The sequence below is a fragment of the Marmota monax genome, unplaced genomic scaffold (genome assembly GCF_021218885.2).
Source record: "Marmota monax isolate L192 unplaced genomic scaffold, Marmota_monax_Labrador192_F-V1.1 WCK01_AAM20220418_F8-fsc00024, whole genome shotgun sequence".
Lineage (NCBI taxonomy): Eukaryota > Metazoa > Chordata > Mammalia > Rodentia > Sciuridae > Marmota > Marmota monax.
The window spans coordinates 34716380-34784896 of NW_026695224.1; the positions used below are offsets into that span (position 1 = coordinate 34716380).

The 68517-nt window shown below is 56.2% G+C and overlaps 3 protein-coding genes, 1 long non-coding RNA gene and 1 other non-coding gene across 9 annotated transcripts in view; 1 reads left to right on the forward strand and 4 right to left on the reverse strand.

Moving 5' to 3' along the window:
* Window positions 1-9983: 9983 nt before the first annotated feature.
* On the reverse strand, window positions 9984-40621 carry Fbxo31 (F-box protein 31). 2 transcript variants are annotated; one of them, XM_046434597.1, is made up of 10 exons: window positions 40232-40621; window positions 27095-27166; window positions 24689-24775; window positions 20513-20589; window positions 20024-20191; window positions 19599-19673; window positions 15529-15638; window positions 14502-14655; window positions 13193-13551; window positions 9984-11809 (listed from the first exon to the last, which is right to left on the reverse strand). In XM_046434597.1, the coding sequence occupies exons 1-10, from the start codon at window positions 40581-40583 to the stop codon at window positions 11587-11589; spliced, it is 1677 nt and encodes a 558-aa protein (XP_046290553.1). In that variant the 5' UTR covers window positions 40584-40621; the 3' UTR covers window positions 9984-11586. The 2 variants fall into 2 exon arrangements, with proteins under 2 accessions (XP_046290553.1, XP_046290554.1); XM_046434598.1 differs by lacking the exon at window positions 24689-24775.
* A 312-nt stretch (window positions 40622-40933) lies between these two features.
* On the reverse strand, window positions 40934-41006 carry Trnam-cau (transfer RNA methionine (anticodon CAU)). Its single transcript has one exon. It is a non-coding gene; the product is annotated as a tRNA-Met (tRNA).
* Window positions 41007-43225: 2219 nt separating this feature from the next.
* Window positions 43226-46767, reverse strand: LOC124086426 (uncharacterized). Its single transcript, XR_006849798.2, has 2 exons — window positions 46485-46767; window positions 43226-45863 (listed from the first exon to the last, which is right to left on the reverse strand). It is a non-coding gene; the product is annotated as an uncharacterized LOC124086426 (long non-coding RNA).
* Window positions 46768-46878: 111 nt separating this feature from the next.
* On the forward strand, window positions 46879-54891 carry Map1lc3b (microtubule associated protein 1 light chain 3 beta). Of its 2 annotated transcripts, none has more exons than XM_046434601.2 (4): window positions 46879-47035; window positions 51000-51055; window positions 53785-53891; window positions 54458-54891. In XM_046434601.2, the coding sequence occupies exons 1-4, from the start codon at window positions 46888-46890 to the stop codon at window positions 54630-54632; spliced, it is 486 nt and encodes a 161-aa protein (XP_046290557.2). In that variant the 5' UTR covers window positions 46879-46887; the 3' UTR covers window positions 54633-54891. The 2 variants fall into 2 exon arrangements, with proteins under 2 accessions (XP_046290557.2, XP_046290556.1); XM_046434600.2 differs by having other exon boundaries at window positions 46919-47059.
* Window positions 54892-56558: 1667 nt separating this feature from the next.
* Window positions 56559-68517, reverse strand: part of Zcchc14 (zinc finger CCHC-type containing 14) — a 60104-nt gene continuing 48145 nt past the window's right edge. For all 3 annotated transcript variants that reach the window (XM_058575934.1, XM_046434602.2, XM_046434603.2), the window contains 9 exons: window positions 67316-67425; window positions 66694-66788; window positions 66558-66612; window positions 65765-66047; window positions 64285-64376; window positions 63723-63850; window positions 62871-63011; window positions 61340-62791; window positions 56559-60137 (listed from right to left, as the gene is read on the reverse strand). In XM_058575934.1, the coding sequence (XP_058431917.1) occupies window positions 60082-60137; window positions 61340-62791; window positions 62871-63011; window positions 63723-63850; window positions 64285-64376; window positions 65765-66047; window positions 66558-66612; window positions 66694-66788; window positions 67316-67425 (2412 nt within the window). In that variant the 3' untranslated portion in view covers window positions 56559-60081. The remainder of the gene's footprint in view (window positions 60138-61339; window positions 62792-62870; window positions 63012-63722; window positions 63851-64284; window positions 64377-65764; window positions 66048-66557; window positions 66613-66693; window positions 66789-67315; window positions 67426-68517) is intronic.

Sequence of the window (68517 nt, forward strand, 5' to 3'; positions counted from 1 at the left end):
TTCAGGAATGAATTGTTTGGGTAACCAACTTGCAAGACCATCATTAAAGTCTCTCTTCCGCTGTACCTTGTGTCTCCAAGTCCATTATCTGGGTTTGGGCAGGGGAGTGTGTTTCTCACATTCCTGGGCCCATTGAAATGTCACTGTCTCCCAGCAAGGCATAGATTCAGGCTCATGCATCCCTGGAAGCTCTGACCCTCACCACAGGCCACTCTCACACCTTTCATGTAAATAATAAGTCATCACTGACCCCATTCACCCAAAAACAGCTAGTATTAAAAGGACCAAAGATCCTAGTTCTGTCACGGATGTGGCAGCTAGAACCTGTGTACATGGTTCATGAAGTGAATACAGCCACCCTGGCAAAAAGGCCCTGTTCATAAATCCCAAATGTGTGCATCCATGGTGAACATGCAAGACAGGTGAGGGCTTATGTTCACCCAACCAGGAACCAAAACTACCCACAGCAGCTTTCTTCCTAACAGCCCCACACTGGAATGACCCGAGTGTCTAGCTACAGGAGAAGAGATTTAAACAAACCGTGACACATAAACACGGAGGGACCCTACCCAGCAGTGGGAAAGAACCCTGTAACCACAGATGGGCGAAGTGCAGACACAGCAGCCCACCCCAACACGGACACCGCTCACGGTGCCAGATTCAGTACCACGGGGCATCAGCATGCAGGGTGTGAGCCAACGGACGCTGCACCCTCCTGCTCCAGGGGCACTGGGAACCGGGCCTGCACCCCGTCCTCACTCTGCCTCTTATCAGAGGCTAATACAGACAGCTGCCTGTCCTTTATGAGCCTCAGGTCTGTCTGCAGAAGAGCAACGACACAGAGCCAGCTTCAGGAAGCTGTTTGCTTGGCGCTGGGGAGGAACAGGACCTCGCCCGGCTTGGCAAGCGCCTGCCAAGGTGTGAGGCGAGACTGGGCACGGAGACTGCTCAGTCTGCCCAGGCCAATGAGCATGCACACAGCATCTCCTCCTCCCTGGGTGTCTCCTCCTTCCTGCTGCAGACAGGAAGCTGATTCAAAGGACAGCTCAGAGAGGGAAACAGAGAAGCCTGTGGCTACCAAGAGTTTGCCTTCCAGGTTTGTGCTCCAAAGCCCCAGGTAGGGGGAAGAAGAAGCAGAAAGAGTTCTGTGACTCCCAGAGTCATGGGGACCCAAGCCAAGCCAAGAGAAGTTCCTTGATCCCTCAGAGAAGGAGTCACAGGTGCCCCAGGACACACCTCCCCACAGTCTGCCCAGGCAGGGGCAAGGCCTTCTGTATGGATTGTCCCTGGCTGAGAGCAGAAGTGGTGCTCGTCAAGAGTCCCTCACCCCGCCTCAGGCCAGGTCTGTGTCCACTCAGAGAACACGAAGCACAAACTTGCACAAGAGGACACTGGGCTAGTGGCTACACTGCAGCAAGACCTGGCACCTGAGCAGCAGAAGCTACCAGACCAGAAGGGACAATCAACCTGGCTGGATGGGGTGGAAAAACAGGTCTCTGGAGACACGGTACACCTGCCCATCCCCTCAGCACTCACCCCACCTGCCAGCTGCCAACTCCTGCCATGCAATGGCTCCTAGCCACCAGAGGGTCTCCTGACCATGTCTGGGGTAGATCTCAGCAATAACAGGAGAAGTGTATAAATGTCCCAGCTTGTCTACACTGGATGCACCTGCGCTGACTCCCAGCAGCCCCCATGAGACTGAGCTCCGCTGCCCACACTGCTGCCCCTCTTGATGATGCCTTTACACTGACCCCTGCTTCCCTACCTCTCCTGTCTCCCTCATCACCCCCCCAAACCTTGAGATGACAGCCTTACCTCAAAGTCTGTTTTAAGGGACTGGAGGCAGTCCAGAGCTAGGGTTGGTTCACTTAGAGACGAAAGCAGTGGCCCTTGGGCAGACCCCCTGGGCAGAGGGACACTTGCACCGGCCACTGCTATGCACGGGACACTAGCAGGCTGCAGCGGTGTGGGGTGAACAGCTGCTGATGGGCAGAGGCAGGGAAATGAGCAGAGAGTGAGGCGAGAGCTGTCTTGCTGCAGGCTACAGGGACTCGGTCTGAGCTTCCAGAACTCCAGCAGGGAAAGTGTGGGGCAGTCTCCCCTCTTATTTCAGAACTGGGCTCCCCAAGGTAAGGCAAAAGGGCTGGTCCCCCGCTGCAGAGGAGGACTTACCCTACAAGGAGGAGCAAGGGGTAAGCCTCTGCAGGGCCTGGGGAGTCTGGGATCAGAGTGGGACCCCTCTAAGCCAGCTCCTTGCCTGGATCCAGGGCAAGTCCAGAAAAGAAGTCTGCGAATCCAAATCCTGGGGTGGGCTAAAAGTGTGATTTTCAAAGTCCATTCCAAGAACTGTGGTTTTAGAACCTCTTTCCCCTTACTGGGGAGACTTGGTGTGAGCCGGGTCAAAACCCCCGGTGCTTTGTCAGCTGGCATCTCAGGCCGACTGCCCTGGACACGGACTCTGCACCCAGGCCCGTGGTGTCCCCCGCAGGCCGTCCTGCGCAGCCTGTTGCCCAAACCCTACCCCGTGCTCGGGGGGCTCCGAGCATCTTCATGGCCCTTGCTCCCGTCACTCCAGGGCTCTCTTCTGAAGGCCGTGGCACACTCACGCCCCAGTGCCTCTTTGCCTTGTCCTGCCGTCTGCTGGGGGACACAGGGTCAGCGTCATCCTCCTCCTCTCAGAGCAGTAAGGAAAAGCTCGGCCTGCGGCCAGCCAGGCCTGCAGGAGCCCACTGCACCTCCTCACCAGCCCACCCCGTGTTCCCCGGGACCACGTCCTAGAACTTCCTTGAGGTGGCTGAGACCACCCTCCCACCCACCCACTGTCCCCTGCTTGGTGGCCCCCTGTAGGATCTCGCCTTCCAACAGAACTGCGGAACACGGGACAGGAGAGCAGCTCCATGGTGACGAGGCTGTCCACACTGTCCAGCCTGCACCTCCCCTCCTGACCTGAGAGTGGAGAGGCCAGGCCTGAGGGGACAGGGACTCACTCTGTGGCAGGTCTCCCAGGTCATGGTCCAGGTGGCCTTCTGAGTGACTATCTTAAGAAGGGCCATCCAGCACGGTTCAGAGTAAATGTCCTCCTCTGTCACCTGGGTGACCTGGGCATCCACTAACTATCACAGTGGCTCCAAAGCTGAGCCCCAGGCAGGTGGGACCTGAGGCAGCGCCCATCCTCCCACCCACCCCAGCCAGCGCCAGCTGCCCCCCCAGCTGCCCCCAGCTCCATGCCGCCAGCCTCAACTTGGCAGCCAAGCCACTCCTGAGCCTGGGGACCCTCCTGGGGCTGCAGGGCGCTGGCTGACAGGAGCACTGGCACTGGGCACACCCACAAGTCCAGGCTTGGCCTCTCTCCTGGCCGCAGCTCCCGCTCTGGCCTCCCCTGGTCTTTCCTTGCTGTTCCCTGCCTGGCTCACCCTGTGTCTCTGGCTGCCCCACTGGCCCTCGACCTCCCCCTCGAGGAGGCCTGGGTGAGTCCACGCACCAGGAGTCGCCAGCGCAGACCTGGGCCGGCTCCCAGGCAGGAGGGTGCTGGGGATGAGCATGGAGTGGCGCCTGGCCCTGGCTGTCCTCAGCCTTCTGCGGTAGCCCCTCCCTCCTCACCGCAGCCCCAGGGTCCTCACCGGGCTCGCTTCTCAGCGCCCCCAGAGCTCTGCGGAGCCTTCAGAGGCAAGCAGAACGCACCGGGCAGCTGAGACCTGGAGAGGGCGGATGGCTCAGCGCAGCCCCAGCACACCAAGGGCTGGACCCGGCTCCAGCACGCCCCCCGTTCCACCCTGCTGCCCCTCTCTCCTCCCCAATATTGTTCTTTTTCTGACACCAGGGGTCGAACCCAGGGTTGCTTCACTACTGAGCCACATCCCCAGCCATTGATTTTTGAGACAGAATCTCACTAAATTCCTTAGGGCCTTGCAAAGTTGACCAGGCTGGCCTCACACTTACGATTCTCCTGCCTCAGCCTCCCGAGCGCTGGTGTGACAGGCGTGGCCGCTGTGCCCAGCTTTCCCCCGACTCTCTTTACCAGGGAACGTGCCAGGCTCTGAGGAGACACACGGTTGTACGTGGGTGGCCAGCGAGCTCATGCAGAGGTCCAGCTTTGTCGGCCGTCAGGGACGCGCACAGGAACCTCTCGCACTACAAGTCTCTACCACACACTTGTTAGAACAGCAGAAATAAAGACTCCCGAGACAGCGGGACTTGCTGGCTGGGATGCAGAGCACCAGCGACTCTGCAGCTGGCAGGAGGCTCAACTGCCGCAGACGCCCCAGGAAACGTGCAGTGGCCCGTGCGAATGGACGCATGGCCTGGCCTCCCTGTTGAAGTAGTGAAAACCCACTGCACAGACCTTCATAGCGCCTATTCCTAACACGTCCTGCTACCACCAGGCGTGGTGGGGCAGGCCTGTAATCCCAGTGACTCTGGAGGCTGAGGCGGGAGGATCACAAGTTTGAGACCATGCTCAGCAACTCAGAAAGGCCCTAAGCAACTTAACAAGACCCTGTCTCAAAATAAAAAAATTTAAGAAGGGCTAGGGTGTGGCTCAGTGGCTAAGCACCCCTGGGTTCAACCCTGGTACTGGGGAAAATCCAACTGGAAAAAAACACAGAACCATTAACAGAAGAGGGAGGGACCGGCCGATGCGCCCCACAGCCCACCGTCACCAGCAGGGAGGGACTGCCCAGCAAACAGGACCCACCGACAGATGCCCCACACTCGAGGGTGCTCTGTCCCCACAGTGGCGAACGGTGACTTCTGGGGATGACACAACCCTGCTCTTCTGAAGTATAAAGCACAGGGGCACGTACAGGACAGAAAGGGTCCCTCTATGGAACTCAGACTTCACAGAGGCCACATGACACCCAGCAGTGCTCCTAGGAGGGGCTCCGGCACCGGGTGGAGGAGAGGCCACCGGTGGGAGGGGCAGAGTGAGGAATGGAGGCCAAGGAGGAGGGGAGACTCCACAGAGGTCTGAGGGACGGTGGGACTGGTGGGACTTTGTCTCCTCGTGGTGCTTGCTCCCAACCACAGGTGTCCGCCAACACCCACTGGCCCTCCAAGACCCAGCCACTGTTTTGACTCTCCTGTGAGCTGACACCTGGGAGTCTGTCCTCCCATCACACCTGGCAGAACACCACACCTCCAAGGAGGGGAGGAGACAGTGGTGACAAGCTCCCCAGCCATGTAGCGCCTAGCCAACCTGAGCACACCTGCACACGCAGATCCCCCAGGCCCCCACAACTGTCAGTCGGTACTGCTCTGGCTGTGTTAGACTGGCGGGGACAGGAGGACTCTCACTGGAGGCCACTGCCAGCACTCTGATTCCTGGGTGACAGCAGGTGACAGCGTTGGTATAGTTGGGCCTTTAGACCTAGGTCAAGGTGCAGTGGGGTCACCCCTTCAAGGACAGGGAGACAAAGAGCCAGGTCAGGGACACAGCTTCCCAAGAAGACTCAGGTGGCTGCCTATCTGCCCTGCGGACTTTCCAGTCAATCTAGGAGAAAAGTTCTTTCTTTTGGTACCAGAGATTGAACCCAGGGCCACTTAAATACTGAACCACATTCCCAGTTCCTTTTTAAGTTGTTGTTGTTATCTGACACAAGGTCTCATTAAGTTGCTCAGGCCCTCACTGAGTTACAGAGGCTGGTCTTGAATTTGGGATCCTCCTACTCAGCCTCCTGAGTCACTGGGATCACAGGTGTGTACCACCACACCTGGCTCAAGGTCAAGGTTTGAAAACCATCCAACGGCGTCTTTGTTCATTTCATACTGAGGGCTGGGATCACGCTGTATGCAGTGACCTTGAGTGCCCACCAGAGGTCACACTATAGACTCTCCTGTGGAGCTGAGACCTGGGAGAGTCTGTCCTCCCATCCCACTTGGCAGAACACCACACCTCCAAGGAGGGGAGGAGACAGCGGTGAGCCCTCCCTGGGCTGCCTTCTGGTGGAGCTTGGCCTGGTGGGTTAGCCCCCTCCCCTGGCTGCCTTTGCCTGCCATCCCCACCAGAGGCCAGCCTCAGACAGGAAGCCCTGGTCCAGACTGGAGGGAGGGGGCTGTCCTTGGACAGACCCTGGGGAGCAAGACTCAGCAGGAGGCGAACAGCAGCAGGTGTCCTGGTGTGACACAAAGGGCCCCCATACACACTGGGGCTGTGTTGCTGCTCAGGGCCTCCAGTGGGTGAAGTCCAGTGCTGAGCATCGGTGAGCTGCCTGAGTTCAAAAGGATCAGCCCAGGGTAAGGCCAGGTCTCACAAGGTCCCAGACCCGCAGCGAACCTGAAAGCAGAGAAGCAAGCCGCAAGCCGAGCCGCAGTGTCCCCAGGTTCCAGCAGAGGGCGGTGGGAGGGCGGCCAGCTCCTGCCCCAGCACTGGGTGGTTCCTTCATCCTAGAGGGCTCTTGTGGGGAGTGGTCAGGAACAAGAAGAAAACCTCCGGCACTGTGCCGTGAGCTCCTGTCATCTCCTGCCACTGGACCTCCAACTTTCAAGGAGAAACACACCCCCAGATGTGACCACCTCACGGCAGCTACCATCCTGCAAGTTTTTACCTTTTACCTGAATATCCACAGGCAACGCTGTCGGCTCCTCCAGGCCTGCACCAGGACAGGGCACCTGCACCAGGACAGGGCCTGAACCAGGACAGGGCACCTGCACCAGGATAGGGCCTGAACCAGGACGGGGAGCGCCTGCACCAGGACAGGGCACCTGCACCAGGATAGGGCCTAAACCAGGACGGAGCGCCTGCTCCAGGACAGGGCACCTGCACCAGGACAGGGCACCTGCACCAGGATAGGGCCTGAACCAGGACAGAGCGCCTGCTCCAGGACAGGGCACCTGCACCAGGACAGGGCACCTGCACCAGGACAGGGCACCTGCACCAGGACAGGGCCTGAACCAGGACGGGGCACCTGCACCAGGACGGGGCGCCTGCACCAGGATAGGGCCTGCACCAGGACAGGGCACCTGCACCAGGATAGGGCCTGAACCAGGACGGGGAGCGCCTGCACCAGGATAGGGCCTAAACCAGGACGGAGCGCCTGCTCCAGGACAGGGCACCTGCACCAGGACAGGGCACCTGCACCAGGATAGGGCCTGAACCAGGACAGAGCGCCTGCTCCAGGACAGGGCACCTGCACCAGGACAGGGCACCTGCACCAGGACAGGGCACCTGCACCAGGATAGGGCCTGAACCAGGACGGAGCGCCTGAACCAGGACAGGGCACCTGCACCAGGACAGGGCACCTGCACCAGGATAGGGCCTGAACCAGGACGGAGCGCCTGAACCAGGACAGGGCACCTGCACCAGGACAGGGCACCTGCACCAGGATAGGGCCTGAACCAAGACAGGGCACCTGCACCAGGGCGGGGCGCCTGCACCAGGATAGGGCCTGCACCAGGACGGGGTGCCTGCACCAGGACGGGGTGCCTGCACCAGAACAGGGCCTGCACCAGGATGGGGGGCCTACACCAGGATGGGGCCTGAACCAGGACGGGGCCTGCACCAGGACAGAGCGCCTGCACCAGGATGGGGGGCCTACACCAGGATGGGGCCTGAACCAGGACGGGGCCTGCACCAGGACAGAGCGCCTGCACCAGGACGGGGCGCACGGGGCTCCTGCACCAGGACGGGGCTCCTGCACCAGGTCAGGGCGCCTGCACCAGGACGGGGCTCCTGCACCAGGTCAGGGCGCCTGCACCAGGACAGGGCACCTGCACGTGGCTCCCCACGGCAGATAACTGGGCTGGGCCGCAGCCTCTGCATCCTACAGTTAGCACCAAGTGTCTGCAAAGTGGCTGCCACACCTGTGCTCCTGCTTCCCCACCCTGCTGCCGACCCCTGGCAGCAAAAGGCCTGCCACCCTCTCCATGACAGTTTGAACTTCCAGAGAAAACCTCCTCTTCCCAGAAGCCCAGGCTAACAGTATTAACTGCAATTATGACTCCTGGGGAGGTGGGTGGAGCCAAGAAGCTTCCACTGCTGGGTGCAATGTCTGAATTTTTCACTTTTGATAGCCATGAAGAAAATAAAAAAGATAACCGAGGTCCTCAGTTCACGTGCTGGTGGGGAGCACCCTGCTCATGAGCTTACCCTCAGAAGAGGACTCATTGCTCTCACCCAAGAAGCCCCACTCTCCCCACTGCCTGGGGGCACTGGGTGGGGACAGGGACACAGGAGACACCTCAACTCCTTTCTCCTCCTGGGGAAAACTGAAGCCCTGATGGTCACGAGGCAGTGGAGACACAGCCACCCACCCAGGGTCCACAGCCACGCGTGTCCCACGCCAAAGGCTCAGAGCACACACGGCTTCAGAAATAGTTTATTACTTAACCACACACATCCAGGCGTGGCGTCCAGGGGACGACGCTGGCCTAAGGGCAGCCCTCGACTCCTCCTCCTCAGGAGCTGGGGGGAGGCAGGACGGTCGATGTGTTCTGCTCCAAGCAGGCCCTGCGACCCCAAGCACTCTTGGCCCTCGATGTGTTCTGACCGGTGTCCCTGAGGACATGGGAAAGACCCTGGGCATGAACACCCTCTCACCAGCAGTGTCTGGCCATCTGCGACCCCCGAAAGGCTGGCCAGAGGCTTATGATAGCATATGTGGCACAGCCTCATCCCCAAAGCGTGAAACTGAGATCTCCTGCTGCTTTCTTCTAGTTCCAAGGAAGTGTGCCCACACTGCACCCCAATCCCGAGAGGACGAGGAGGACAGAAGATGGAGGACAGCCCGTGCTAAGCCACCACTGGTGCCCAGGACACAGGGAGCTTCACTCCAGCCAGGCCAGTACTCCACGGACAGGACGGTGAGCAGCCTCAAGTGTCTGGGAAGTCCAGGGGCTCCTCTCAGGCCTCGCCAGAGAGCAGGATGCTTGATATCCATGCCCATGGATGCCATGGTCACAAAGAGGACAGCACAAAGCCAGGAAATGTGAGTGGCCTGCAATTCATGAGAATAGGGCTGAGCAGGGTTTTTTCCTCTCCATGGCTGCTCATGAGCACTAAGAAGTGAGCACAGTGAGCAGGATGGGAAGACCTAGGCAACCATGGAAAAGCCCCAGAAGGGTCAGGCAGAGCACCAGCTGGCCAAGGGGTCCTCCCCGTCCAGGTCACAGCAGCATACACCTCCCATTTTTCAGTGAAGGGAGAAGTACACTGTACCAACACCACCCCTCGGCTCACTTTGCACAAAGTAGGAAAAGGAGTGTCCCCCAGGGTACCTGCCAGTGGAAGGCCACTGCTGGACACCCACCTGCCAGGCTCAGTCCCAGGAAGGTGGCCCCAGGAGGAGAGCAGAAGGGGAGCTGACAGCCTGGGGTGATGGATACAGGGCCGCGAGCCACTGACATGTCCTGCACAGGACCATGTCAGGTACCAGGGCAAAGCAGGAAGGGCCCAGGGAGAAAGGCCTCCAAAGCCACTCTCACCCGACAATGGATGCCGGTGGCTGAACCCAGGAGGACCCACATGTCCCGATACTGCCAGGCCATGCAAGGACTCTCAGGCTTGTGCCTGAAATCCCCCTCACATGGCTCCACACGACGCGCAGCACATCCAAGTCAGCAGAGGCCCGTGAAGTTCCTCACCCCACACTAGTCAGTCACCAGCTCAAGGCCCTGGAGGACCAAGGCCGTCCTGGGCCCACTGCACCCTCCCACGCCTCCAGGGTGCCTCCTGGAGCCGCTCATCAAGCTCTGACAGTGCTCAGCCTTCAGGACCCTCTCCTGCAGCCAGTGAGCAGAGGGGCCTCCCACGTGGAACCTGTTCCCGTGGAAGCGCGTAAGGATGCAGGGTGCAGAAACACTCCACCCCCTCACAGCCAGGAGAGACCAGCTGTGCTGCCGAGCAGGCCTTACCTTCCAGCTGCTGGCCCTGCCCAGGCCGAGACCAGTGGGGTGGACCTTCGGCCCACACTCCACACACACAGGAGCCAGGATAATAGTCAGGACGAATCACTTATATGCCCAGACACTGGAAGCCACTACGTGACTAGGTTTGAGGGTCTTTTTAATTACACGCACTCGTCTTCAACCAATGTGCTCTTTACAAGGCTGAGGGGAACCTCCGAGGGAGGGTCCCTCAAAGCAAGCCCCAGGCCCCTGGTAAGAAACGCACTCTTGATTTGCTAGTGGTGACACAGAGCACCCAGCACAGGCCAAAGCAGCCTTGGTGTCCTAACAGCCTGCCGGAGACTTCCTCGCTTGGTAGAGTCACAACTAACAAAGGAAGTCACGGAGGCTCGAGGCTCAACCCTGCAAAAGGTACCGGGAATGGGACCTCGCCTGAGCAACACTGCAGGCCGCCAGAAGTCATGGGGTGGGGTGTCTCAAGAAGGGCTCAGGCAGCACATGGACCCTGCTGCTGCCCAGGAGAGAGCCCAGCTCCTCCATCTGCCTCTTCCCAAAGAACAGGACCTCTTGGGGAGCCCAGGTGCCGAGGGGCCTTGCCACAGAGCTGGTTCACCGGCTGCTGGAAGCAAAAGAGCTGCCCAGCATCGGAGCTGGGTACCAGGATGGCTGGAAGGCCAGGCAGACGTTGGTCTCCGTGTCTGAATGCCACCACCCTGAGCCCTCTCGTCAGGAGGACAAGTTTGTTCTGAGTGCCAGCATAAGGGCTCAGAGGGGCCAACGAGGACAAGCAGCTGAGAAGAGGTAACCTGGCATCAGTGACCCTGAGGCGGAGGGGGTGGACACCAGATCCTGAGGCCCTGGCACGTCGTGCTGCCCTCCAGGAGACACGACGTCACCAGATCTCAGGCAGGAGTCTCCAGGTTGGAGGGTCCCCAGCAGCCTGGCGTGCTGTTCCAGGGGTCAGGTGGCTCTGCACAGAGGGGAGCAGGAGGGCGCCTGCCTGGAGCTCACTGCGGCACGGTCCTGGTAGCAGTGACCTTGGTTCTCACGTGGAGCGTGGCGGGGCAGGGCAGAGACCTGCGCGCACAGTGACGATCCCGCTTTCCACACCCTGGTCCCGTTTCAGTGACTGGAACACTGATCGGGGAGAAAAGCCTTTCTGTCCAAAATCCAAGCAAGTCAGCAGAGAAAGGAAACTCCACGCAGAGTCCCAAACAGGACCCTGATGCTCCATCAATTCCCCGAGCTGCTCTCTGCACTTACTGTCCCCGTTCACCGTCCCCACGGAGTCCTGCACCTCCTCCTGCCCACCCCCAGGCCCCGCAGTCATGCCCACCTCGTCCAGTGGGGAGGGAGGGTGGAGCAGAACATCTCAGACAAGAGGGGTGTGCACGTGCAGGGGAAGTGACTGTGGCCCACGCTCCCTAAAGAGGAAGGCCTCCAGCAAGCTCCACCTGGTCGAGAAGATCTCATCTGGTTCATCTGCTCCTGGTTTTGTTTTTTTTTTTTTTGGTGTACGTGTGTGAGTGAGGGGAGAGAGGGAGGGAGACATGCTCAGCATCTCCTTGGCTGCCAACACCTTACAGGAACACGTTACACGCTCTGCATACAGTGTCTCGGGGCGGGGTGGGGGCCCCTGGCGAGAAGGTGCGCATTCTATAAAAAGGCCGCATTTCATTTCAAAGTGCATGCTGCTTCCGCTCCTGGTAGCAGGGCCAGGCTGGCCCACAGCAGGCGTGGTGGTCAGGAGGTAAGGGACTGGATATTCTTGAGCATCTCCTCAAAGGCCTGTGGGGACGGTGCATCTGCATTCCGGAAGGTGGCCTGCACCCGGCTGTACAGGCTGAAGGACTTGAGCTCCAGCCAGACAAAGCCGAAGCGGTCCTCGTCAAACAGGACAAAGACGCCAGGGGTGCGCTCGGGGCTGGTGAAGCCGTGGCCGGCAATGAGGCCGGTGCCGTAGAAACTGCAGAGACAGGGAGAGGTCAGGGAGAGGCCGCCCCCAGAGCACAGCACACCTACCCTGGGCGCCCACCCTCACAGCACGCAGCCCAGAGCTAGGAATGGCCGCCGGCAGCACTGGAAGAGGGCACAAGGGGCCAAGCACTCTGGGTACTGGGGAGCCCGTGGGCAGAAGCCCAGGATCCGATCTTGGGCCCTCGCTGACTGCCACGTCCACCCACACCCCTGCCAAGGCACGGTGCTGGGCAGGGCCCCTTGAGAATTCTGATGCAAAGGACGCATCCACATGAAGCAAGCCAGAAAAGTAGGGTCCTCCATCCTGGGGTGATGAGGCCGTCACACCATCAACTCAGAAACAAGAGGTGCCGCCTGGGACCGACCACCCCGAACGTCAGCCAGGGATGGGCCAACAGAAGTTCCTGGCCAGCCAGGCAGGGCTCCAGGCTGGCCGTGAGGGCTGGTGAGCCATGACATTTTACAGCAAAGCCTTCCCTCTTGTGGGGCACGGAGGCCACCCTGGAACACTCTGTGCCTCCCACCACAGGACTGGATTCAGCCACAGGCACACCGGCACCAGGTAAAGCACAAGTCCTGCACCACGTGCGTCCAGGTGCCAAACCCTCCGGGTACTTGGCACTGGAAGACGCCCAGCACCGTCACCGGCGTGGACTCAGCCAACAGAGGCAAAATAAAGTGCCATGTGAGAGGCCGAGGTGAGGGGACCGTGCCCTCAGGACACAGAAGCTTCTCCTTCTGCGACCAGAGAACACTCCAGCTCTGCAGTGGGCCCACAGCAGTCGCCTGGCACAGCTGGCCGTGGGTGCTTAGAGGACGCCCACAGTGGTGCAAGACCTGGGCCTCCCGTGAAAAGGGAGAGGGGACTGGGGCAGGGACCTGGTCCACCCCCCTGGAAGGCCCTCCAGGCAAGGCCCTCACGTGGGCCCTTCCCAAGCCAGCCACCATCCCTCACTGGAGATGCAGGCTGGCGTCCGTTCACTCTGGTGGCCGCCCACGTCTGGCAGAAACATGACAGTGGGCATGGAGGATGGGAGACTACGGGGCGACCGTGGGGCACGTCTGACTGTGCTCACTAGGCAGTGGCAGGAGGTGCCCACGGTGAGCACACAGCAAGCCACGGGACGGGTTCCTTGGGGGAGGGGAGGAGGCCAGCTGCCACCATCCACCTTTCACCTGGCTCTCTGCAGTCCCCACGTCACTGCAGAGGCGCTGGTGGGGCCCCTCTGCTCCTCTCGTGACCAGGAAGCTCGGATGAGGCCCGGGTCCTCCCAGGCAAGGACAGCACACAGAAGCTTCCCGCTAGCCAAGCTGGAGGCGCCCCTGCCACCCGCCCGCGGAGGCCCAGACCGCCTCCCAGCCCAGGCCTCACCACATCCTGCAGGTCCGCGGGTAGTCCTCGTTCCTCGAGCTCACACCCACGGGCAACACGAACGGCTGTCCCTGCCCGGACTGGGCTGGCTGCTCGGCCGCAGCTGCTCCTCCTCTGGGGTCCCCACCCTCTTCGGCAGGTGCCCCAGGTGGCCCCCGTGCTGACAGCAGCCCCTGGGGTGGGGCAGGGCCCTCGCCGTCCTGCTGCTGCTGCTGCTCCTGCCGCACCTGCTCACGCACCTCCAGCACGAGGCGCGAGAGCTCGTTGAAGTTGCGGAGGTTCTCGACATCGGGCAGCTGAATGCGGTGCCTCAGGTCGATCTCCACCGTCTGCTGCCCAGCAGGGATGTTGGGGTCGCCCTGCAGGCAAGTGGGCATCAGTCAGCAGGGCTCAGTGGCCCAGGGAAACACCGCACACCTCCAGGCCGAGTCGGCGGTGGCCACAGGCGCGGGCACCAGCACTACCCCTTACTTAACAGCAACCCCCACAGTGGGGCTTCACCAGGGAAGAGACAGGGAGCAGGAGGGACATGGGGACATGGGGACACGGGGACATGTGGACATGTGGACAGGGACCACAGGCACCAACACACGTGCTCAGCTGCACTCAGAGACCCTCAGGTGGGAACCAGTCCCCTTCGCAGAGAAGCCCTAGGCCTTCCTGGGGCCTGGCTGCTGGTGGCAGGCCTAAGCACAGGTCCTGAGCCTGACCCGAGACCCTGCGGTCCTGCGGCTCCAAACAAAGACCGCAGGGAAGGGTCACTGCACCTGCAGACGCCTGCCTTGTTTCAGGCCCTGCTCTAGAAGGAGCTTCCTAGGAGCAGAAGGCCACTGCTCCTCCTTCCTGGGGTTCAGTAAAGAGGCTGTGTTTCTTCTACGTCAGGGCCGTCTGCCAGAAACCAACCAACAAGTGTCAAGTGACAGGTGGGGACAGCATGCACGTGGCCCTGACAACATGCAGCCTGCTGGCAGCCCACTCAGGGCCTGAGTGGCTCCACCTCTTGACCGAAGGCCAGGCAAGCTACAGGCGCTGTGTTCCTGCAGAGGGTCCCCACCAGAGGTCCCACAGGCTGCACACCTGCTCCTGGGCAGCTGGGGAGCCCCCTACCCAGTTAAATCAGACACCAGCAAGTCCTCAGCCTGCCCAGGGTCTACGCACCAGTGGAGGCAAGGCCATCTTGGGACACCCACACACCCCAGGGACCTCACGAAAAGGCAGGTTCTGGGTCAGCGGGCCTGTGAGGGGACCTGGGAATCAACACTTCCGTGTTCCCAGGAGGCCCAGGCTGCAGCAGCGTGGCCGCACTCACCGTGATCTTGGTGCCCCTCGCACAGCGGCCGTGGAAGCTGAGCATGACGATCTCTAGGCCGTGACTGCCATAGGTGCCCTTGAAGAGGCCGGGCTTGATGAGGTCGTCGGGACGGCTTGGCGGCAGGTAGATCCGGCGGTAGGTCAGGCAGTTGCTGCAGGGGAGCAAGAAGGGCGTGGGGGTCAGCTAGCTCATGGCAGGCGTTCAGGCCTGGGGGACACCGCCTGGCTGACCAGTCGCCCTCCAGCCTGCAGGTCAGCTCCCCGGGGCACCAGCACTCCTCCCCAGCAGCACTGCACAGCTTCTGCAGGAGGAAAGGAAATGCCACTCCTGCTCTGTCACCCGAGGAAAGGAGCCCACGTCACTGGGCAGGGGACAACACCCAGGCACTGTGACCACAGGCAAATGAAAGGACAAGAGCCCAGCCTCGAAGCCTGCTGGCCACTGGAGTGCCTGGGGCGGCGGGGGGTGCCTGGGGCAGCGGGGGGTGCTGACAGTGGCGAATCAAGACACTAGACACCAAGGTGGGAGTTGGCCAGGACCTCAGGGACCTCAAGGTGGCACGGGCAAGATATGAGAGCATAAGACAGGGAGCTGAGTCATCATGTCCCTGTTTACCACGGCCACTTGCCCCATGGAGGGCTGATGGCCATGGCAACTCTCAGTCACAGGTTCCATATTCCAATCAGGCGAAAATCAAGTAACCAAAGGGGAAATACAAGGCAAGGTGTCCGCGTAGGTCCAAGGGCAGAGGATCCAGGCAGGCTCAGCACTTAAGGGCAAGACTCCGAGGTCTCCGCCGGGAGCCTCCCTGGCTGCCCTCCATTCTGGAGGCCCACGGAGTGCTGCTGTCACTTCCACTAGATAAACTCACTGCCCTTTCTTCTGCAGGAGTTGCTCAATTCTTTGTTTGAGACTCCAGGAACCGGGACCCAACTGCACCCCCATCCCCCCACCCCACACACACCCCAGTCCCCCAGCCCCCCACCAGGAGCCGGCAGGGCTGCGCCCCCGAGGCCTCACTCACTCGTACTGGCTGGTGTAGATGAACTTCATCAGGATCAGCTCCTGCATGTGCTCGTGGAAGATGTCTTCCAGTGTGCGGCCCCACTCCTCCCTCAGCCACGTCCGGAACTCCTTCCAAGAGAACACAGGCATGACCCCTGTGTGGGCAGGTGTGGGTGAGGGCAGTGACCGGGAAGAGCCGGGGCAGCTGTGGGCCTGGGACTCGCCAGCCAGCCCAGCAGTACCCCGGGAGCCTGGTCCTCGGGCTCCTGGGACAGCGGTGCAGCAGGACACTGGGCCCTAGCCCCCACCACACAAGTCAGCCTGGCCATTACTGAGTGACACGGGACAGCACAGCGCAGGGGCCGGGACATCTTCCGTCCAGGCCTGCAGGTGCCCTGGACCAGGCAGAGCGCATGTCTGTAAGTCCGCCACTGCGGCCCGAGTCCCCTGGCGCAGCTGTCGTCCTGCAGCCTCCGCCACTCAGGACACCAGTCCTTCACTCCGATTCTACACAATTAGCCCAATGTATCCAAATCTCCAAGTTCCTGACTTGGCGTTTCCAACAACTACCTAGAATTAGCCCCAAAATGGAGGCAGAAACAGTTCACAGGAAAAAAATTAAAAAGAAAAAGAAAAGAAGCCAGGTGTGGTGGCAGGTGGCTGCTACCGCTCTCAGGAAGCTGAGGAAGGAGAGGGTGGCAGCTCCAAGGCCAGCCTGGGACACTCAGCGAGACCCTGTCTCCAATGTGAAAAAGGAAAAGAAACAAGACCAGGGAGAGTGCTCCGTGGTAGAGCACCCTTGGCTTCAGGTCCTAGGGTCACACCCCAAAAATCAACCAAAAAAAGAGAAAACCAGCTACAGTTCATAGGTGGCTTTACTGTGTTACTGTCCAGCAATTCTCCGCAGGGCAGCAGGAGGCCAGGGCTACTAAGTCGGCCAGCAATCAGCCCATCTTACCTACTAGCAGCAGAGGGAAGGAAGTTAAATTTTTAAAAATTCTATTTACAGTCTGGCATGGTAGTGCTCGCCTGTAATCCCAGCAGCTTGGGAGGCTGAGACAGGAGGATCGCAAGTTCAAAACCAGCCTCTATAACGGCAAGGCACTAACCCTGTCTCTAAATAAAATAAAAAATAGGGCTGGGATGTGGCTCAGTGGTTAAGTGCCCCTGAGGTCAATATCTGGTGCCCTCCCCAAATTCTATTCACGACATTCTAAACACACAGACTTTAGATCCACATCACAGAACAGGCGTAGGACCTCCATCCTGACCCCACAGAACCTAACGGAAAGAAGCAGAGATGAGGGGTCACACACCCATCCACGGCCGGGGTCGGGGACATGGGCCAGAAACACCCTGCGTGTGGCCTTGCTGAGAGCCACAGCCGAGTCGGAATGGCCCCTGGCATTTTGCCGATAGTATTGGTTGACAGGTGACGCCAGCAAGCCATTAAGATGATGACTTTTGAGTTCTCGCGGAGTTCCTGTTGAGTTCCGGTTGAGCTCTTGCGGGGATTCCTAAAGAGTTCGCGTTGGTTGGTGAAGTTCTGGTAGGGGGACTTCCGGTGTGGGTGTGGTGTGTTCCTGGAGGAACCGCGTGGGTGGCGTTCTGGAGAGTTCCTGGGGAGTGTGTGTGGAGTGTGCTGGTGGAGTTCAGAAATAAAGTTTGTTCCTGCTTCAGTGGCTCGTGATTTGTGCCCAGCCAGACTGCGGCATGGCCTGGGGACTCACCATGCACATGGGGGAGGGACAGAAACACCCATCCATGGCAGAGACTAGTCCTGCAAGGACTGTGGCTCTCCCCGCTGACCTCCAGGTCCAACGCCCCTCAGATGGCGGCCCATCAGGCACCAAGCAGAAACCCCCAGAACCCACACACAGCCTCCTGAGCAAGGCGAGGGTGGGAGATTGAGACACTTGTCACTGCAGAGCCCCAGCCCTGGCTCACAGCACCATGGAACCACACCGCCAGCACAGCCAGGCCGGTCCTCACTTCTCACGGGAGGAGCCCAAGCCCTCCTGGGAGAAGGAAAGTCTGCGGCCAGTGGTGCTTAGCCAACCAGACCACCCCCATGCCGAAGAGCACACCCGATTCCTGCCTGGGACCACACACGAGGAGCTAACTCAGGGTGGACCACACCTGACTGCAGCAAGACCTGACAAGGGCTACCGCGGTTGTTTTTAATACAGGGGGCTCTATCACTGAGCTACATCCTGCCCTCTTGGTTCTTTCAGACAGGGTCTCACTCCGTTGCTGAGGCTGGCCTCAAGCTGCAAACCCCTCTTCAGCCTCCCAAGTAGCTGGGATCACAGGCATGGCCACCACACCCAGCTCAGACTTTTTTTTTTTTTTTTTTAAACAAACTATCTGGTCCAAAGGTTTTTAGAACACAGAAAGCAGCCCCAAAAGAAAATCTTTGCAAATTAGACTTCATCAAAACTAAACCTTCTGGGCTGGGCTGGATGGCCCATCTGTAATCCCAGCAGCTCAGGAGGCTGAGACAGGAGGATCTCAGGTTCAAATCCAGTGTCAGCAGGTTAGTGAAGCCCTAAGCAACTTATCAAGACTCTGTCTCGAAATCTCAAAGTGAAACATAAAAAAGGGCTGGGTGTGTGGCTTAGTGGTTAAGCTCCCCTGGGTTCAATCCCCAGAACCAAAAAAAAGGAAAAAGAAAAAAATTAAACTTTCCGTTAAAATGGCAGCTCAACTTACAGGGAAAGACCAACAACTGAACAGATGAGTAACAGGTAAAATGAAGTAATCCAGTGGGAGAAACAAAGATGAACACACTGTGCTGAGGGTGCTGGAGCCAAGTCCCACCCAGAGGACCACATGAGGGCCCGGTTAGCAGTGGAGAGGCGTTGCGGGAACACCAACCAGAGCTGACGAGCACACAGGGTCTCCGAAGGAGGCTCACTGTAAACTAGCTCCACGCTCAGGAGAATGCAGGAGCCTGCAGTGACGTCCAGTCCCCCCAGGGCTGCCCTGGTGCCCAGACAGAGGAAGTGTGCCCCTCCTTCCTCCCCTTGTCCCCAGAGGCCTCAGCCTGTGGGAGTGGGCAGAGAGGTGGGGCGACAGGCAGACAAGCCAGGCAGTATCTGCACCTGGGGGGACGCCTGGCGGCCCTTCTCACAGACACCTGAACTCGGGGCACTGCTCTCCACTCCCTCGTGACAAGGGATGCAGCAGCGGCCTCGACCAGCCCAGCAGTACCAGCAGGGCATGCAGGCCCAGCCCAGCTCTCGGGAGCTACCCTGTCCCCAAGCTGGACGGACACTGGTCCACTGCCAGGCGGAGCCTGCACAGCAGCTCACAGGAAGGTTCCCAGAGATGCAGTGCATGGCCTTCTGGCGTAAGGTCCCAACCCCTGAGAAGTCTCTTGGAAAATGTCACTTTTCACCTGTATGACAAATCACACAAAGTCAAATCTAAAATGACAGCGCTGTAAATGAAACAGGCACCTCTGCCATGTTCCATCTTCACCTGCCGTCCACCCGGGAAGAGAAGGACCACACCCACCAGCACCAACATGGCAGAGGCGCAGGCGCCACTCACCCCAACTCCCCGTGGTTCCCTGGCCAGTGGGGAAACCACCAGGCATTCAGAAATGCTAAGAAATGTTCACCCAACAAAGAATACAAGCTGCAGTGAGCTGCTACGTGGGACAAGCTCAAGTCCTATAAAAATGTCTCCACAGCAGTGTGTCTCAGAGTCTCCAACTGAAACCCCAAGGCATCGCAGGAAACCATGCGCGCTTCCTGCACCACCACAACCGCAAGGGACACCAGGGGCCTGGGCACTGTACACCCACAGCAGCCCCCAAGCAAAAAGGGCTCAGCCTCCAGCAGGGGAGAGTCCGCAAAAGATATGAGGGCGTGGGCACTCACCCGTGGCGAGGCTCAAGGGCCCTCCCACGCACTTGCCAGCAGCTGCTCTGAAGGAGGATCAGATATGGCCTTGGGCCCGTCACCCGCCTCAAACCTGCAACCTCCCACATCTGTTCTGCCCGATGGGGCAAAGCCAGGCACGATCCTCAAAAACCAGCGCCAGGCACACGGTCTTCACACACCCTCCCCTCGCGCGGCTCACCTCCTGCCTCCCACCGGACATCCTGTGGTGGTCCGTCTGGTTGCACTTGGTGGAGAACTCGTCCTTCTTCACAATCTTCAGTGTCACAGCAGGGAGCACACACAAGGAACAGTGGGCCGGTCATGACTCCCTCGCCCTCAGCGCCATGCCCACCTACTGGCGCCCCAGCACGGGAACTGTGGGGCAACGAGGAAAAGGCTCCCCCCCAACGGGACTCCCAGCAGGGCCCCAGCAAGCACAGGGGAGCCCTTCCTCCTCCTTCTCCTCCTCCTCCTCCTCTGTCTGTACAGGAGCGGGTCCCCAGCTGTGGTGCATGGCACACTTGGGGACACCTACCACCCAGGATGGCCCTGGGGATGGTAATGGCCAAAAGAAACCTGTCCCCACGCCACACATGCCTACAGGAGACCGGGGTTCTCACCCACCTGAATGTGGCCGTTGTGGGGTCCTTTGTGGCCATACATGCACTCCACCGTGGCGGACTTCCTCTCCATCAGGTGGACTCTGAACAGAGGCTTGAACCGCATGGGGTCATCCACATGAGGGTCGTGTGGGGGCAGGTACATCCAGCCAATGATGAACAGGCCATCCACCTGCACAAAGAGAGTGTGGTCGCCCTGCGCACCCCGCCCTCCTCTAACTTGCCGCCCCTCATCGGGAGCCAACAGCACAGGCAAAACCAGCATCGCCAGCGGGTGAGCAGGAAGCCTGGCCTGGCAGGTCCAGGGCCTGAGGACCTCACAGCTACCCAGTCAGGGCATCAGAGAGCCCAAGGGCGCAGTGAGAGGCTAAAGAGCTGCTGAAATCTGTTTATTCTTCTCAGGCCAGACCCCAGCCAGGGCTGGCAGATGCCACCGCGTCACAGAAGGCAGAGCGCCACGTGGGCAGGTGCCCTCACAGGCCTGCAGACTCACCACCACGTTCAGCAGTCCTCCGTATGGCCCGATGTCTGGCTGCCACAATCCCAAAATGTGCCGGTACCGGTGGAGCACTGGAGGGAGAAGAGGCGAGGGCACGCTCAGGCCCGGCAACTGCGGGAGGGTGAGCAGCCAGGGTCCCAGCCAGGCACAGGCCCCGAGGGAAGGCCTGGGCTCTCGGGCCAGGCCTGCAGGTGCAGCTCTAGAGCGGGAGCCATGGGTGGTTTCCGAGCACGATCCCCTCCCCGAGCGCAGGAAGGGAAGTCAACCAGACTGGCCAGGAGAGCAGGGCAACAGCGAGGAGGCACCACCATGGCCCGGAGTGCGGGGACCCAGGCGGCCTCGGGTGGGGCCAGACAACTGGAGGGAGAAGGACCAGGGCCAGCCCGAGGCCATCAGGACATTGCTGAACCGGAGGACAAGACCTGTGTGCCTACGCGGGACTCCCTGCGGGGGACTCCCCTTCAGAACAAGCCCGAGTCTGTTCAGCGTACACAGTGAAGCCGGCACCCTGGTGGCCGGTCACTCCTGGATGGATTAGTTATTAACAGGCAGGAACAAGCAGGACAAAGAGCCATGAGCACACACTGACCTCCATGAGATAAACGCCCACGAGCAGGCTCAGTGCACACTGAGGTCTGCAGCTTACGGTGAAACCCACCCAGATCTCGGTCAAACCAGGCGTGGAGGCCACACCTGTGATCCCAGCACTATGGAGGCTGAGGCAGGAGGATCCAAGTTCAAGACCAGCCTCAGCAACTCAACAAGGCCCTCAGCAACTTAGCCAGACCCTGTCTGAAAATAAAAATCAAAAGAGCTGGGTATGTGGCTCAGTGGCAGAGTGCCCTGGGTTTGTCCCCATTTCCACCCACAGAGTCAACAGAGGGATGACAGGGTGGGACAGACAAGAGGGGGGCGGCCAGTGTCAGGGAAGCGGGACAGAGTGCCTGTGCAGAACCAGATGGAGATGGGCATTTCCTGTGCCGTCCTTTCAACTGTTCTGCATGTTTCCAAAATTTCATAAAATACTAGGAAAAAAAAAAACACTATCCAGCAAGACCCTGTCTGTCTCTCCCCACCCACCTCCCACTTCACTGCCAACAGTATCTAGTTCTAAGAACTCAGCCACTTCCCCCTCAAAGCCCCTGGGCTTGTGATTAAGGGACCTGCCACACACCCTGGCACCTCCAACGGGAGCAGGAGGTGGCCTGTTCTGCTGAGAAGCAGCATCACAGAGCACAGCATCCCAGACGGCTGGTCAGCTTGACATCCTCGCTGGACTCCTGAGCTCTGCTGGCACGAGGGCAGCTGCTTCAGCTTCAACAACCCCCTCCGTGACCCCTGGAGAACAACCGGTCCCAAGAGAAAGAGGCTAGAAACGGCCTTTCAAAGGAACCTGCACTGCGATTAAGCTCTCCTCGATGGCCACAGTGACCGGACAGACCTGCCCTTTCTTCACCTCTCCGCCTGGACACCTGTCCCTCCAGGTCTAAGGCCAGAAGACAGTGCTGGGGCTTGCCCACCCGCCCAGGACCCCCTAGAGTAGCCCACGCTCATGCACCTGAGGAACACACCAAGGGTTAACAGGACGGGGCGCCAAGCTTAGGAAAGAGTCACACACTGCACTGCGTCACCTGGGGTCAAAGGGTGGAGGAGGTGAACTTCAGAAAAGGCTGCCCTCACACCACTCATGCTCACCACCCCCAGGGCCTCCAGGCAAGCTGGCTCCCTCCCATAGCTTAGGTGACAGCTCCTCCTGCAGACCCCAGGGCTGGCCTCCCCAGCAGCAGGCCACAGAGGTTCTGCAACAGCCTGTTCCACACAAAACCACCTCATCCCCGGGCTCATGTCCCCGGGGCAGCCCTGAGGGGCTGTGTTCAGAACACCGTCCCCACCTCAACCTGGAGCAGCACTCTGAAAGGCCAAGAGACTCCCGGCCAAGGGCCAACAGGAAACCCCAGCACCCATGCTCTGGCCCTTCCCACGGCCCAACAGGAAGGGCTGACCAGCATGAAACCACATCTGGGCATGAGGGACAGAAGGATGGGCTGCTGGGAGAAGGTGCCCACAGCAGTCCCCAGCCGGGTGCAGCAGGAGACCCGCAATTATGTCCTGGGGTCTGTTTGCAGACTTGAGGTGCCTGGGATGGATGCCTAGAGCTTCTCTCCCGTCCCAAAGGAAAGCACAAACACACCCGATGGGGTCTCCCACCCACTGCTTCTGCTCTAACCAGGACAAAGGTGGGAGGAAAATCCCAACAGCCAAGGGGCGCACCCTGTCCCCAGCACCCTTCCCCCTGAGAAGTATGTCCCTCCTTCCTTGCTCACCCCCCAGCCAGTGCTGGGGGTCCACGTGGTGGGCCAGAGCTCTGCAAGGGCCTCCCACCAGATACCACTGGAAAGTGCCTCAGGGTCTGGAGTGTCCCTCCGGCTCCTTCCCACATGGTCGCAGTGCTAAGCCCCATTCCTGTGTCTGCATACTGCCACTGAGACCCTGCAGTCAAAAACACTTTGCTGAAACCAGACAAAGTGGCCCAGGCTTATGATCCCAGGGAGGCTGGGGCAGGAGGATCACAAGTTCAAAGCCAACCTCTGCAACTCAGCAAGACCCTATCTTGAAAAATAAAAAGGACTGGGGATGTGGCTCAGTGGTTCGGAACCCCTGGGTTCAATCTCTGATGATAACCAAAAACAAAAGCCTGCATCGACAGGCGGTGCAAGGGGGTTCCGGGACTGCGGCTGCCTGTGTCTCTGTCAGCCCAGGAACCCAATGGAGTGCTAGGAGGCCACTTGCTATTTAAGTATGTCCAGAGAAATGCAACCAATGCTCACAACAAGGGATTCCCCTTGCTTTTTTCTGGATTTCCAAGTTTCTACAATGTGGTTCTATAACCACACTCGAAGCTCAGGGGCACGGTGGTTCTCCAATCCCACCAGCCAGTGGTCAAGCTCCCAGCTACAGGCAGCACAGGTGCCCGGAGTGACCTCCCAGAAGCAGGGGTCTGCACTCAAGCTCTTCTTAATCCCCGGTGGAAGGCTTCGGAACACCGGCTGAAGGACGAGAGCCCAGCCCAGACACGTCAGGCAACTCCTGAGTCCTGGCTGCCCAGGCTCCCCAGGGGTGGGCTGGAGCTCCACTCGAGCACCACTTGGGCTCCAGACAGACTCCTGTCCCAGAGAGCCAACCAGAGGGGAGCAGAGGACTCCTGGTGCCCGTCCTCTACAGCTCAACACTCACACCAGGCCGGCTGCCAGCAGCAGGGGACCTCTGCTCCCCAGGGCTGGAAGGAACCTGCAGCATGCAGCTGGGCAGAGCGCTGCTCAGTCTCTGACCACCTCCCACAGGTGAGGGGAGGTCAGCAACCGCACACTGCCTGCTGCTCCTCACACACACGTCTCCCACGTCCCCAGGTCCCCCTGTGCCGTCTGTCGCACCAGGGCCTGGAGGCAGGCTGGGCCCTTGGACCGTCCCAGGGATCCCGGCCATGCACTGCAGGCCTGTCCAGAGCTCGAGGGGGTGTTCAGAACAACTCTTTAGACACACTATTCCTTCTGCTCCCAGTAGGTGTTGTCAGCCATGTCTACTCCAGACAGCCAAAGCTGAGACCGGACCCTCCAACAGCTCGAGTACCTCTGAGCGCTTCTAGAAACTTTCAAATGGCTTTCAGTGCAAGTGATATTTTTAATCTCTTTCTTGATGACTGAAATTCACTCTCCACCTCCACTCAACCACTCTGAGCTAATAAAAAGCGAAAGGGGCACAAATTTTCTGTAACTACATCTTAGAAACATTTCCAGAGCTCTGCAGGAGAGCTTTGCCCTGTGTTTGTCTAGTAAAAGTGCACCCTTTTTTTAAAAATTCACATTTGCTATTCAAACATACTGAATGATAAAGTTTAGAAGTCAACTCACACTTCATTTTAGAAGGGAAAAGTGTTAAGGCTTTTACACTACCCTCTGGTCTGCCTCTGTGTGAACTTTTGCAGTAGCTTCATCAATAAAGGACAGGCACTAAAACGTGCATCTCCAGAGTGTCCTAATTGATATTGCCCCAAACCCCACCCTGGGCGCTGGGCGGCCAGCTCACTAGGGTCTGCTCTGTCAGGCTGCGAGCTGGAGGACCTCCATGCAGCTGCGCTCTCCCTGCAAAGCCAAGCCAGCAGGAGGTACGTACGGCAGGTGTACACGTCTCTGTATCCCATGTGCTCGTAATCGGGGAGGATTCTCATGAAGCGTCCCGACTTCACCCGAGGGTTTATACCTGAACAGACACGGCAGGGAAGGGCTCAGCATGGTCTCGCTTCTCCCTCTTCCTCACCACAGTGACCCTCGTGGACACTCAGCCACCCAGCAGGCCACATAGCACTAGCTGGAGAGGACATCCATTGATGTCCCTTTTCATGGGAGCAGGAGACCTCACCAGGCTGCTCACTGCCCCCCGGCCAGAAGTGCATGAAGGGTCCCAGGCCACAGCTCAGTGGGGCCCTGAGTTGGGAGAGGCTATCTAGGATCCTTATATACCCAGCTAAGGTATCTGCCCAGGGCAGGTCTGGCGTCCCTTTGTCCCTGTGGTGTGTGTGTCTCTTGACTGAGGACACTTCCCAGCCCCCAGACTCAGATCTGGCATAGCGAGTCAAGGCTGCCAACTCGCTACCTGTTCAGGAACTAAGCCTGATTTTCCTTCAATCCTCTGCTCCCAGAGCCTAACAGTTATCCCCCAGATAAAGCTTCCAAGGAAAATTTGCAAAACACATTTCCTGCATAGGAATATGAAAACCAAAATTTGCTTTGGCCATTGCAGCACAGACACCTTGGTGTACTAAACAACAGGCAGGAAGAACTATTCTCTGCATTTGGCAAACATCTTCAAGAAGCCTGTTGCCCCAACAGCTCGGAATCAGGCAGGAGGATCAAGTTCAAGACCAGCCTCAGCAGCTTAGTGAGACCCTGTCTTAAAACTCTTAAAAAAAAAAGGTAGAGTGGGGTCCTGGGGGTACAGCTCAGTGGTAGAGGACTCCTGGATTCAATTCCCAGCTCAAAAAAAAAAAAAAAACTCAGCAAGAAAAAGAAATTCCACGTCCTCACTGGACCCACCCAGTCACGCCACTCCCAGCGACCTCTCTCGTGTGCCCTCCCTGAGTGCAACAGGACACCTAACGCCTGAACAGGGGCCAACACCTGTGTCCCTGCTGGGATGTGGCTGCTGGAACTTATTGTTCTTCAAGAGAAACCTAATGGCCTAGCAAACCTGCAGAGGAGTCGGAAGGTGGAAGCCTGTCCTGTGAGACACGGGGGCCAGCCGCCCAACCACAGTAAGAAGGGGACACGCTGGCACCATCAGGGAGGTCATGGGGGAGGTAGTGGGCAAGGGCACTGAGCACTCAGCCAGTGCCGCTGTGACCCTGGAGCGCAACAGTGGGGTCTGGGGCTCACCTGTCTGGGCACCTGTGGAAGGTGACATGTTCACCCCCCACGGGGCAGCAGGCCCTGAACCTTGGGGAGCAGCTCGGGAAGCACCAGAATTGCTTCCTGTGCGGCCCACACTGCTCAGACCTCAGGGTTCTCAAAAATGGGCACAGTGTGACAGGACAGGAGGAGTAGCTTCTACTGTCCTGCAGTACAGCAGGGCTAACTGGCAGGCGACAATTCCAGAAGAGGACTTAAGTATTAGCCTCACAGGGTGCCAGACATGCCAGCTGTCCTGATCTGATCCATACATATCACATACATGTATTGAAATGTCACACTGTATCCGATACATACACACAATTATGTGTCCGTTAAAATCTACACAACGTATGGGTGGTCACCATGGTGCACACGTGGAATCCCAGAGACAGAGGCTGAGGCAGGAGGAGGGCCAGGTGAGGGCCAGGTCTGAGCCAGCCTCAGCAACTTAGCGAGGCCCTGCCTCAAAATAAAAATTAAAAAGGGCTGGAGCTGTGGCTCAACTGTAGCTCACTTGCCTGGCATGTGTGAGGCACTGGGTTCAATTCTCAGCACCACAAATAAATAAATAAAATAAAAGGTCTATCAACAACTAAAAGAAATACCAAAAAAAAAATTTTTTTTAAAAGGCTGGCGATGTGGCTCCATGGTAGAGCACCGCCGGGTTCCCCAGTACTGCAAAAATTAAAACATTACAAAATACACATACACACATGAGCAAAGGTGCAGCTCTGTGGTAAAGAGCTTGCCCAGCACGCAGGTGCCCTGGATCCCCAGCAACACTAGATCAATAAGCACAAAAACTGTTATAGAAATAAAAACACAGGTTCTTGAAGACTTCAGCCAGCAAACTAAAAGTGAGGTTAATGGCACACTCAAAACGGGGGACCCAGCACCTTGAGCTCAGCAGCGCCAGGCCACCAATGCTGTATCTGAGGACATGGGGCTACAGGTTGGTTCCTGTCCACACGCATGAGGCCTGGGTTCCTACCCAGCATCACCAACAAAAAGCGCAACATCCAGTGTGACTGAGAGTGGCACCCGAGAAAATGGAAACAGGCCCAAGCTGTCCCCTCCTCCCTTTAGAGCTTACTGCTTCTCAGTTAGGAGGTGACAACAAAGATCGACTCACGTTTTGCATAGACGTCTCGACAAGACACGCCTGTAATCTCCAGCTTCCGCAAGTTTTCACAAACACCATATTCTGCAACAAGAAATGTTAGCCGAAGTTTAAAATCAGGAAATCACAAAGCAACAGAGACCGCTGCGGGGCAGCGAAGGGAGCAGCAGGCGCGCCTGTGAGCCTCGGCCTGTGGGGTGGTCCCCAGGGAGCCATTCTCATCTTAGCATCACCCCAACAGACGACGACCTGCAGCGTCCGTGACAGCGCAGCCAGCAGCCGGGCTCAAACACTCAGGCTCTGTGAATGCGCTGGAAGAAATGGTGCCTTGTTCCCATGGAAATGAGGCCACCTCTGGTTAGGGCTCAGCCAGCGCCAGGGGCCAACATAACCCCACCGTGGCTTGCATGTCATGCCACAAACTGTTTAATGCAGCCATGAGGCTGTCCTCAACTCTGATGAGACGCTGCAAAGGGGCATTGACGCCCTCCTTCCCTTTGCACCAGGCTGTCCAGGTCCCTGGTCAGTGAAGGGGCCCCTGATACCTTCTGCCATCCCCCATCCTCGCACCCTGACCCTGCTGGCAGCACTGCCTTCCGCCCTCCAGCCCTACCACCCAGGGCGTCCCAACCAAAATCCAGGCCTCTGGCTCAGCAAGGCTCAAGAGCATGGTGCCCTGAGTGCATCCACGCCCACAGAGAGGCGCCTGCAGCCACTGCCACTTCCTGTGTGGGTACCGTGCCATGCACTACAGGCATCAGGAACTTAATCCTGCCTGCAGGCCCAGAGTGATGCGCCGTCACCTCCATCTTAGTCTTAACCCTGAGAACAGGTGCAGAGAGGGGTTGTAACTTCCAAAAAGGTCACGAGGCCTCCCTCCTGTGAGCTCCTGGCACAGGAAGGGGCCAGGAAAGTCCATGGGCTTCACATTGGCCACAGCTCACGCTTGGGATCATAGGTGTACAGTGTCAAGCCAATGTCCCACAGTATGACCTCTCCAATCCTGACAATGACCTCCAAAGGCAGGACTCTGCCCCCCAGGCAGAAGGGGAAGCTGGTAACTCAGAATGTGGGCATGACGCAGTCCGGGAGCACCCACTGCTGCCCCTCGCCATGTCACTTCTGCCCGTCCTTCCCAGAGGACTGGCCTTTTCTTCTCAGTGGAACAGATGTTATCAGCCCAACACTAGGGCACCAGGTAAACCCTGAGGCTGGCCCAAGTAAAGCCCCAGACACAGACAGGGCAAGCGGCTCTTTGGATACAGGGGTTGTAAAGCTCTCTTTACATACACATATTTTTTTCTGAAGTTATACATGAACATAATACCTTTATTTATTTTATGTGGTGCTGAGGATGGAACCTAGTGCCTCACACGTGCTAGGCAAGTGCTCTACCACTGAGCCACAGCCCAACCCGCTGGCAAAGCTCTTTGGCAGGGTCCTCAGGCCTCCTGCTTCCCATAGCATGTCCCTGCCTGCACACTAGACCCCAGGCCCAAGAGCCGGCAGCTCCATGTGGTCCCTTTGGGGGGAAACCCAGGCAAGGCACACCCTTGATCCAGGTTGCTGAGATACGGTGGCAACCTCCCTCCCAGAGAGGCCACTCACCACCACACCCAGCAAAATGCCACAGCTGTCCTTTGGAGAAAGAGACTAGGACCGAGAGAATGCTACTGAAAACTCCCAGGCAGGTCAAGCAACTCCCGACTCCAGTCTAGACCCTACCCCCACGCAGAAATAAAGTGCAAGCCACAGAGGCAACTTAATCTTCAGTACATTTTACAAATTAAAAGCAAGCAGGTTGGGTGGGGGGCGAGTAGCTCAGTGGCAGAGTACTCACCCAGCACATGCAAGGCCCTGGTTCTGGCCCCAGCACCACAAAACAGAACAACAGTAAAACTGTGTTCATGACACTTTTTATTTAACAAAACAGCTCTATCACTTCAACATGCAGTGGGTGCCGAGCACCTTTCTTCTTAATCCCAAGCCTGGGAAGCTGGGGTGTGGAAGCACAGCACGCTGGGACCAGCCACGTCACTCAAGTGCGGAGAGTCGCGCGTGGCTATGCTGTGTCCCAGGCAGCACAGAGCTCAACAATCACGCCCGAGGCCGGCGTTTCCCATGGCTGCCGAGCTCAGGCCCATTTGCATTTCCCTTAGAGCACTAAGAACTCCTAGTGGTACCCCTTCACCTTCTACAACGCAGGCTGGGGACGGGGCTCAGTGGCAGGGTGCTTGTCAAGCATACACCAGCCCTGGTGCAACCCCAGCAGTACCAAAAAACCACCTCTACTCGTTCTCTGCACTTCTGCAAGGAACTGAGGCAAAGCAAGCAGTTCCCTAGGAGCCTGCTCCAGGGTATGAGAACAGTTCACACGTGTGTCCTCCCTGCAGCTGCTGGTTTTCCTTACCAGGGTCCAGGGCTCTTGAGAAAACATTTTCAAGTTTAGACATGAAACTTTCATCAATGAAACCTGAACAGGACTCCAGGCATGGAGGCTGCTCCAGATGAGGCTGAGGTAAGGTGGCAACCTCCCTCCCAGGAGCCACGGTGCTGGGCTCCCCCACAGCCCCCAGAAGTCTTACAGCCAGGCTGCGGGAGCTGGTCCAGAAGTACCCTGACACTGTGAGGCTCCAACCACCAGCAGGAACATGACTTGAACTCAGACACTTCCAAACAAGAAAAGAACTGTCCTTTTAAATAAGAACTAGCATTCAGATTTCAGCTTTACTGAATACAGGGAGGGAAGAACAGTATCTCCTGGTAGGCTGGTCTACTAACCACAAAGGAGACCTAAATTTTAAAACCGTGCACTGTATGTTTATGTGGAAGGCTGCAAATAGAATCCACTCATAAACTTTAGCAATGACTTCACCATTACCACAGGGACGAAGTCCAGGGCCTCCTCCGACAGCTGGCCACCAACTACTGAATGCTTTACAGGGATAGCTAAAGACAGCACTGTCAGCTGCAGCCTGCTTTGCCGTCTGTGGCCTCCTGGGGATGAGGCACCTGACACATGCCCACTGCCCAGGATCAAGGACCTGGAAGGCTCTCCTCAACGCTGGAACAGTAATGAAATTTCCTATAGAGAAGAGTCTGTTTCGGGGCGCTCTCAGCTGCCAAGGCCCCCCGAGTGGAGCAGGGACCAGGTTCAAGGGAGTGAGATTCTGTACTCTAGTGCTGCAGAAGGGAGAGAATGGCCAGAGAGACGGCGGGAGGGACAGCCCCTGGCTGCAGGAGCTGCAGAGGGCAGGCAATCCTGCCAAAATGTGGGGCTGCACCCCAGGTACAGGGAGAGACAGTGAGTCTCACCTTCCATCTGCAAGGGGATCAGCTTGGGGCCTCTGTAAGCCCCTGCAACCCTACATCTGGCAATCCTAACTGGGCACCAGGAACACTCACCCACAAATCCTCAGGGGAGGAGGAGGGGCAGCCAGCAGGCCTGGGGCCACCGACTCTGACTCCGAGCCCTACTGGAATCATGTTTCAGAGATGCTGATGCAACACAAGGACACAATCTGTTCTTTCAATTGATCACTGGAGTCAAGATGTTCCCGTAAAGTCAGCCAAGGAAGGACAGAGGCAGCAATGTGACAGGACCCGGCTCCCGGGACCCAGCCTCCACTGGCATCTCCAAGGGGACCTTCCTCTAGTGCGCAGGTGACTTGCCCCAAGGGATCAGAGAGCGCCACCCAGGTCTGAGAAAGCCCCTGAAAATACAGCTGTGTCATGCGCATGGTCAGGGAGGCACAGGAGGCCTGGACAGGTCGGGCTGACTCCACGTAGGTCCAGGGGTCCCGGAGGATCTGTCAGTGAGACTGCCCTGGACATCTGGAACTCACCAGAGTCCTTGGCCCAGAGCCCAAGGCCACCACGATGAAGGGTGCCCCAGCAGCTGGGAACATCGAAATGCCTGCCTGCTGGACCAAGGGACAGCTACGCAAGGCAGCAGCCCTTTACCCAGAGCTGACAACCAGACATGACACATGAACCACAGCCAGCCTCTGAGAGACCTGACCACTGGCACGGTCCAGTTAGCTCTGTGAACCAAAGAGAACTTTCTCACCACAGGATGGGGTGAGGCTCGGCAGCAGGGTGCTCCCAGCACAGCAGCCACCCCTCCCACCAGCAGATTACCCAATGATCACACCACTGCAATGCCACTTCAGGCCAGACTGACCACATCTAGAATGGTGACAGCCACGGCCCCAATGTCCACCACGTCCCATGAAGGCACTAACGGACCTCACACAGTGGCAGGGCCATCATCAGCTGCCTCGTGACCTTTCCACGCAATGCAAAGATCCTCATGGCACTTACACCACCGCCTGCTCTGGCCCTAAGACCAACGTCTGGAGGCGTCGCGCTGGAGCCTGAGACACCCGGGCCAGAGCTCTGGTTGACTAAGTCACCTTCATTGCTCTCAGAGACCAGGTAGCCAGTGAGAGTTGACCTGAGTAAAAGTACTCACTCCTTTCCCCCCATCCCCCAACCCTGGAAAACTCTAAGGAAAGAGAGAACCAGCTGCCTGAGAGGTGCCACTCAAACGGAGCAGCCAAGCCCGGGTCAGTTCAGAGTGTGGAGCAGAGAGGAGCCACAGAAGGTTCCTGAGCAAGACAACAACCTGCTCCAGGAACTGCAACTTCCCAGACCAACGTCCACTGCTTAAAGCAAGCCCCTCTAACACCACACACAGTCCCAAACCGAGAGTCAGGAAACCACTCCGTACACTAGTACCCAGCAACTCCCAATGCCCACCTGGGACGTGACATGGGGCAGAGAGCGACACAAGCTTGTGTCTAGTGTGCAAATGTCTGGGTGCCTGCATGAGAACCTTCCTGCCTAAAGGACAGCCCCCCAGGCGTGGCAGGCGCCCACCAGACAGCTGAATCAGAGTCTGCACTGTAACAGGACGCACACGACAAGCAGAGGGGCTCTGCCCGGGCAGCACTGACACACACAGGAGGCTTGGACGGGAGGCTCACACCACCGACCTCTGCTTCCACTGCCCCCCACAGCGCCCTGCTGCAGCAATGAGTCTCCTAACAACTTCTGAAGTCGTGAGCAAAGTCCATTTCTTCCCCGTGGTCAAGTGTGCTAAAACTACCAGGGTAAAGCCGGGGTCCAGGCTGAGGTGGCCACAGGCAGCCCTTCCACACCCGTGAGCAATGCTGGGGAACACAGGACGCATGGCCAGGCAGCCCCTCCTGTCCACTGCAGAGCATCTGGTGGTCTGGCTCCCTGGGGTCTTCCTCCCAGTGCCTGCCTCTGGTCCAGCCATGGGAAGGTCCTGCAGAGCACCCAAGCAGCCCTCTAGGCACAGCCGCAGTCAGAGACACGAGACACAGGAGTCAGAGGTCGTCACCCCAGAGGAGCCCAGGGGACAAGACTGCCATGACCAAGGTCCCAGGTGGGCCCTGGCCCAGAAAGGACATGAGGGGACACTGTGGTTGAATCCGGCTTGTCCTCTGACGTCGTGTTGAAGTGCAACCCCAATAAGGGTGTGTGGAGCTGGAGCCTGAAGAGGCAGCCTCACGCGTGGGTCAGTCTGCTCCCGATGACTGGTTTCCTCAAGCGGGTCCACCAGCAAAGCCAGGTGGCACCCTGTGCACCTCAGAGGACCCCTGCCAGACGTGGCCCACGCATGGCTCTGGACCAGCACATGACCTGGAACCAACGGACCCACTCTGTGCTCTTCTGTCACCAGCAGAAGGCAGGCCAGGGCAAGCTGAGGACAAGGACAGCTGGACAAGCCTGGAACTAAGTCCATGAGGAAGGTCCACACAGGCTGTGATTCAAACGCCCGGGGCCGCCGCATATGGAGACCTCTGCCCGGCTTTGTAGTTTTTCTCCCACTCTCTGAAAAAATATAATTTAGGGGGCGGAAACTGAAGACTAAAAGCAAGACTCCTCCCTCTACAACACCCCAAGCAGGGAGGGCAGCGAGGAGGGCCTGGCTTGGCCGAGCAGGAGGTCTGGGCAGCCAGGGAGGCGCCCGAGCACCGCAGAGCAGGTGGGCACTGGCCTCACTGGCTCCGGCCCCACGTGAAGAGGGACCCTGAGGACAGCAGGGGAAGTCCCTCTGCTCCCCTGACTGGAACTAGGAGCCAGCAAACAGGTCCTCATCCGTGGATGTCACCCTGGAGAGGGAGCTCGGAGGCACTGCGAGCAGACAGGTGACAGCCACCTCTGCAGAGAGAGGGGACACACTCTGAGACAGAGGGCTGCTCTCTGGGGACCTCCAGAACACCTGAGTGGAGGACTTAAAAAGCCGAGAACCAACCCTGCATGAGGAGATGCGGCCGGAGGCACAGACGGTACACCAAGGGGAGCCCAGAGGGGACAGTCTCCCCAGGCCAGCGAGGCAGGGGCTGATGAGGGTGCAAAGCCCCAGCACCAACGGGGGTCCTCTGTGGCTACACCAGCACCAAGGGTGGGGAGCTTAGGGGAGGGACCACGGCAAGTGCCCCAACAGGAGCCTGTGCCCTGAAAGGCCCAGGCACTGTCCACCCGGGGTGGGAGGCAGCACCTGGGGGCACAGGCTGCAGGAGGAGGCAGCCTCCCACAGCATGCACACAGGGGAGGGCAGAGCCCAGCACAGGCGCCGCCCACCAGAAGACACCCCATTTGGCATGCCCAGGGGTGGACACTGCCTGGCTGACGGGGCAGCCTGCAGCTCAGGGGCCCTGCTCTCACCCTCTCACCCCTGCAGTGTGTGCCAGAGCTGCAGACTGATCTCAGTGCCATGGGTTAGAAAGCAGGGCCCAGCCGATGCCATGGCCCACGCCCATATCCCAGCCACTAGGGAGGATCACAAGCTTGAGGTCCTAAGCCACTCAGAGGTCGTTTCAAAATAAAAATCAGAGAGGGCTGGGGATGTAGCACAGTGGTACAGTACTTGCCTAACATGCACAAGACCATGAGTTTGATCCCCAGCACTGAGGGAAAAAATTACAGTCCATCCAGAAATCTTCCAAAAATCTACGTTGAAGCTGGGTGTGGGGGGGCATGCCTATAATCCCAGTGGCTGAGGAGGCTGAGACAGGAGGATCCCGAGTTCAAAGCCAGCCAGATTCGGCAACTTAGCAAGGCCCTAAGCAATTTAGCAAGACCCTGTCTCTAAATATAATACAAAAAGGGCTGAGGATGTGGCTCAGTGGTTAAGCGCCCCCGAGTTCAATCCCCAGTTCCAAAAAATAAAAAATAAAAACACTCCTACAAAAGAATAAGCCAGGGGCTGGGCTGGGGCTCAGTGGCGGAGCACTTGCCTTGCATACGTGGGGCACTGGGTTCAATCCTCAGCACCACGTAAATAAATAAAATAAAGGTTCTGTGTCCTACAGTTAAAAAAAAGAATGCAAAAACCAAATCCTAAGAGGCCCCCTATGTCCCCATCACACGCCCAGAACGCGTGGACGCGAGCAAGAACACTGAAGCTGCCTCAGTGCACAAGGCACCTGGCCTCACAACCCAGTCCCCACAAAGGGGTCCTTCCCTGGGTGGGAGGAAGCTCCTCCAGGGGAGCAGACCCCTCCTGCGCTACAGGAGCCACTGGCAGAGGAGGAGCCCTCGGCTGAGGCCTTGTGAGCCCAAAGACACCCCTCCCTCCTGAACCTGGGAAGCCCTCTGCCATCTGCAACTCCCCGACTCTGGAACCATCTCACCTGCACTGTTCTCCAGTTTGGAGACTGGCTGAATTCCCGGCTCCCCCTCCTCCATCACTGGGGGCCAGCATCCATCAGTGGAGGCTGACTCACAAGCCCAACTCAAGCAGCCTCTAAAATGGGAGGAAGGTCAGGACAGACATGGGTCTGGAGAGGACACTTGCGCTTCTCCATGGCCCCATGATGCCCTTTCCAGCCAGAAAGACACCCAGCCCTCAGATGCATTACGTAACCCCCTTCCCAACAGCATGAGCAGGAGGAACAGCTGTGCCCAGGCCTTGGCCAGCTGGTCCACTTACATGAAGTAAGGAACAACCTCCACTTAAGGCCTGCCAGGCAGGTACTTTCTAACTGGTGGTGGGAATGGAACCTGGGGCCTCCGCAAGGTAGGAGGCGCTCGACCACGGACACACTCCCAGCTCTGATCTCTTGATTCTGAGACAGCACCTCGATGGGTTGCCCAGGCTGGCCTTGAGCTCAGATTCCACCAGCTTTGGCCTCGCCAGCCACTAGGACAGTTCACTTTCTTCATTTTTTTTTATTTTTAGTACCAGGAACTTAACTCAGGATGCTTAATCAATAAGCCACATCCCCAACCCTTTTTGTTTTATTTTGAGTTGCTCAGGGGCTCATTAAGTTGCTGAGACTAGCCTTGAACTTTGCATCCTCCTGCATCAGCCTCCTGAATTGCTGGGGTTACAGGTGTACACCACCCACCTGGGATAGTTCACCTTCTTAAAGTTAAAAATAAAATAAAAACAGTGAGTCTTACGAAGCTTCCCCTCGGCAGCAGCACTCCCTTTGAAGGGTGCCATTTCTCAGCAAAGCCTCACACAAGAGTCAACTGGTGCCAGCTAGAACGGCCCTCCTTCTAAGCAGCAGTGTTCGGGAAAAGGGTCACTGGAGTCCTAGGACCCTCCTGTCCCCCAGGACGTGGGCTGGCCTGGCCTTTCTCTGTTGTGTCCTGGGTAGGCTGTTGCACAGCTGATGACCCTTCTGCCAGAACCTTGGCTCAACAAGTAACCACTCAACAGAACCATAAGGTCCCTGCACCTGGTTCCAAGACCTCCTCCTGGGATGAGCCTCCAATATCAATCAGCCATGGGTAACAAGCCCTGCTCCTCACAATTCACATCAGCCAATCACAAAGAACCAAAACAGCATTTTCTTCCACCTGCAAAACAAAATTGAGTATTGAGTTTTTGTTTTGTTTCTGGTTCTGAGGACTGAATATAGGGGTGCTCTACCCCTGAGCTACATTCCACCCCCAACTTTTTTTTTTTTTTTTTTTTTTGCATCAGGGTCTTGTTTTGCTGAGTTGCCCAGGCTGGCCTCAACTTGGAATCCTCTTCCCTCAGCCTCTGCAGTCACTGGGCTCCAGGTATGTACCCCTGTGCCTGACGAAGTATTGGTTTTCCAATTTCCATTTCTGCAAAAAGATCACGACATTAGAAGAAAAGACTATTTCTCACTGTGATAAAATTGACCAGCTTCAGAGCTAACGGCAACATTCTACACACAGCATTCCAGGTGGCATGGAGAGGTTACCATCTGGGAAGAAACAGGCGAGTTAGACACTGGGCCTGACACAGCAGGCACGAAGCTGAGAGGAAACCCTCGGGTGTACCCTCTGAGTGGAGTTCAGTGTAGAGGGGGAAATGAATGCGGGGGTGTTTCCTCTTTTTAAAATCTTTTGCAGTTCTTTCAATATTGTGAAGTAGAGAGGGCCTGAATTTTCAAAACTCACTAGCCTTGGGCAGACTTCATAAATATCTCCTAACTGTCAAAATTAGCTCCTTTTAAAATTCCCAGCCAAAGGGTGAAGTATCAGCTACAAAGGGCCTGGTCGGGGCGAGGTCAGAGCACACACAGCTGGCCTCCGCCCTGGGCTCCCTGACAAACACCCACTTATTTATGGAGCTCTGCACACAGCACAGGAGGACCAGCCAAATGAGTGACGCATCAAAAAACTGTTTACAGTCAGGTGCGCGCTCATGCCTGCGATCCCAAGGAGGGAGGCTGAGGCAGGAGGATTGCAGGTTCCAGGCCAGGTGGAGCTGCTTAGTGAGACCCTGTATCAGAATTTTTAAAAAAGAGGGCTGGGGATGTGGCTTAGTTGTAAAAAGCCTCTGGGTTCAATTCCCAGTACAAGAAAAAAAAAAAAAAACTGTTTACACCCTGAACACAGGGCTGGGCTTGGTTCCTTCCACAGGGAGCAGTCCCTACTTGCTCTGTGCTGGCCCCAGCACCAGGATAGACCTGACTTAACGGCAGGACTCTCTCACCTGTGCAGAGAAAGACCGCCCCCCACCAGTTGTCCAGACACCAATTTTAGCCTGAGTCACTTCACCTGCTAACATATGGGGGCCAGCAAGGTCAAGGTCCTATGGAAACAACCCATTTCCTATCACTTATGGGACACTGGGGAGTCTGAACTTCTCCATGAATGATAACTATCACAAGTAACTATTTCTTCTTAAGTACCTAGTGTATTCCCCAGCCCCAATATCCTATCCTTTTAGAAAAAGCTCTTAAATGTGTCTTGTACACACCTGAAAGTCAATCATGGCCCCCAACCCTCAGAAGCCATGAAACCCAGGCCACTTCCCACTCCCAGGAAAACACACAAATCAGTCTCACTCATTCTCAGGAGAATAAAAAGGGAAAGGACCCCTACATTCTGTCAGGACACTGGGCTGGGACAAGCCTGGCCATCTGCCCTAGGACTGGGACAAGCCCTGCTGTCCACCTAACTGGCCTCAGTGCACCTACCACCACCAAATGTCCAGTCCAGGGGAGATAAAGTCTTGGGACTCAGACCAGGCCTGTCACACACACAATTCCCATGCACATTTACACACAACTGGCCTGTCTCAGAGAGACACACACAATACCAGGTGGGACTGCCAGCCAGCCAGTTGCTGACCTTCTGGGATGGAAAAGAGCTGCCAAAACAATAGCACGGAACTCTGAAGATTCAGCTGTCCACTACACTCCCAATCATAAGGTGCAAATCATATACAAAATTTAGAATCTATAAGTTTTGTTTACAGTTTGAAATTTTGCAGGCTGGGGATGTGGCTCAGTGGTAGTGCTTGCCTGGAAATGGGTTCAATCCCCAGCACCACAAAAAAAAAGGAAGTCAAAGTTTGAAATTTTGCAAAAGTCATTACAAATGAAGGTAAAAAAATGAATGTCTACAAACAACTACAGAAATATTTTGCAAATTATTAAACCTATCCAAATTACCTGAATAAAACCTTTAAGTCAATTTTTAAAAAAAGAAAAAAGACTGGTGTGGCCAATTGTGTGTAAACCTGTGCAGGAAGGTACTTGGGCTGAGGCAGGAGGATACCAAGTTCCAGGCCAGCCTCAGCAACTTAGCCAGACTCCGGAAAAATATTTTCCAAGGGAATTAGTTCCTCATTTAATCCAGTATCTGTTTTTTTTTTTTTTTAAGTGGTACTAGGGACTGAATCCAGGGCTTTACCACTGAGCTACATCCCCAGCCCTTTTGGATGCAGGGTCTCATTAAGTTGTTCGGGCTGGACTTGAACCTGCATCCTTCCTGCCTTAGCCTCCCGAGCTGCTGGGATTACAGGTAAGTGCCAATACACCCAGCTTGTTTTTCTTTTCTTTTTTTAATTTCTAAAAATGAATCTTCTAGTGTTATCATCTTCTAGTGTTATCATCTTCTAGTGTCACCTGAGTAAATGAGATGTTCTGTTGGCCTGAGCCTCTGGAGCCCCCAGAAAGCTGCCTGAGAGCCACCACAGTGGGAAGTGGAGTCCTGAACATAGGCCCTCAGCTTCCTCCTGCGACTTCATCAGAACCTTGCACATTTCCACTAACCATTCTAACAACCTGTCCTGGGCGGCAACTCGGTTATTCTGTGGCATGTCTCTGAATTTTCTGATTACACAAGGTAGGGCTCACCAGGAAAGGGAGAGTAAAACTTTCTTTGCCTCAACTTTATAATGCAGCAATAAACTGCACTTGCCCATAGCTGACAAAAAACTATTATTGAGAGCTGGGCTTGTGGCTCAGTGGCGGAGCACTTGCCTTGCACATATGAGGCCGTGGGTTTGATCCTCAGCACCACATAAAAATAAATAAGTAAAATAAAGGTATTGTGTCCATATACAACTAAAAAAAATTTTAAAAAACTATTATTGACAGTTCTTACATGCTGGCAGCTGCCAGCACTTACAAATTTTCAGGGCAAAAACAAGCTAAGAGAAAAATAAAACAAGAAAAAGATACAGTAAAAATACAAGAAAAAGATACAATAAAGATGCATTGCTAGCAAACAGCTACCATTTAGGGATGAGGGTTTTGGGTGCTTCATCTTACTCAACTCTCAAGAAGATACTTCCCACCAAATACATCACTCAGACTTGGGAAGGTATAGCAACCTGTCCAGGACCTGGCAGCAGATAAATGGAGCCTGGCACAACCCAAGTTGGCTAACTCCAAACCCAGGGCCTTGGCCATTATGTTATACAACAAAGATAGAACAATCAGCCCACTGCCAGGAGGTTTTGGGAGAAGAGGCCTTCTCCTGCAGACCTGTGGTGCAAACTCAAATAGGTGGGTAAGGTAGCAAAGGTTTCATCAATGCTACCCAACGGTTACATTTTAGCAAATGCACTCCAAGAAGATAATCTCACAAGTTCTAAAATATACACATAAATCTCCCAAATTTCTATAAAATGCACAAAGCAATTGTCAAACCACAATTTAGGACAAGGAAAAAATGGAAAACTTCAAAGTGTGCCAGTTAGGATACAGCTTATAGCTATTATGAATGGAGTGGACACCACAGAGTCCTACTGCAAACTGCCTCTAAGTAAAATGTGCATGACATGACTACACCCATGTATGGAATGACAAGCTTTCCAAAATTTTAAGTCTTTAACAGTACAGGTCTCTGATGACGCTTGCTTTCTTCCTTTTGCTGTTCCGCAGGGTCTGGAAGTAGTTTGTTTTGTTTTGAACAAAATATGAGAGGTGATTGCACATCAGACGTCTTTCAAGGTTGAAGTTCAGCGAGCCTTGAACTCTAGACTGTCACCTAAAGTAGCTGCTGCTCCCTGCCCTCACTCCTGCCCCCAGCACCCTGATAAAACGCACCCAACCAGCCTGAGGACAAGGTGGCGGCCTTACGCACACACTTGGCCAGTCACCAGCAAGAGCCCCAGATCTCGGGTGTCTCTGGCTCTGCGCCCTGGGGGGGAACGGAGGCAGCCAAGCCCTCTGAACCTCCTGGGCCCTGCTGACAGGGACACCAGCCCCAGCTCTCACTGGCCACTGGGGCTCAGCGGCCTGGACCCACAGCCCTCCCTGAGCCCCCAGTGCGGGCAGCGCCACGGCCGCACCCCACCACACCTCGAATCTGCGACAGATCCCGCCCCGCCCCGACCCTCCCGGCGCGGCCCCGGCCCCGGCCCCGGCCCCGGCCCCGGCCCCGCCCGGCGCTCACCCTCCCGGCAGCGCCGTCTCCAGATGGTGTCGGTGTGCAGGATGCGGCGGAACTTGGTGCAGACCTGGGCCAGGCTGGGCAGGTCGGTGCCGGGCAGCGAGGCGAAGATCTCCACCAGCAGCTCGGGCGGCAGCTCCAGCAGCGAGCAGCGCGGGGGCGAAGGCGAGGGGCCCGCGCACGGGCCGCCCCCCGTCCCGGACTGCGGCGCGGAGCCCGCCTCGATGCGCTCCTCCTCGGGGTCCGTGTCGGGTTCGCTGTCTGCTGCCGCCGTCTCCGCCGGGCCCCGACGCTGCTGGCGACGCCGGCATCCGCGCGCCGGGCCCACGCCGCAGAGCCGAGCGCACACCGCCATGCCCGCCCGCAGGACGGACGGCAGCACGCACGCTCAGCGCTCCGCGCACGCGCGGCCGGAGCCGCCGCACGCCGCACCCGGGCCTGGCCACGCCCCCCGCTGCTCACCGCGCCCCGGGCCTGGCCACGCCCTCGCCGCACGACGCCCAGGGCCGGCCACGCCCCCTCCGCACCCCACACCTCTTAGTGGCGCGGGCCCCGCCTGCGAGAAATCCTGCTGTGTGGGCGACCTGGACCGCCGCCAGCAGACTGGTACCTGAGACCCGGGAACGCAGGACCCCAGGACCCGGAGGCCTGCGGCCCCGAGGCTCGCGAAAAGAGTCACCGCTGTCGGAAACAAAAGGAGGCGGTTGCCCCGTGTGAGGATCGAACTCACGACCTTCAGATTATGAGACTGACGCGCTACCTACTGCGCTAACGAGGCTCCGTGGCGGCGGCCCCGCGCCGCAGACCTTGCAGCAGAGCAGGCCGACCGCGCGGCCTCCCGCCGCTGGCCAGGGCTCGGCCCCGCGGCGCTGGCGGCGCTGGCAGCTTGGGCGTTCGAATCTGCCCGACGCCCGACTGACCCAGCAAAGGCTCTGCCGCCGCTGTGCGGAGAGGGGCGGCGCGGCCCTGCGGCTGCGGGCGCACCTGCCCGCGGAGCTCACCTGCCCGGGGCTCGGCTCTGCACGGCGAGCGGCGCAGGCCGCTGCGCACCCGCCGTAGCAAAGGCGCCCGCCCGGCCGGGTCTGCGGCCCGCCGTCTGCAGTAGTCGTAGATGGACGGCGCGCCTTGTTTTGCTTTTTTTTTAATGCTGTGCTGAGGATCGAACCCAGCGCCTCACACGTGCCCGGCGAGCGCTCTGCCCTGAGCACAGCCCAGCCCGCTCGGTCGTGTGTGTGTGTGTGTGTGTGAGTGCCGGGGATTGGGCTCAGGGCACTCGGCCACTGAGCCACACCCCAGCCCTGTTTTGTATTTTATTTAGAGACAGAGTCTCACTGAGTTGCTTAGCGCCTCGCAGTTGCTGAGGCTGGCTTTGAACTCGCCATCCTCCTGTCTCAGCCTCCCAAGCTGCTGAGAATACCGGCGTGCGGCACCGCGCCCTGGTTGTTGTCTGTTTTTAATTTTAATTAAATTAATTTTAATTAATTAATTTTAATTCATTTTACCTGGTGCGTGGGCATCTGCAGTCCCAGCGTTTGGGAGTCCTGAGGCAGAAGAGCATTGCTCGAGCCCAGGAGTCTGGAGGCAGCCTGGGCAAAATAGCAAGACCCCCTCGCAAACATGTAATAATGATTTTAAAATAAAAAAATTTAAATTAGTAAAACTTAAAACGTGAGTATAGCTGCATGGATTGTCACCCCCTCTGGGGTGTAGGAGCAGCCTGGAGGTCAGATCACAAACAGTAAGGCAGGTTTCCCTGCTAAAAGCCGCGTACAGGTCCAGTCCAACCTGCCATCTCAGCCCACATGACTGAAAACAGTATCTAAAGTGCCTCCTGCACACTCTTGACTAGATGTTTTTCCTTCACAGAATAAGTTAAAGCAAGGTGCTGGGGTTGTGGCTCAGCACCACATAAATATAAAATACAGATATTGTGTCCACTTTTAACTAAAAAAATATTAAAAGCAAAAGCATCATGTTGCTCACTTACTGAAAAGCATATGATGGTCCCACGGACAGAACCCAGCCCCAGTTCCAGGTCAGGCCTCTTTCGTGGCCCCACACACACCCCTGAGCATTTCCCTAGGTTTCCCCTCCACTGCAGAGCCCCCGGTGGTCTGGTTGGAAACATTGGCTTTCTTTTCGGCAGCCTCAGTGGACATACCCATCACCGATGCCCACTCTTAGTGAGTGTTCACTGACTCAAATGTTGTTTAAATGGAAAAAAAAAAAAAAAAAGGAGCAACCTGGCTAAAAAGCTGGAATTGAGAAACACGAACCAAGCACGTGGAGCTCATCAGCCTTCTGACTGGTGGATCACCAAGCAGGAAGTCCCAGCTAAGGAGAGAGGGTAAGCAAACAAGCAAGACCCTGTCACAACTATTTACAGAGGCCTGGCCATCTGTGTGCTGTGTCCTGTGTGTCCCAGTGAATTCCAAAGTACAGGCGTGACCAGTGCTGTCAGTTCATCAAAACAATGTCAACATCCATCCACCTATGGCCTGCTCTAGGAGCTGGGTGTAAGAGGATTAATAAAACACACTTTTTCCCCTAGAGGACTTCAAGTTTAATAAAATGAAAAATAATTCAGTTATTTTCATCTTTAGAAGAATGGTCATACTCGTCTATATTTATAATTTGAGTTACATAACTTGGCACTTAAAAAGAGACATATAGGGGCTGGGGATGTGGCTCAAGTGATAGCGCGCTTGCCTGGCATGCGTGCGGCCCGGGTTCGATCCTCAGCACCACGTACAAAGATGTTGTGTCCGCCCAAAACTTAAAAATAAATAAATAAATTGATACCTGTCTTTAAAAAAAAAAAAAAAAAAAAAAGAGACATATACACACACATATATGTGTATTTCTGTAGATGTGTGTACTTCATCTGGATGATCAGAGAAAGGGTATTTCAGGATGTGACATTTCTAATTGTAGGAAGAAAGAGCCCAAGGCCCTGGGTTCAATCTCCAGCAAACACACACACACACAAAAAAAAAAAAAAAAAAAAAGTTTTTATTATTTTTTTCTCAATTAAAGGAAGAACTGAAGTTAACCAGAGGAATACTTGTTCTAGAAAGAAAGGGCAACTAGTTGTCCATGGCTAAGTGAGTATTCACAGCAAGACAAGAGGGTCTGCGAGGCAGTGGTCTGGACACAGCCAGGAAGGGACAGATAGGCCAGAGGTGAATGGGGGAGGTCTAGCCAGAGAGTGACCGGCCAGAAGGCATTCTCCTGGAACACCAGGCTGGCCACAATTCGGGGCACGCATGACACAGCGATGACAGGCGTCGGGGGAACCGGCAGGGTTGCCGGTGACGTGCGGGATGCAAACCTTCTGTTTAGGTTTGATATCTGCTACACAGAGGTGAAAGTGCTAAGCAGCACATCAAATTCATAACTCCACAACATTATGACTGCTTGTGGCAAAGTTAATACCGTAAAAAGTGGACTGTTTGAAAGGAAGGGTGTAAGTAGTAATAGTGCATAGGAAGTAGGCGTGAGGAACAGGCGGGGAGCACAGGGTTGGAGGGGGAAGACCGGCAGCCGCAGCCTCCCCAGAGACGTGCCAGGAGCTGCCACTGGGAGGTCCCACTCGGAGGGTGCTGACCTCGCAGTGCAGGGCCCACTAGGAGGTCCCACTCGGAGGGTGACCGCGGCCGGCCTGGACCGCGCCGAGCTCTCTCCCCAGCCCCGAGGCACTGAGCGAGCCTGCGCCCCCTTGACGAGGAACCAGGCGGGTGCGTTCTTGGGAAAGGAGACGCAGGAGTCCTTTTGTCCCAACACCGTGACTCTGCAACAGGGAGGGAACTCGGTTCACGGGACTGAAAACGTCAGCAAAACAGCAGAATGTGGGCGGGGCTCATCCTTCAGTTGCCTGGAAAGTCGCCGAAAGTAGCACTTCTTCCACCGAAACAGCGTTGCCCCCGGCCCGCCCGGTTCCGGACGCGGCAGCACAAACGACCTGGCAGGCAGAGCTCGCCGAGGCCGCCGGCGCCGGGCCGAGAGGCTTGTTTGTTTACTTGTTCCGAGGAGCGGGGGTGGTGCCGCGACTGATCGGACGGCTGGCCAATAGCCGCGCAGACAACAAAGCCGGTGGGCCGTGTCCTCCAATCAGAGACAGGCGGGGCGGGAGGAGGCGGCGGGCCAGCCCTGAGCGCCTGGGAGCCGCGCGCTCCATCTTGAGTGTGGCGGGCCGCGCAGCGCACCTGCCGCTGGTTTCTGGTGCCGGGCCAGCCTGGGTCGCGTCTCCGCCGACTGCCCCAGCTTCGCAGGCAGTTTGCGTTACGTGGTTCCGCCCACGGTATGGCCGTTTCGTGGTATGAAAAAAAGAAACCGGGTGCTGATTAATGAAAGCTTCCTCTGCCTGGCTTTCTAGAATGTGCTATGGACAGTATTAAAGCACCACGAAATTCCTAGAGAAAGCACTGGATGAAGTAAAAGAAAGACGTGTTCTACTTTATGGGGACTATCTCAGGGGGCAGTATTACTTAGATATGAGTCACTCGGTGCGCATGCTAGGAATATACAACTCATAACGTTGCCATTCCAAATAGTTCTCACCTAATTAACCTTGGATTGAACCTCGGTCTTCGGAGTCACGTGGAATGTGTCACCCTGCTCAAGTGCACTTCTGTTTGGAATTTTACATGATATTGTCTCTTTGTACGTGAATAAAAAACCATCATAGGTGTGACCTCTATACTGTTGACAAAAGTGTGCCATTTTTACTAAGTGTGCTGCTGGCTATTCCAGGGCCTCACACCTGCTTGGCAAGCACTCTGGCCAAGGTGCCCAGGCCGGCCCGGATCACCATCCTCTTGCCTCAGTGCTGCCCCAGCATCAGTCACCTTCGTGCTCCTGACCACTTTGGGTCGTCTTGAGAAATGTGGAGACGTTGGTTTTATATCAGGGTTGGATAACAGGTTGGGGTAGAACAAAGCAGCTTTGCCAACGTGAACTTGGAGTTTCAAGAACAGAAAGAGTAGCCCTCACCTACCACCACCCGGAGCTCTGGCAATGAACCTGAGGCCCGAGGCCTGAGGGAAGAGAGAAAATCCCTGCTTCCCTCCCCCACCTCCATCCGCCAGATATCGACGTTTTTTTCTCTTGCGTTTGGAACAGTTGTCCAGCAAGAGAAAGGAAAAACCCATCTCTTGCAAAGTGGCAATTAAGCCAAGAAAGCACTTACCAGTCCATAGTTGCTCACCAGTCAATCATAAGAGTCCAGAAAAAAAAATCAGCCAGCAGTCAGTGCCTCACCCCACGGCCTCTGGGCACCGGGGATGGAACCCTGGAGCACACTGCCTGAGCTTCACCCCGCCGCACTTCTTGTTGTTTTGACAGGGTCTTGCTAAACCGCCCAGGCTGACCTGGAACCTTCAATCCTCCTGCTCCTGACTCAGCCTCCTGAGTAGCTGGGATCACAGGCATGCACCACCACACCTGGCAAGAAAAAAGATCTTAGTTTATTTAGATTGGTCATTTCAAATTTATTTGCCTTGTAGAGACAAAAACAACGGAAAAATGACTCCTTTGCTGGGTGTGGTGATGAGCACTTTAATTCCAGTGACACAGGAGGCTGAGGAAGGAGGATTCCAAGTTTGAGGCCAGCCTCAACAATTTAGCAGGATCCTGCCTGTAAATAAAATAAAAAGGGTTAGAGATGTAGCTCAGTGATAGAGCACCGCAGGGTTCAGTCCCCAGTTCCAAAAGAACAAAACAAAAGCCATACACTCTTTAAAAAACAACAACAACAACAACAACAGTATGGTGGCACGTGACCATAATCCTGGTACTCAGGACTCTGAGGCAGGAGGATCGCAGGTTGGAGGACAGCCTCGGCAATTTAGCAAGGCCCTAAGCAACCACTGAGACCCTGTCTCAAACAATGAAAAGGCTGGGGACGTGGCTCCCCGGTTGAGCGCCCCTGGTTCAATTCCTGGTAGCAGAGAAGAACAGGGGGTCGGGGTGTTGCTGGGCGGAGGAGCGCCTGCCTGGTAAGCGGGAGGCCTGGGTTCCTTCCCCAAAACCCTCCCCCGTCAACGGAGCAGGGGCTGCCGAGGCCAGGCCTCCTCGGGGCCGAGCGGAGGTCGGGGGAGCGCCCGCGTCCAGCTAAGGGCTGCCCTGGGAGGCCGCATCCTCCGCCGGCCCCGGGGCCGAGCCGCGGGCAGGTCTGCGCGGGAGCGCGCCCCCGGGCCCCGCCACGGCCCCGCCACGGGCCGGCTTCAGGGCGCGGCGCGGTTACTTTGTGACACACCCCGAAGGGGCTCGAGGAAGGCCGGGCACCGAGCCAGCGGCCTCGGAGCACCAGCGCGCGGCGGGGCGGGGCCGAGGCGCGGACCCCGGGTGACCCGAGGACCAGCCGGCCCGGACATCGGCCCGCGGAGGGCGCCGCGGGGCCTCAGGACGGAACTTGATGCGGGCGCCTGGACCGGCTGGGTTGGGCTCCGCCAGCGTGGGCCGGGGCGACTGGTGGCAGGGGGACACCGGCGCGCGGAGGAGCCCGGAGGCGGCCTCCCGCGGGACCTGCCCGGCGAAAGGACGCGCCCCCCCCCCCTTCTGCCATGCGCACGCGCAGTCGACCCCGAGCTGCGCGCGGCCCGCGACTTCCGCCACGCCCGTCATGGCGGCCACAGGGGCCCGGCCCGGCCCCGCCCCCGATGACGCGGCGTGGGTCACCTGACCCGGCTGCGGGCCGAGGAGACACAAGGGAAGTCGCCGTCGCCAGAGTCGGACCCGCAGCCGCCGAGCCCGGGACCTCCAGCATCATGCCTTCGGAGAAGACCTTCAAGCAGCGCCGCACCTTCGGTGGGAGCCGGGGGACCGCGGACGGTGGGCCGGGCGGGCGGCACCGCGGGGAGCGGGGGCCACAGAGGCTGTGGGGTCGCGGGGGCTGTGGAGGCCGCGAGGGTCGGGGGGTCGCAGGGGGCGGCGGGGACCGGGGGTCGCGGGGGCCGGGGATCGTGGGAGTCGCGGGGGTCCTGAGTGCCAGCTGCCGTCGGGGTCCGCGGGCTGCAGCCGTCCCGCGCCCTCTCGCCTTGCGCAGTGGCCGGCGACGCTGGCGCCCGAGGCCCGCTTCCCCCCGCGACGGGGTCGTCCCGTCCCCAGGGGTCTTGGAGTGTCGCTCCCAGGCCGCGAGGAAGAGCTGGAAGCGGGGACCGTGCGAGGCTCGGTCTGCGTCCCGATGGTGGCCGCGCCAGTTCGCGATCTCCGGTCTGCCTGGTCCCGGGGGTTTTCTCCTAGGTCACCCCTGTCCCCGGCCCGTCTCAGGCCTCTCTGTCACTTTGCAGAAAGGTGCCAATATTTGGAGACCCGCCTTGCGCCGCGGCCCCGGGAAGGCGGGGGTCCCGGGGGTCCAGGGGCCCCCGCCATGGAGCCCGAGACGCTCCCCCGTCCCCGCGGGCGGGCTGAAGCCCATGTGGAGGGAACCAGCTCCGCGCTGCCCCGAGGGTTCCCTCGCGGAGCGGATCAGGGCTCGCCCTAAACCGTCCCTCCCTTCTAGTCTAGTCGCAGGGTGGGGCCCGGGAGGTGGCGCTCACCGCCAAGGCCGCTGCTCCCTCAGCTCCCACAGGTAGCCTTCGATGTCCGCGGAGGATGTGTCGAGTGGGCCAGGGCGAGGTCAGCAGTGTGTCCTTGCAGATTTTAAGACACACATTGCAAAAATTAAAATCGAGCAAATAATATTGGATTCAGTCTTCTCAAATGTGATTTCACTCCATTTTCTTCTGGGTGCCCCAGTTTATTTAGCAAAAGATCTGCTTTGCAGGCACTGTTCAGCCGAGACGTTACTGAGGATGGCAAACTTGGGTCTCAGGCTGCACCTGTGGAAGTGTTTCTCCATGGAAGGGTTGTTGGTGCAGAATAAATAGTGGACAGGCGGACTGCCAGAGTCGTGCCAAAGTCAGAGGCACTCTGAGAACACCGCTCAGCCATGCAGAGTCTGGGGACGGTCATGCTTCCCTCTTGCTCAGTGAAGCCACTCTGGAGATGGTGAGAGCAGAAGGTGCTGCAAGTGCTCTCTGGGTAGAACAGGCACACTCCTGCCCTCAAGGCTGCTGAGGACTGGAGGGTGGGTCTCCTTGTGCCGCTTTTCCTTCAGCTCCTATTATTAACTGTTTTTCTTCTTATTAACCGTCTTCTCTGCAAGGCTGGGAGTGGTGGGGACAGGGGTAGAAGACTGAGGTGGCTGGAGCAGGGCCCCGGCTGTCCCGCCAGTCTGCAGCTGCAGATAGATAATAAACAGTCATTAAAATGCCAGGAAGAATGTGGCGTGAAGGCATTCCCTCCTGTGTCGGTGTGCTGGGTGACACTTGGCTTCCTTCATACCGTCTCCTCACAGGAGGGGGCTCCAAGCTGCAGGCCAGTGGGTTCTTCCATGTTCCCCCACCTCAGCCAGCTGTGCAGTGCTTTCCTCCGCAGGCAGTCCTGGTCCCTTTATGCCTCTTTTCCACCTCTAATGGAAGTCGCCTTCTGTTTTGATTTTGTGGTTCTGGGGATTGAACCCAGGGGCACTCTCCCACTGAGCCATACCCTAGCCCTTTTTTTCCTTTTTGAGACAGGGTCTCCTAAGTTGTCCAGGCTGGTCTGGAACTTGTCATCCTGCTGCCCTGTCCCCTCAGGTCATTGGGATTATAGGCTAGCACCATCACACCTGGCTCTTTTTATTTTTGGTGCTGGGACTGAACCCACAGCCTTGCACACACCAGGCGAGGGCTCTCCCATTGAGCTGCATCCCCAGTCCTGGACCCTTTTTTAAGAAAAGAACCTTTTTATTTCTTCCTTTCTGTGCGTACCCAGATAGACTTGTTTTCTGGTGTTTTAAAAGAAATCCCCTCAGCCTGAATGTTTCCATTTCTGTTTTTTTCCACATTTTTTATTGATGCATTACAGTTTTTCACGTGGATGGGAAGTGCTGTAAGGTATTGGTACAAGCTTTTTTTTTCTTTCTGTCTAGCTTCAGCATACAGCTTAGAACCCTTGACCTGCTGAGTTTGGCTTATTTCACTTAACATGGTGATCTCTAGATCCATTCATTTTCCTAAAAGTGATATAATTCCATTTTTCTTTATGGCTGACAAAACTCCATTGTGTGTATAGACCACATTTTCTTTATCCATTCATCCACTGATGGTCACCTGGGCTGGTTCCAGTTTGGCTGTTGTGAGTTGTGCTGCTGCCAACACTGGTGTGGGTAGGTCACTGAAGTAAGATGGCTTTGATTCTTCAGGGTAAATGCTCAGGGGTAGGGTGGCCGGACCATCGGGCAGTCCTGGCTAGTCTTCTGAGGTGCCTCCGTGCGGATTCCTACAGTCGTGGCACTGATTGACAATCCCGCCGACAGCTTCTGTGTTCCTTTTTCTCCATGTCCTCTCCAGCACTTATTACTATTTATATTCCTGATCCCACTTTTAGTTTACCACTATGAGCTTTAAAGTGTGAATATGTCCTCGAGTGTGTTGAGAGCAGTCTGTTAGAGTGGATTAATTGAATTGAGGTTTCCCTGCGTCCTGAAGCAATCCCCACTGACGACTTGGAGTGTGGACGGGAGTCAACCTGGAAGGCCAGCACCTCTCTGGGGAGGACAGATGGGGAGCCCCTTACCGGGAAATGGAGTGGTTCAGGTGGAAGCTGTGAGGCTCACTGTTTTTGTTTTTGTAGTCTTTTCTCTTGGGTCCGCTCTTAATAATGGCTGAGTGCATCTTGGCCTTGCTGCTTGCTCTGTGGGAATGCATACTCACACCCAGGGGTTCGCAGCTTCCCTGTCCACGGAAAACACGTTTATATTTAATACCTTATCTTAAGTTGATTTTAAAATATGGGAGGGGAAAGCAGAACCTCTGTGCTCTACTTCAATAGATTTCATAAAAGGTGATGCTGAAGTCTTTTTTACATCCAAATGAAATGGGCAGTATGGGAATGAATTTGTGTTGGTAGAGCAAACCCATCTTTTTTCTGGAGCTATTTCCTCAAGAAGTTCATAACATTTAATTGCAAATACCATGAGAATGAATCCTATTCAAAATTGAGGTCATTTTGTAAAGGTTTGGTTGAAGGTTTTGGGTGATGCCATCTTGATCCTGTGTCTGTGCACTGCTTTGGAATGTCTGTCCTGCATCCTGGGGATAGAGCACACACCAACACTGCTGTGCCTTGAGCGGCACCCTGCCCACTTCCTGCCCTGGAGTCAGGTCTGCCGAGAGCTCCCACGACCCTAACCCAGTCGCACAGAGAGCCTGGCACAGTTGTTGAAAAGTAGAAATAAGTGATTATATTGAAAGGGAGAAGTGAGATTCTTGGAAAATATTCAACAGAAGGCTTTGTACTTTAAGCTTTGATTTCCTTTAGGTACTGAGCAAAACTGTCAAAAACTCAAATAATTCAAGTACTTTCCCTTTCCATATTCCTTTTTTCTTGCGCAGTTGCTTTTCCCTTAGGTACCATATCACTGAAAAGCTGGAATTGATAAGAGAAAACCTCTCTGAATAGTTTGTGGTTCATAATGGATTCCTATTCCAAATTGAATCATGAAAACTGAACAAAAATTGATTTTAAGCTGGGTGTGGTGATTACACCTGTAATCCCAGCAGCTCGGGAGGCTAAGGCAGGAGGATCGCGAGTTCAAAGCCAGCCTCAGCAACTCAGTGAGGTCCTAAGCAACTCGGCGAGACCCTGTATCTGATTATTAACAAAGGGCTGGGGACGTGGCTTGGTGGTTAAGTGCCCCTGGGTTCAGTCGGTGCTCATGCCTCCTCCTCTCTTCCTCTCCCTGCAGAACAAAGAGTAGAAGACGTGCGACTCATCCGCGAGCAGCATCCCACCAAGATCCCGGTAGGTCCTCGGGGAGAGGAGAGAGTGGCCTGCATGCCCCACTTGACAGGGCCTCTTCAGGGGTCCTCGGACACAGACCCCGTGTGCAGCCTGGGTCACATTCTTCCTGCTAATCTTATTTCACTGCCTTAATGTCTCACACTTCACAAGCCCAATGTACTTATTTGAGAAGAGAGGGAGAGGGGGCTGCAACCATGGCTTTTTTCCTGTTGGGTACTGAGGATGCACCAGGGCCTACGTTGCGCCCTGCCAACTTCTTCTTTTGTTTTGTTTTTTTTTTTCCTTTGTTTTGTTTTTGGTACTGGGGATTGAACTCAGGGGCACTTAGCCAATTCCCAGCCTTTTCTGTATTTTAGTTAGAGAAAGTGTCTTGCTGAGAGTTGCTGAGGCTGGTTTTGAACTTGCAGTCTTCCTGCTTCAGCCTCCCAAGTCGCTGGGCTTACAGGCGTGGGCCAGTGCCTGTGGCCTAGCCAAGCCAACTATTTAATTATGCCAAGACGTCCTCCCTGTCTTCTACTGGAGGCTTGGCCAGGTGACTGCTGGGGAAAGTGGGCCCTGGGCTTCACCAAGACTGCTGCCTGCAGGTGCCTCAGGGGCCCCTCCCTAGTCTGGCTGCCTGCAGAAGGCGGAGACCACCTGCACCCTCAGGCGCTTCTGGTGTAATTGCTGCCTGCCCAGCAGTGTCTCCTAGCTGCATCCTCTGGTGGCAGACCTTGGATATGGGCTTCTGGGCATGAGGTCTAGAGCAAAACCATTCAAAAAGAGCCCACCTTTGGTCTAGACAGGCTCAGTTCAGGCCTCGACGCAGAGTTCCCAGGGGCTTGTGGCTGGTTACTAGGATTCTGGGAGGAGTCCTGGTGCCCTCCTCTTAACATGGCAGAGGAGCCCAGATGTTGCACGTGTTCCCATGACTTGGGTCCCTGGGTGCCCAGTGTTGGCTATACCCTCTGCCACCAGTCCCTCGGCTCACTTGGAAAGAAGCTCACTCCACTGCCAGCTTCTAGGTAGTCTTAGTTTCATGTGTGACTTTCTCACTGGTCAGTTCATACTGAACTGAGAGGGGGAAGATGGTGCATCTGAGGGTTGGGCCTCGAGGGTGCACAGCACTGCCGTGTAGAACACACTGTGTCTCCCTGTGCTGGGTGGACATTGCACTTTGTCGTCATGCTCAGGGGTAAGGAGTCACCCTAGGCGTGAGCTCCCCAAGCAGAGCCCTCCTAGATCGAGGGAGGCTTTTGTGGATTTGAAGCTTTGCTCTGCTTTTGAGCACCCGCGGGTCTGCACACTGGCACTTGCTAGCAGCTGGAAGCAGACAGCTGGTCAGGAGCCCTCCAGGACTTTTGCAGCCTGTACACGCTGATGGCCAACTGTCCTACTGCAGCACCGAGTTCCTGGCACAAACTCTTGTCTGCACTTCCACACTGGGGACACCTGAGCAGGTGTGAGCCAAGCTGTCACGGGTGGTGCCTGGAAAACAGAGCAGTCAGAGAACTCTGGCAGCGCAGCTTCAGACCCTCTGTGCAGATGCCCGAGAGCAGAGGCTGACCCCGAGTGAACTGCTTCCTGGGCCACTCTTCAGACCTGGCCAAGGCTGTCATCCCATGCTTTCCCATCTCTCCCCAGTTAGATAGAAATGAAAAGGACAAGAGCCAAAACGTGGCCCCGCAGATCTTAGTCGAAGTGTCCTCGCTGGGTGGCCAGCCAGGCCTGACCTCAGCCGCAGCGCTCCCTTAGCAAAGGCTGCCGAGGTCCTCACCTCATTCTCTCATCTCTTCTGAGCCAAGACCAGAGCCGTCACTGCCTCGGGGTCCTCCACGGCCGTGTAGACCCAGGCGCGTGGTGTCTGCACACTGCTATCTCCTTGTCAGTCTTTTTCTGGCTAGGCTGATTTTTTTTTCCTCTTGCCTGGTGCTGGGGATGGAACACAGGGCTGTGTGCGTGCTCCGGATCCTGGCAAGAGAGGGGACAGCAGCCCAAGTGGCCTCCTTAGGTGCAGAGCCTGATGTGTCCCCTCTGAGGATCTGCGTGCAGATGAGCATTTACGTTAAGAGTCTATCCTGGTCTCTCTGCCATTGCTGTGACAGGTAGAAGTACCATGTAAGGAGAGAGTCTTTGGCGCTTGGTGAATGCAGATGGTGACAAGGCTCAAAGGCCCATCTGTGGGGGGATTGTGTAGCAGCTCAGAACTAAAAAAAAGAAAACTTTCCTCTTGGAAGTGTGGCGAGAAACTAACACGTTAATATCAGTCCCTAACATGGAGCCGTTTCCTTGCCCGTGTAGTTCCACGTACTGTAGCTTTTGGTATATTGTTCTGGTGCCGGGGATTGAACCCAGGTGCTCTACCACTGAGCTACATCTCTAGCCCTTTATTTTTGAGTCAGGGTCTTGCTGAGGTGCTAAGGCTGTCCTCAAATTGTGATCCTCCTGCCTCTGCTCCTGGGTCCTTGGGATGACAGGCGTGTGCCCTCCTGTGTGAGGCTGAGGGTCTTTTTCTGACGAGGTGCTGATTTTGTATGGCTCCCAATTCAAGCAGAGCAGCTTTCCCCACCTGGTGGTGGCCCCGGTTCCCCTAGGGTTCCTCTACCGCACATCCCGCCAGAGACCGAGACAGAGCCGGGAAGCGCTTGCTCGCTCAGGAGAGCCGTGCCGAGCCTGCAAGGCACGTGCCCGCTGCGGCTGGGAAGCATCTGCCTTTCCTGCTGCTGGAACGTCGCCTCTGGCTTCTCTAGGTGATTATAGAAAGATACAAGGGTGAGAAGCAGCTGCCTGTGCTGGACAAGACCAAGTTCCTCGTGCCCGACCACGTCAACATGAGCGAGCTCATCAAGATAATCAGGTACTGCTGCTTTCTTTGTCTCATACTCCTTGAGTGGCTGTGTCCACTTTTGGTTCTGCCAGCCTAACGAAACCACTGAGTTCTTCCCTGTTTCTCAGGTGGACAACCTTGGGTCCCTTCTGATCCGTCCATAGCATCTAGTACAGATGTTGTTTCTTTAAAATGTCACAGTTACTAAAGTTGGGTTCAGCAAATGACTAAAACAAATGTCGACACAGTCATCTGTACGGGCTTACATCCGTTTTTCTCAGGGCTGTGTGGACGGCATGCCAGTTGAAAACTGCCCTTGGCCTTGTGGTAAAGATGGCCCGGCAGTGATCACGGCTCATCCCGCCTTCGGTGGGGTGCAGGGGATGGCACCCAGCGTGGCATCCTGGTGCCCACCAGCCTGCTCCTCACGCTGCAGGGTGGGGAGAGTGCTCAGGAAGGGCCAGCTGGTCTGCGAGGGGGATGCTGGTCCTACTCAGCTAGACGCAGCAACTGCGAGCTCTTCCATCTGCGCTTCTGTGGTGTGAAGGTCCCCGTGAAGGCTGGCGTCCCCTCTTCACGTGGCTTTCTTTCAATAGGAGACGCCTGCAGCTCAACGCAAACCAGGCCTTCTTCCTCTTGGTGAACGGCCACAGCATGGTGAGCGTGTGCACGCCCGTGTCGGAGGTGTACGAGAGGGAGAAGGACGAGGACGGCTTCCTGTACATGGTGTACGCCTCCCAGGAGACGTTCGGGAGCGGGTTGGCCGAGTAGACCAGGACCCTGCGTCCAGCTTTCCAAGCCCTTGCCAAGGAGAAAAAGGGATGTCGCCAACTGAGACTCGTGAGCTCACCCAGTCACAGGCCATGGGGCACTTGTGTTCCACCTGGGAGCTTTAGGGGTTGTTTCTGTATTTCAAGCAGAAAAACGGAGCTCCAAGTGAGCACACTCAGCTTTGGGAACCTCATTATTTAACCTAGGCATCTTGTCTTCAAATTTTAGATGTTTAAAAATAAAATACTTTGCATCCTAAGTTGCCAATAAAATAGACCTCCAAGTTATTTTAATGCTCTTCTGTCCCCAGTAAGAACGGGCAGGGCATTCAGGTTGCCCCGTCTCTCCAGGTCCTACAAGGGTTTCTGCTCGGCTAGAGCAGTCTCCCTAAGGGGACTCTGCACGGGCCCCAGGTGCCTTTGCTTTCACAGAACAGGGCCAAGGGGGCTGTGCAGAAAGCACGGATGCACAAGGCTCAAGGTTGCCGTGTCCCAGCTGCAGCACGCCAAGAGTCCACACCCCCGTCCGAGCCAGAAAGTTCCCTGGTCTCCTCTCTGCTTAGTCAACACAGGAAGTCACCACTGCTCAGTAGGAAATGGGCCCGGAACTGAACTGTAACTGTAGATCTAGTTTCTTAAAGCCTGTAGAGTAAAGGGGCATTTTTTTTTTTTTTTCTATTTTGGGTTGTCCCTGTTCTGAGACCTGACTGGTGCTTGCTTTGTAAGTGACCAGCAGTGTGACCGCAGCATGCCCACCGCCCTTAGGACACAGTAGAAACCAGAGTGGTGGCCAAACAGGACTGGCACTCAGAGGTGATCCTTTGCCTTTTGGCTTAAAGCCACAGATACCTTTTTCATGGTTAAGTGTGTAATTAAAACGTAATTAGAAGTTGTCAAATCCCATTAGGGTTCCCTCACTCTACTTGCATGTCCAGTGGGAAGCAACCATCCAGATCCAAGCCCCTAGCTCTTCTGGCTGCCTGGGTGGGGCTGTCTCCCTTCCCTTCATCAGGTCACAGGCACCCTTGTGCCTGGAGTAACCCAGCAAGAACTGCACCAGCAGGAGGAAAGGCCCAGGGCCGCGCCCGCTGCCTGGGCTCCTGGTCACGGGACCCCACCCACTCCCTGCTGCATTGTCTATTTTTACATGATGAAAATTCTCAAAGCCTGTTGTTCCCATCGTATCCACCACTGTACCTGGGATTCTCGGGACTACTGTGTGAGCAGTCAGATGTCTCTAATGCTGCTTTAAAAAAAAAAAAAAAAAACATGCTCAGAGGCAACCTTTGTTCTGGGGTCTGTAAGCAGATGCATTTCCAGGCATTGAGTGAATAAAGGTAACTGTCACCAACGCTCAGGTCCGTGGGTCTGTCTGGGAACCCGATCGCATGCAGTCAGCACCTCCGAGAAGCATGGGAGTGCTGATGGAGGGACGCCTCCTGCGGCTTCTGTGTCTCTGGTCAGGGCCTGTCGCTGGAGAACCTTGGGTGGGCCTGCATCAAGAGGAGGCGGCGGGGGGGGGGGGGGGGGGGGTGTCTGCGGGAACAAACACCAGGCAGCATAGACTGGCCCAGCACTGTGGGCAGCTGCTGGCCCCTAGGCAGCTCTCCTCTCAAACAGTGGCCACCATTCTTAAGAACTCTGCCCCAGGTCAAGGTCCGTGCAGGGAGAGTACCTTGGTCTGCTCTGGCCGCTGCCATGGCCAGAGGGGCCTCCCAGGTGCTCTTTCCATAGACAGCCAGTGGGCGCCAGGCAGCCCCTCCAGCAGGACTTCAACCAGGGGCAGCGCTTGAATATGGGTGGACATGAATGAGACCCAGTGTCCACGTTGTCACTCTGGGAAAAAGATGGAGAGCCCTGGGGTGGACTGAGCTGTCTGAAAGGATGTGTGTGCTGTGTGCTAGGATAAGAGACCCGATACAACTGCTGAGACTTTTTTAAAATTTTTATTTTCAGTACATTAAATTTACTCATAAAAACATTCTAAAAATGTACAATTTTTCCTTTTTAACAAAGTATAATAAAACATAAAAACCCCAAAAACAGAATACTTGACATTTACAATTCAAAATCAAATTAGCGGAATATTAAATATTTACAAAACTATATCTTTTAAAAATATTTATAAAGTTACATGCAATTTTGTAGAATTGACAAAAGAATGGCTCAAAAATGGGAGATATTCCTTCATTCCTAAAAAGAAAGCATGTCCAATAGAAGCTGCGGAGGTTTCAGTCTCGGCACCAACGCCTCATCTCTGCGCACAGGAGGAATGACCCGTGTGGCCACCGTTCCCTCCCCGTGTGAGCAGGGTGGTGGCCGGCCTTGTGGCCTTCACCAGCACAGTAGGTGGTTTTCTGGAGTATTGCAAGAGCGGACCAGAGACCTCGCTCAGCCTGGGACTGTCCAGCATCAGCCTCCTCAGACCCATGGCTTTCAGTGTCACCTGACATGTTCCTTGGAAGTCACCTGCATTTCGGGAAGCACAGCCAGCTGCTCAGGTTCCACAGGAGCATCCTTAGGGACGAGGCTGAGCAGGGAGACGGTTCCCTCATGGCCGGCATTTACCTGGAGGTGGACTAGATCAGACAACACCGGGAAGTGGCGAAGGACGGGAGGGGTGCGGAGAGGGCCCGGCGGCCTGTGCCCACAAGGAGCACCACCAGGGCCCGATGGCCCTGAATGAAGACAGGCCCCAGCTGCGGTGTGGACATGCTGGCCTGTTAACACCCAGTCACTTGTGCGCTCAAGAGAATGCTCTGTCTTAATTGTCATTTTAAGTGCTAGCTCCCATTTCCTCAGTGCTCTTCAGCAATTAGGAGTTTAACGTTAAACACTTTCCAATTTTCCATATTACTGTGAAATAAAAATTAGAAAACAAGGTAGAAAATCGAGTATTTTGCTTAAAAAAAAGAAAGGTTAAACAGTTCTATCCTGGCACTGTTCTACTTGGATCTGGACATTCCACTGTCTCCATTCCTGGAGCTAAAACGCAGGGATAGAAGCTTGAACACGTGGCAGGCTCCGAAGAGCACAGCGCCACGCTCGCCCACCCGGTTGGGGCACCGGTTTCGGCAGGGTGGCTCCAGAGGGCCAGGATGTTGTGGTTTCGACCGATGGTGGAGTACTCCGGTGAAGTGCAAGGTGCTCTTCGGGCTTACTGACTTTGGTTGCTTTGGAGAAAGATTCATCAGCCAGCGGTAACTGCTAGCCAAGGTCCTCGTGTCCAAGCACGGCTGCACCTGGCACGGGCCTGTGGGTGGGCGGGATTCCCTCTGCACGCTGCTCTCACGCTGGGTCTCCTGGTTCCTGACTGCGCAGCCTCCTGACGACCTCACACCACACACTCACCTTCAAAGACAACCGGGGTGCTCCGAGGCGGGGACCCAGCCATGGCAAGGTCAGGACTGACGCACCGCACACTGAGTGTCACACTTCAGACGGAAGCTTCTATTCTAAGTTTTTGTTACATTGGGGTTAACCTGTAATATTTATCAAAACAGTCCTAAGGGTAACAATGACACTTTCATTCCACTATACTGACACTAAAACAAAAACTTAAATAAGGTTTTCTTCTGCTATGAGACAGTTTTCAACAATTTCACTATGTTGAAATAGGATTTATTTAAAATATTTCTTTGTTTAAAAAACCAAAAAATTTAAAAGTTTGGCTTTCAGCACATATCCAGGCCGCTGTGACGGCCTTCAGAAGTATTAAAATCGTAAACATCGATGAACACTCTAGTCTTCTTGAACACAACAGGACCAACTCCAGTCTGGTGCTCTTTAAGGCAAAGTTGTGTCAGCTCTTGATATTTGATGTTTGTAGTGTTGGGCTAAGAGATCTGTGAAGCCTTCCCTAACAGCTGTCATAAGAGGCATCACCGTTACTTCCAGAACTGTATGTAATACTGTGTACCATGAATAGAGAAGAATACAGAGGTCTGTCAATTCTGCATTGCATAGAAATAAAACTCTACTAAAATAATACTACAAAACTACTAAAAGCCTTTCATAAAAAATGTAACAACTTTCTGCTTTAGTTTCCACAAAGCCAGGAAACTGATCTAAAATTTGAAGCCTCATACTCAAATGCCTTACATTCTAGGGCATTCTTTTGATTTACACTAATTTTGTATGAAGCTGATTGTCCCATTTCAATACAGAATGGTCTGAATATTGTGATTTTTCTTCTCAATATTCAACTGGAAAATCCCTGGAAAGACTCTGCCGACCAACGTTACTATTGAAGGTTAAATAATGTCACATGAGCAGAAGATTCCCTTTATCCTCGAGGGCTAAGTCCCCAGATGCTTCCATTCCAAAGGGCTGAGATGTGGACATCTATAGCAAGGGGCGCTATTTCCTACTTAAAACAGGACTTCTCCCAGTCCCAGGCTGCGTCTGGTCTGTGCTCTCTCTGTCTCTCTGCCTTATACTGAAGTTTTCCAGGCAATTTTTAACGGAATTAGCTATCAATACACAGCCTTAAAAAACAAAAAAGTGACAGGAGAGGTCAGATCTTCTGCTCATGAGCCCTAGGACTGGACTGCTGTTGCAAGGTCCCACTGAGTGTGCACACATCAGCAGGAAGCCCTGGGGCCGGGTCCTTGGAGCCCATGTGAGATGGTGACGATGAGCAAGTGGAGTTGGGAACGCGACCCACAGAGCCGAGCTGCTCTGCTGCTGTCTCTGTGGAGAGCAGTTCGGAGCCGCCTGCGGTGCGGTGGAGAGGGCCAGTCTCAAGCCTCAGCAGCGACTCCTGGGACTTGGACCCTTAGAAATGAACAGTTTCCACTCACTAGCATCGTTTACATCTGTCTGCAGGAGGAAGGACGTACTAAGACCTGGCTGCATGCTGGGCACGTACCCACTGTGCCAACTCCACCCGCAGCCAGGTCTGCCCTGACGGGACTCAGGAGTCTGCAGAGGGCTACGTCAGGTACATTCTTCTGTAGTGCAATCCTTAGAAATCCCAGAGATTAGTGCCTATCACTTTAGGAAAAAAGTAAAGCAAAACAAAGTTGACATTTTCCCTAACCCAGGGGTATCGAGTCCATCTGGGGGACCCACTGGAGGACCTGGACCTGCAGTCTGATCAGGTCGCGCGTAGCTGCCCTGGAACTGTGTGAGCCTAGAAGGACCAGCGATGCGATGTTCTTTGGGAGACAGGAGGTCTCTGCACTGTAGCCAGGGTGGAGGTGGACAAGTCACCGACACGGGCACGGAGGTGCCCCGAGGCAAGTCCTGACATCAAGCTCCAATCTAGGGTTTTGGCAATAAAATTGGGTTTGATGCACTTCTACACTAGATTTTCTATCCAGTCTAGTAAAGTAAAGCACCTTTGGATTAAAAATATTAAGCTCAACAGCAACTAGACGTCTCAGTTTTGTATTTAACTTTTCTTATGTCTCCATGGCTTAATAATGTTCTGTTGCCAGAGAAAAATATCAGTCTGTGGAGTCCAGACTTTCTGCTGGAGGGGCATATTTCAACCTAAAAGTACCTGGAGAGAAAGAAAAAAGAGGCAAATTTGAATCACTGCAAAATCACAAGACCACCGACCTGTGCCGTGGCCTCCGGAGTCTCCAGGCAGGACTCTGGGGCTGGAGATGTGGACAGCCTGACCAGCCTCTCCCACCCCCCCCGCCACACACAATGAAGTCGTTTCACAAGTCTTCAGACCCACCCAGGGACAGAGGGGCTAGAGAAAACGGGGAGGCCCGGCCAGCTGGGCATGCCTTAGGAGATCCCTGAGGTGGGGGTGGTGCACAGGATGCAGGTGCAGAGCCCACGGCCACCGCCCAGCCTGTGACTGGACCTCCCAGGTTACAGGTGCTGGTTTCTGAAAGCTCTCTGGGTGGTGAGGACAAACAGGCAGGTCTGTGCAACCTCAAAAGAAGGTGCTGGAAATCTAGAGAGATGGTGACTTCTCAAGGTCGCACCTCATGGTCAGAGCTGGGACCAGCTTTCCCAGTCCCCAGGTCAACCCTTCCAAAACACATAGCAAGAATAAACCTGGTGTAAAGAGTACGTCAGACCCACGTGAAATCAAGGACTAGAGGAAATTAGGAACACAAAAGCAAGGCAGGCAAGAGGGACAGCCTGGCGAGACACCACCCGCCACCAGCACACAGCCACACCCCAGGCGCAGACAGCAGGGCGGCAGGGCCCCTGGGTCTAGACTGCCACGTCCTAACCACTCCCACGGCAAGACCCAGAGCCCACAGGGCCCCAGATATGAGGAAACACTCAGAGCCAGGATACCCCTCTGGGGCACTTACGGCATCATTTACATCTTCATGCTGTTTCAAAAAGGTTTTAAAAATTACTTTCAGCTCTAAGACAAAGAAGTTTAATCCAGGGGCAGTGGCAAATGCCTGTGATCCCAGCAACTGGGAAGCCTGAGGGAGGCGGATCACAAGTGCCAGGCCAGCCTGGGCGACTTAACAAGACTGTTTCGAAATAAAAAGAATAAAATGAACAGGGCTGAGGACGTGGCTCAGTGACACAGCGCTTAGGTTCCCTCTCTAGTACCACACACAGAGACACAAATAAATAAAACTAAAAAGAAGAGAGGTGACTATTATTTTCATAAAGCCGAGCACGTGCGTCTCTCCAGTGGTCTGCAGCACCTGCTGGCCGCGGGCAGTGGCTTGCCCTGGGATGCCCAGCTGGGTGCAGTGCCCAGGGGGCACGTGTGTTTACCTTGCCGGTTGAAGTCCATGGACGGCTGCTTGCAGTCCTGGGCGCGGTGCCCTGTGGCCCCGCAGTTGTAACAGGACAGATTCCCACTCTTTTTGTGATTGGAGCCGTTGCTGCTTCCCACCAGTCCCTGGGTCTGGTAGACCCCTGCTGTCCCGGCCATGAAGTTCTGCATTGGTGGCACAGCAAATGTGGACTGCCCGCCCAGGACAGGGTCGGGAGTCACGCTGCCGCTGTAGGGGGCGTGCACAACAGGGAAGGTGGAGCCGCCCCCGTACTGCTGGGGGCTGACGTAGCCATTGCTGCACACGGGGCTGAAGGGCAGGAACGGGAAGGTGAACATGGAGGGCCCGGAGAAGGGATGCTGGAAGTAGCTGGCGTAGCTCACGGTGAGGCCGCTGGAGCCGCAGCTGCCGCTACACCCGCAGGAAGTGCACACCATGCAGCCGGGTGGGGGCGGCGCGGGGGCCGGGGGGGCCGGGGGCTGCTGATGGTGGTGGTGGTGGTGGTGACTCTGACTTGAGGAAGGAATGTTTCCTGCAGAGCCACCACCACTGTAGAAGCTGCTCTCAGGGGCGGAGGAGAGCGCGGGGCTGGAGCTGGGGGCGGGACAGCTGGGCAGCGTGGCCGCGCTGGCGAAGGAGGTGGAGGGGTGGCTGCTGGAGGAGGCAGTGTTGCTGTTGGCACAGAAGCCGCCCTGCAGAGGGCCCACGGGCACACTGCTCACTGCGGAGAAGGCAACTTTGGTGTTGGCTGTGTACAGAGCGGTCCGGGGGTTGATTATTGCAGGCGGCACGCTGATCTGCACGTTGTTGGGGCAGGACGTCTGCCCGGAGACAGCAGCGTCGGCAGGGACGGAGGATGACAGCAGCAGCTTGATGGGCGGCCGGGCCACGTGCAGGACAGTGCTGGGCGTCCCTGTGGCAGCTGTGCTGGTCTCCACTGCCAGTGCTGGCTGCTGCGCCGTCTTCAGCACCCTGTCCAGAGTGGCTGCGTGCACAACTTTGGCCCGGGGCCCAAAGGAGACAGTGGGTGACACGGAGCTGCCCTCTGAGAGTCCAGAGAGGACCTGCACGGGGGGATGGGGCGTGGACGAGGGCAGGGTGTCGAGCACAGCACTGCCGAAGCTCTTGTCCACTTTAATGCCACTCCTCGGGCCAGGCCCTTTGCCCCTCTCTTCCAAAGACAAGAGCGAGTGCACGGAGGACGAGAGGAGCTTCCCGTCAGCGCCCCCTCTGTCCGATTTGTGCACTGCACTCAGCATTCTGATGGGTGCCAGGTGTGAGGCTGTGGGTAACAGCTGTGGGGGCAGAGGGTGGTGGCCTGCCGGGCCGCAGCCAGCCTCGTTTTGCACAGGCAAGACCTGGGCCGTGGGTCGGGCAGAGCTCGAGGGGAAGTGACTCAGCAGCATCACGGGCTTCTCCTTATCAGAACCCTCTAAGTGCACGTCCACACCTGGGGATAGAAAAGAGCAGTCAGCACCATGCGAGCCAGGACAGGGCGGGCAGCACAGCTGGTCAAGCGGGTGCCTTACGTCTGTCGGTCTCCTCCGCGCTGTCTGAGCTCTCTTCCCGCGCCTGCACACCCATGGGGCTGGAGGAGGAGCTGGAGTACTCCGAGGAGCTGCCCTCCCGGGGCATCTGGTGGGTGGGCGGCTCCACCTCCACCCGCAGCTCTGCGGAGAAGGCACAGGTCACCTTCAGGGTGGCATCCATGTCCAGCACAGGGGGCTGCCAGGGTGCCAGCCAGCACCAGCCCACTCTCAGCCACCACCCGGAGGTGAGCCCTTTGGGCACACCCAAGAAGGCAGGGACAACTGCCACCACAGTGGGAGCCTCCCCCTCCCAACTGCCCACGGCCTTGTGGGGAGGTGGGCAGCACTTACGGCGGTGCCCTGCTCCCCACAGACCACGGAAACATGTCTGCAGGGCTGGGTGCTGCTGGCCTCCACAGAAGACCAGGCTGAGCAGCTGGGAACAGACCTGGCACCTGCCCTTCCCTCAGGCTACTCTTGCTACTTGTACTGGGTGAAGGAGAATCTACTCCACCCTGTGACAAAGAGCCACCGCACAGGTGTCCCAGCCTTTCCCAAAGAGGGAGGGAAAGGAGCACGGCTGGGGGGCTGGCTCCTGTGGTCACGTGAAGACGGCCCCGGGCAGGTTCATCCTGGCCACCTCCCGAGCTCCTGTCAGCTTGGCAGCTGCACGTCTAATCCTTCTACCCACATGGTTTCAGGGAAGTCCCCATGAGCCTCCCTCCTGTCGTTCCTGGTCCCCATGGAAGTCAAACAGAGAAAGGCTGGCCTGTCTTCAGTGGTGGGCAAGCATGGCGTGAGGCACCTCGCCACCTGCACATCAAGGACGGCCCAGTTGTGAGCCCTCCGCACCTGCAGCATGGCCACCTCGCCCGGCCTGCACGGGCCCCACGTGGCTGGTGGGGGGCACTCGGGCCACTCCGCTGCTGGTGACCAAGGTCGGGGCCGAAGAGTTCAGGCACCGCCGCTCCGACTTCTCCCTGCAGAACAAGGTACAGGAATAGTGAGTGTCCATTTGGGTTCCTGGTTCCCACACTACCCTCAGACCTCTGCTCCATGAGACCCACGCCGAAGGCTAAAAGGGATTCTGATTTTCCTGCCATGCCAAGGCCACACCTTGGCATGTGGTCACGTGAAGACGGCCCCGGGCAGGTTCATCAATTTTATTTTTTTTTTAATGAATTCATTACCATTATCATCACATTATTAAAATATATACTATTATCATTATTGTGCTTTCTTTTGTTTTTGCAGGACTGGGGATTGAACCTAAGTGCTATATCCCAATCCTTTTTATTTTTTATTCTGAGACAGGGCCTTGCTAAGTTGCCCAGGCTGGCCTTGAACTTGCAGGCCTCCTGCCTCAGCCTCCCGAGTCACTGAAGACATGTTTAGAAAACCACCTCACGCTTACTTTTCGAGCTCCAGCTGAGTCTTGAGCTTCTTCTTGGCGCCCATGGTCAGGGACTCAAACTTGTTGAGGTCTTCCTCAGTAAGGCTCAAAAACTTGCATGGGAGAAACCAATTACAGAGTTACCGAGACTCGGAACCGGAAACCAAGGACTCGGGGCTGAAAGTGACATGGCCTATTGACACATCAAGCCTATGCCATTAACAGAGGACTTGGGGACAGGACATCGTCCCCTCACTAAGTGACCTGGTGTGAACCATCCACTATTCCACGCACCTTTTCAGCAGAGACCTGGGCTTCTGCTTACCTCCCGCACAGATGCCGCGTGAGGGGCACCTCTGCTCAGCACAGGCCAGTCACCAGCATGGGTGAGCTACGTGGACAAATGACTGGAGAAGTCACAGTTCCACCTGCTACAGAGCTGCCCCTGGCAGCAGCACCCCACCCCCCGGGACAGCCCTAGGGAGACACGGTCCCCTGGGCACATGCCAGCCTCTGTGGCAGGGGCACCAGCATAAGCAGATGGTCCTCCCTCAAGGGCACCTTCCCCTCTGCAGGGTCGCAGGGGCCGTCCACGGGGCAGCAGGTACTCTAGCTCTCACCTCGCACCACAACCTGCTCTGCAATCTAGCCATTTCAACCCACAGGCTCAATTAGAAAAACTTAAAACTGATCAGTCATCTCTCTTTTGGGCGGGGACTGAATCAGGGTGCGGTACTACTGAGTTACATCCTCAGTCCTTTTTCTGTTTTTTTGAGACAGGGCCTTGATAAGTTGTCCAGCCTGGCCTTGAATTTGTGATCCTCCTACCTCAGCCTCCCAACTGGCTCAAATTACAGGGCTGTACCACCACCCCCAGGTCATAGGACCTCATTTTTAAGACATTTATAAATCCAAAACAGAGTATTACAAATATACTTAAAACTTGATTTTGCTTTGTAGTAAAAACTTGATTTCTAGGTTCAATAGCTGGGTTTTGGACACATGAAACTTGCAGCTACCAACCTGTCCTGTCCAGCGGGGGGAGTTCAGAGTCCAGATACCTTGTATGGGTTAATTTAATCAGTGGCATGCAGACTAGAAACACTTCAGAATCTTTAACAAGGGAACAATGCTCCTGATCCACTGCTCTATTATAAAAACCAATCCAGTGAATATGCCTCAAAGAAGCTGCATCCACTGCTCGAGGCCTGCCGCATTTCAGTGGCTGGGCTGAGGGCATGGGCTACACAGGATGTGGACAGATGAGGGTGGTGCATACGGTCCACAGCGGGGCTCTGCATGGGGCCACGCTGGTCTCAGGTGCGGTGGGTGGATCCCTGGAACTACATATGCAGCGACCTGCCTGTTCACAACAGATCCGGGCCACGTGATCTCTACCTTAGTCCTTCCTCTCCACATGACCTCCAGGGGCAAGGTCAGGATACAGGCAGCTAAAGGAGCACTGACCACACGGGCACAGCCCACACGGGAGCCTGCGTACCTTCTCCATGGTGAGCTGCTTAAAGACAGGGTAATACTTGTGTAAGCGCAGCTTCCTAAGCCAGTCTAAAATTCCATTTTGCTCCTGGGGCTGAGGGGCCTGCAGACTGGAGGGCATCAGGATGGCAGGCGGGGCGTCCACCTGGGCCCGGTAGGCGAGTGCCGAGCCCGCGCCCCCGGCGTGGGAGCAGTGAGGCAAGGCAGCAGCTGCGCTGGCCGAGTGCTGCAGATGGTGCTGGGCGCCGCTCTGGGAGGACGGGATTCCGGCCACTCCACACACAGGCCTGCAGGACAGGGGACAGGCAGGGGCACAGAAACACTGTTTTCCAAGACTTCAGCGGCACCGGGCACTCTCCTGATGGCCCCCACTCCTGCCCGGCACACGCTGTCCGCCTACCATAAACTCTGGAAATACCAGCGCCCTCTCTAGCCCCCATCTCAACCACCTGCTTATGGTGAGACTGCTACAGGGTGCCCTGTGTGCAACAGAGACACGTGCACCCACATACCTGTGTGCACCCACATACCTATGTGCATGCACATTGTGTACATGTCCATCACCAACGACCTCTGGTTGGGATGCCTAGTTTGTTAGTCAAAAATAACAAGAAGGTACTGATAGACCTAAACCCACACTGACTACTCAGCACTTTGAGGACATCATGAATCACACCATCTCTACCCTAGTCCTCGCGATGTCGTTCAAGACTCAGACTGAGAAGGACCTCACTCTGAAACTGCTGGCACAGTTAGAGCCAGAGCAGGTGTGAGGTGGGGTGGCTGTCCCCGCTCACCTGCCAGACACTCCCATCACAGCACCCACTTTCGGAAGGGAGGGGTTGCCAGGACCTGCAAGTTAGAAAAAGACGTGTCGGAGAAATTCAGACAATGGGAATGTTTATGTTTTTCTGAATCATTTTACAAACTCACTTGGACTTTGAAGCTGTTGGGTGGGAGATGAAGTGCTGAAGAACTTCTTAACGTGGTCATTTTTCAATACATGAGAAGGCAATGAAGCCAAATACCTACAAGTTAAGCAAAGGGGCTTTATCATCAAAAAGGCACTAACGGTCACTACTGGGGGACGGTCTTAACTTTCAATCAAGAAAAATAGATATTTGAGAAAAAATAAGCAGCAGGTCATAACCCACATCCAGCCTGCTGTCGGGAGTCTTCCTCGCTAGGCCTGCGACGTGAGCAATGAAAGCAAGCCTCCACCCGCTGCCCCCTGTGTGCGGCCAGGTCACAGGACATGAGGATGGCGGCCCGGGAAGCAGGACAGCAGCTCCTTGCACAGCACAGAACCCACGTGACGGGCGGCGTGCACTGAGTGGCCGCACACGCACGACATTCAGAGGCTCTCAAAGGCATAGTAAGGGGTGGTGCAGGCTTCAAAATCCCTTCACTCATCCACTCAAAGTCTCCCAGAGGCTGTTCAGAGCCTTCAAAGACTGAGGAGAATCCTGCAGGCAGCGGAGACCCACCTGGGGGCAGCCGTGTGGCCAACGGCTTGCCCAGGCCCCGGAAAGACCTAGCCAGGAGCCTCACCCACCTCAGGCCCGCTTCCAGATCCACGTGGTTCCTCTCCACATAGAAGGGGTCTGATCCAGCCAGGCAGGGAATGAGTTTCTCCAAGTTCTCTTCAGGGCAGAGCTGAGACAACTGAAACAGAGGACAGGCCAGGAGGGACATCAGAACCAGCCACACACGCAGAGCTCCACCCAACAAGCGCTCGGGCAGGGGCCAGTGGTCCTCTGCTGGCAAGACAGGACTGACACCAGTCAAGCCATTTTGGCATCCTCCATGCACTTACGGAGCAGAAAGACACTGCAGGACATCCCGAGCCCGCAGAGCCTGACAGTCCCCTGGCCCTTCCTTTCCAGGAGCCCTGCAGAGGCTGGGAAGCAGGATCACCTGCTGGATCCAGGGTCACACAGGGACCACCCCTCAGGAAAAACAGGACCCTCAAGCCATCGTCTCCCAGTGGCCCAGCATAAGGAAGAGGGGCTGCCACACAGGCAGAACAGAGGAAGATGGCCGCGATGGCACATTCCCCCAGTTGAGCAGGTCACATGTGGGTGGACAGACCCCAAGCAGGAGAGCATCCTCATTCAGGAGCTCTCTTCCAAAGAGGCTCGCAACGCACAGACCAGACCTCTGCACCTCCCCTGGCCTCTCTGTCCAAGGCAAGAGCCCTTAACCACAAGGGAGGGAAGAAGTGCTCCTGGCCCGGGGCCAAGCACGCATCTAGCCTCTGGGCTGAGATGAGGAAATGAGCTCTTGCCTCTGTCACCAGGCCACAGGGAAGGGCCACTGCCCTGGAAGAAGGGTAAAAGCAAACGCCCTCCGGCCCTGGTGGAGGGGTACGAATCTCCCACCAGCCCAGGACCCTGCCCCACACAGGGCAGCAGCTACTGGTGGGGAGAGACGAGGGTGCTGAGGAGGGCGTGACCCCACGGTCCAGGACAAAGGCCCACACCCGGAACTGAGGCTGGGCTGCGGAAGAGGGCCCTCCCCCCACAGGCCCCACAGGTGACAACAGCTGAGGGTGGAGCAGGCCGGGTAAGTGGCCCTGTGCTGGAGCTGCCCAAGGGTGACCATGGTGACACCCCCAGGGCCAGCTCCTGAGGGCCTGGCAGGAAAGAAGGCCCACTGCAGGCACAAATGCCACTTCCTCAGCCTCACACTTGCCACCAAAATGCCCAGTGACCAGAGGTGCAGGGCACAGGGGAAAGCCAAGGGGCTAAAATCAAG

Coding starts and splice junctions, on each gene's coding strand:
- Fbxo31 (XM_046434597.1), bottom strand. CDS start 40,583: ATGGCGGTGTGCGCTCGGCTCTGCGGCGTGGGCCCGGCGCGCGGATGC. Junction 20,590..24,688: donor CAGAGACGTGTACACCTGCC/GTACGTACCTCC, acceptor TTCTCCCTCCAG/TGCTCCACCGGTACCGGCAC. Junction 19,674..20,023: donor CCCACAACGGCCACATTCAG/GTGGGTGAGAAC, acceptor GTGACACTGAAG/ATTGTGAAGAAGGACGAGTT.
- Map1lc3b (XM_046434601.2), top strand. CDS start 46,888: ATGACGCGGCGTGGGTCACCTGACCCGGCTGCGGGCCGAGGAGACACA. Junction 47,036..50,999: donor CAAGCAGCGCCGCACCTTCG/GTGGGAGCCGGG, acceptor CTCTCCCTGCAG/AACAAAGAGTAGAAGACGTG. Junction 51,056..53,784: donor AGCATCCCACCAAGATCCCG/GTAGGTCCTCGG, acceptor TGGCTTCTCTAG/GTGATTATAGAAAGATACAA.